Genomic DNA, 57105 nt, shown 5'->3' with positions numbered 1-57105 from the left:
CTAGCTCAGGGTTTGTAAATATACCAATCAGTACTCTGTATCTAGCTAACCTAGTGGGGACTTGGAGAACTTTTCTGTCTAGCACTCTGTGTCTAACTCAGGGATTGTAAACACACCAATAAGCACTCCGTAAAATGGCCCAATCAGCTCTCTGTAAAATGGACCAATCAGCAGGATGTGGGTGGGGTCAAATAAATAAAAGCAAGTGGCGGGAGCCATCCCACGGCAACATGCTCAGGTCACCTTCAACACTGTGGAAGTTTTGTTCTTTTACTCTCTGCAATAAATCTTGCTGCTGCTCACTCTTTGGGTACACACTGCCTTTATGAGCTGTAACACTCACCGTGAAGGTCTGCAGTTCCACTCCTGAGGCCAGCCAGACCACGAACCCACTGGGAAGAATGAACAACTCCAGACGTGCCGCCTTAAGAGCTCTAACACTCACCATGAAGGTCTGAGGCTTCACTCCTGAAGCCAGCGAGACCGTGAACCCACCAGAAGGAAGAAACTCTGAACACAACTGAACATCTGAAGGAACAGACCCTGGACACACCATCTTTAAGAACTGTAACACTCACCGCGAGGGTTCGCGGCGTCATTCTTGAAGTCAGTGAAACCAAGAACCCACCAATTCCAGACACAGTGGGAAAGGGACCAGCCTATAGAGGAAGCAACTCAGATAAAAGACAGGTAAGTTTCCAGCTTTAAGAGCAGAAGGGACAATTTCTATATTTAAGCAAATAAAACCATCTAGGGATCTGTTGCATCAGTTTCAGAATCATTGGTCACATGACTGAACTGAATCCCCAGCCCTACCCACCCCCACCACCCACTACCCCACCAAGAGCTACAGCTTATAGCACATGTAATAACATGGTTGGTCATTCTGGTGTGGTCAGCTGCCAGCCTGAGTCATCTCATTTGCATAAACTCAAGTGTGATCCCAAGGGCCCATCAAGGATAAAAGACAATTCTATCATTACAAAAAATCCCAAGGATTTAGAGGTCATCTCCCAGGAACCAGGGACAGAGGTCAAATTCTTTACAACAATGTGATCTTTGTATTTATCCAACTTCTTGGGGTTTGCTGAGCTTCTTGTTATTCTATTTTTTTTAAGACAGGGTTTACTCTGTTGCCAGGTGGGACTGCAGTGGCATAATCAGAGCTCCCTGTAGCTTTGAACTCCTGGGCTCAAGCAATCCTCCTGCCATAGACTTCCAAGTAGCTGGGCATACAGGCGTGCACCACTACACCTAATGATTTTTAATTTTTTGTAGAAATAGGGTCTTGCTTTGTTGCTCAGGCTTGTCGCGAACCGCCATTGTATCTTGGAAGTAACTAACTTGTTTTGTCTTTTACTTAGGTGGAAGAGACTTGCCTTGTCTCAGATAAGACTTTGGACTTGGACTTTTGAGTTAATGAGAGAATGAGTTAAGACTTTGGGGGACTGTTGGGAAGGCATGATTGTGTTGCAAATGTGAGAAGGACATGAGATTCGGAAGGGGCCAGGTACAGAATGAGATTTGGAAGGGGCTGGGGCGGAATAATATGGTTTGGTTCTGTGTCCCCAAGTAAATCTCATGTTGAATTATAGTCCTCAGTGTTGAAGGAGGGGCCTCCTGGGAGATAACTGGATCATGGGGCAGACTTCTCCCTTACTGTTCTTGTAATAGTGAGTGAATTCTCATGAGATCTGGTTGTTTAAGGTGTGTAGCACTTCCTCCTTTGCTGGCTCTCTCTTCTGCTCCACCATGTGAAGATTTGTCTGTTTCCCTTCACCTTCCACTGTGATTATAAGTTTCCTGAGACCTCCACAGCCATGCTTTCTATACAGCCTATGGAACTATAAGTCAATTAAATCTTTTTATTCCTAACTTACCCAATTTCAGGTAGTTCTTTACAGCAATGTGAAAATGGACTAATACAGGAAGGAAATTCTGGGGAGCACAGTTGCAGCTGAATTGGAACGGTACAAAATTGCCACAGGCCTGATCTTTACCAAACATACCATGATAAAAAAGAGAGTGAGTAACCCTGACGCCACCATGGACCTATTTAAAAAGATACGAAGTGAGGTTTCAGGAATTTAAGACCTACAGAATGTAATAGGACAAAATAATTCAATAAACTCAATTTTCTGGTTCTGACCACTTAACAACTCCACCTGAAATTCTCAGACATTATGACTAGTACTAGCACGGCAGGTGTCTTTTTTTTTTTTTTTTTTTTGGTGGGGCGGGGTGACTACTGTTTTTAATAAAATGCTAGGCTGGATGGCTTTGACTCTGGTAATTCCTATGTGACTTTGTAAATAAAATGGGCAAGATTGCTCAATTTTATGTCTTAATTCTGCTGTAGCCTTTTATATTTAGCCTCATAGTAATATTCTTTGTTTGCTTTCTGTTGCAACACTTTAATATCTTAAAAGGAAGGGATATGAAATTGATGTAATTATTGGTTTTTCTGCTGTGTGAACTGTAAGTTAATTTCCGTACGTTGTTTTGATGTCGCTTTCTTTTAACAAAAGAGTTGAGCTTCAAGTCAGTGACAAGTAAATTTAGAACATAAAATTTTAAAAAATAACAAAAAGAGTGTTCATCAGCTAATAAGACACCTTTTTTCTTTGTTAAAAGATAAAACTGTATTTCATCTATGAAAGAATTTTCTATCAGAAATCTTACATGGCAAGATTGACAACAATAATATTTTTTCTAAGATGAAAAACATTTTCAAATGAGAGATGAACTCCTTAATAAAGACGCAATCAGTCTTGTCAGGGAGAAGATTTACACAGTAAGTAAAGAGAAGTTCAAATTTGAAATTAATGGCACACAAGAGAGCAGTTCTCATAGTCCAAGATCAGTCCTCAGACATTTACATGAAGAATTATTATTTCCTTTACATTTTGGAAGAAAAAAGTATAGAAGAGGTAGGAATAAATATCAGTTATTATAATAGAAAGGTTATAAAGAGAAAAAAATTCATACTAACATCTTCTCCAGCTCACCTATACTAAATTGTTAACTAAAAAGAGAAATGACGAGTTTCAGATCATGCAGAGAAGCAAGAAAGAACAGAAAATAATGTATCACATTCAATTTCAGCCTCTAATTTCGTTTTTCCCCTAAAAGGAAATATCTCAGGATACTGAATTACAAGTTCTAGCTAACACATCAAGATGAAGCAGATGCTTTATACCAAGTAAGGTGCCAGACCTAAACTCAAATTTTTGAAGGAAATAATCACAGAATTCTTAGACCTCTTACGTTTTCCACTCCCAATGAAAATGGAATGGAGGGTGCCTGATCTCTTTCTTCATGCTCATTTGGATGGGCTGGGACCTCCACCAAGTCTACTGATACTGCTTATTATGTTATTCCTGCAGTGGTAAGGCATAATAATTGCATTCTGATTCATATCCAGGGAAATCAAGAGATGGAGAAATTGGTCCACCAACCACTTTGGTGGTAAAGAAGGAGAGTTTCCTTTGTGATTGGCCCGCACTCCTAAATTTGCCCAAGTAAAATCTACATGAGTGTTTCCCATGACTTGGAGGTGGATTGCATATGAGGGTGAGTTCACCTTGGATTCAGTCCAATAGCGCTACTGAAAGAGATCAAGTGGGCCCCATTCACAAGGATGAAATCTAGGTGTATGCCGGATTGCTGGAGGTAGTAAGAGTGGAGAGATTCTAAAGCCACCACTCAAATAGAGACCTGTCCACTAGGGAACCAGAGGTGAGAGACTTCAATGATGGAACTTAAGTACCTGCAAAAGCAGTATGAGAGAGTTAGCCCTAAATATCTGCCAGTTCCAGGAACTCAAATCTGGCCCACCAAAGACAAGTTAAAGTAAGCATTTCCATATTACCTTTCTCTTCTTCCCTCCAATGCTCCAAATCTAGAGTGCCCTGAAGCTATGGTAAGCTGGCATCTAAAATCAGCACTAGCTGAAGAAACGACATAACTTTAAATTGAGAATTTCAATTATTATACAGAAACCAACACTCTGATTTCTGAATCTAGACAGTGTTTTGGGCCTTAAAAGGTCCTTAGGACTGCTCATTATCTAAATGTGAGCAGAAAATCTTGGAACTCAAATTTAATGATGGGTAAAACCTTCCACCACTGAAAAGATTTAAGACGCAATGATAGACCAAAAAAAAAAAAAAAGTTTTATTAGGATTTATGCTTAGGGCTTCTTCAATGTAAAAGTAATATAAAAATCACCTTCACATAAACCTTCTACCAACTCCATCCTATCAGGCTCCCTAGAGAAAACAACTTGTTCTTTACTCTCTCTAAATAAGGACTTATCCTCTCCTTTGTTCATCAGAAACCTTATGGACATTTTGTTAGACCTCGGTGGTGATTGGGAGGTGATGCTTAGGTATAGGCATTCGTATAGAAATACATGCTTGGTGGCCTTTTTCCTCTCAACATTTGTTACATACTGAGGTTTTGGTCTATTTTTTTTCTTACCAAGAATTAGACTTAAAATTTATATAAACTCAAAAGTTACAGGGATTATACTATCTTTTGATATCTTCATTTTTTCTCCTTTGTTAGCATTTAGGGCATACCCTATCACTCCAATTGCCTCACAAATAGACATTTCCCAGTCAAATAAGATATGGCCTGAGAAAACGGCACAGTAAGTATAATTTTAGTGAAATAAGAACAGAAACAAAGTTCTAGTGGGTTGAAGAATAAATGGGAAATATGGAAATGGATATAAGAAATGAATACCAAAATTTCTGGAAGCTCCACAGTAACCAAATGAGGAATTCAGTGCTGTTGCAAGAATTAGATTGAATGAAAAAAATAAAGTTAAAGTCCAAATATAATTATTACAGACCTAATTTTTAAAAATTATGACTCTTTTTAGCACTTATGATGCTTAAAAAATATTTTTAAAATCTGTATTTTTATGTTCTATGTAACCCACGTAAAATGAGTTCTCATTGAACTTCATTTTTACTTATACAACCATGTCTTCCAATAAATATATGTTTTATACCTTCTCAGAGTATACTCTCTGTTATGTGTTGTATGTAGAATATACAATGGGAATAATTGTGCTTAATTACTATTCTGTCCAAAGCTGTAGTTTTCTGTCCAACGCTGTAGTTTACCATGTATAGAGTGATAGTCTATAATATATGCATAGGACAATGACTAACATATTCTTACAATATCTCCTTTGAAGGGAAATATTTTGATTAATTTATGATGTGGTAGTAATAAATACTTAAAATAACACATGAACACACTAATATCAGCACTGATTTCATTATTTTATTTTATTTATTTATTTATTGAAAGACAGAGTCTCACTCTGTCACCCAGACTGGAGTGCATTGGCATCATCATGGCTTGCTGCAACCTCAACCTCCTGGGCTCAGGTGATCTTCCCATCGCAGCCTCACAGGTAGCTTAGACTACAAGTGTGTGCCACCATGCCCAGCTAATTTGTTGTGATTTTTGTAGAGACAAGAGTTTTGCCATGTTGCCCAGGCTGGTCTCAAACTCCTGGACTCAAGAGATCCACCTGCCTTGGCCTCCCAACGTGCTGGGATTACAGCTGTGAGCCACTATGCCTGGCTTTTGTTTCTTATTCATAATATCTAAGAATTCTAATTTACTGTCAATGGTTATTGCTTTATGAAATCTCAGTAACAAGAGCAAAGAAAATGAGTTTGGTAAATGAGAATCCTGAATACATTACCAGCTTTTCTGCTCATAAGTCCTCTTGTTTGAACAAACTGGAAGCATTATCATAAAAGTCTCTTCTGATGATAATTCCACTGTCATTCTAACATCTATCAATGATTGAAATAAAGTATAAAAAATGAGAGTAACCGATGACTAATAAGATAGTAGAAGACCCTTAAAATATTTTTATTCCTCTAGCACAGGTGGTTGACAACGGTGGTCTTAAAAATGATTCTACTAATTCTCAAGATTTCTAGAAATGCTTCTTAAGAAGTAACCTTTACGTTATATCCTTCAAATTAAAAGCAAAGTGCCTTAAGAATGAAGCAAAATCGTGTTCCATAGGAATAAGTTTCTTCCACTCACCTGTATGAATACAGGTATCAGAAAGATTAAAATTTGCTTCTTTCTGTCGTTGACACAACTACTCTGCTTATTCTTGCTTAGTTATTTCAGTACCCATGACAGTGTTCCAGCACATAGCTGAGTATGTGGGACAAATCAAGAACACAGAAATTACTTTATTAATGAATGAATAAATGAATGAAAAGTTGAGGTGCAAGTTCCTAGGAAGAAAGGCAATAAGATAAATCCACTTCTTTTTCCCTCACATAGGCCTTGTTTGAAGACAATAATTACATGGCCTGAGGCCCTCTCTTTGACAATACTTCATTGTTACTTAAAGAGGTCTTACCTAGTATGTAAACCTCATTTGTCTGATCCATTTAACCTCATAATTTGGGAGATACAATGGTTCTCAGAATTGTAATATTTTGATGGCATGAAACTAAAAGAATATTTGATACATCTGAAGGATTATAAGGCTAACGAGTAAGAATAACTCTATGCTCCACTTCAGGTGATTTGTATGATATAGGAGTTAGCAATCTAGTTCTTGTCTTTTGTTTGAGTAAGTTAACAAATATTCCTACAGTATCTACTGAGTACAAGGCCTGAGCCAGATGGACCCTGTTAAGGACTCTTGAACAAGCAGAACCAAAAGCATGATAGAAGAAAGGTAGAAATCTAAGAGCAATTGAGATGGTGACACAAGATCAATTGAAATATTCTTGGCCAGCCTCGGTGGCTCAAGCCTGTGTCCAGCACTTTGGCAGGCCGAGACTGGCAGATCATGAGATCAGGAGATAGAGACCATCCTAGCTAACACAGTGAAACCCCATCTCTAGTAAAAAATACAAAAAAACTAGCCAGGCGAGGTGGCAGGCGCCTGTAGTCCCAGCTACTCTGGAGGCTGAGGCAAGAGAATGGTGTAAACCCGGGAGGCGGAGCTTGCAGTGAGCCGAGATCCGCCCACTGCATTCCAGCCTGGGCGACAGAGCGAGACTCCGTCTCAAAAAGAAATATTCTGCAAAGCCGAGAATGAAGTTAGACACTTTTCATTTTAGTCTGCTGACAAAATTAAGCAATATAACATCACAAAATATTAGATTTGTTAATTATATATTTGTCTATTTTATGCTTAAGTGTATCTACACTAAATGTTAGATTAAATGCAACGTGGTGTTAGTATTAGACCGTGGAGTACAGTCATAGCTGAAAAACCAGTGAAAGCAAATAGAGTCTATAGTTTAGTTAATAATATTCTAGCAATATTAATTTTTTTTTGTTTTGAAAAATGGTTATAAAAGACGCTAACATTCGGGCAAACTGGATAAAGGTTACATGGGATCCCTTTTGGCTATTTTTGTAACTTTTCTGTAAATTAAAAATTTCTTCAAAATAAAATTATTTAAAACTAATTAGAACAACTCTATATTAAACTTTTTTTCATAACCCTCATTACTTTGTATTAAAATATTTTTAAAACCAAATTGTGAGTCATGTCAGTGGCTTATTTGGGACTTTATTCAAGACTCTTTAATGCCACTGACTTTAATGGCTTGCCCATATATCAAACTGAGCAACCCTGAGAAGACATCCTTTCCTCGTCATGGCAAAAGTACTAGCATTTTCCCACAATGACTTCTGCCTTAGGTCTGAATAGTGTCCTAAACATTTTGCCTCATGTTCATTTTAGCTGCACATTTTAAAGGGGACAGTTTCCAGTTATACAATGTTTCTTTTACTATCTGGTAATGAGATTTATAATAAATACTTCAGGCTCTGACCACATTTTGTCAGAGGTAAATATTATGCTTTCTTCTTTGTTTACAGTACACAATGATCCTCATCATTTTGAGATATTTCTATATCAATCTCTCTTTTTTTTTAGTTGCTGTGATCATTTCCCCATACATGTGTTACATGAAAGAAAAGTATTTGAGATTGTGTTCACTAACAAGAAATAGGCATTGGAAAATAAGTACATAGGGCTCAACACTATTCTGACATAATAGGAAGACGTAGTAAGATAGTAATCTTAATGGCAGCAAATGTTATTAACATTAAATTAAAAACATCTACACAGCAACAACCTAATGTTCTGATTAATGAGAGGTATGAACACTGATGGAAATCAACATCTGTTGCTGGTGTTACTATTCAACATTAATCCACAGAGGGAAAATACAACTATTACAGGTTAAATGACAACTACCGCTATTCTGATTGGTGATTGTAAGCAGGAGGTCCAGTAGCGGCAAAGTAATCAAGACAGGGGTTTTCACATCATGTCTTTCCAAATGATCACTGTCCTAAGTGAGGGGTGGAAGACACTGTCACATTGAGGTATTGTAGCAGGACGAGCTGCAAGCAAAACTTCTCAGACACCAAGTTGTAGAAGGAACTGCTTTATTCAGCTGGGAGCATCGGCAAGCTACTGCCTTAAAATCCGAGCTCCTCAAGTGCACAATTTCTGTCCTTTGTAAGGGCTCACAACACTAAATATTTCATATGAAAGGGTTGTGATTGATTAAGCAATTTAGGGGATACTGACAGGGGTTTCATGCACTGGTAGTCAGAGAGAAACAGAACAGGGCAGGGAGTTTCACAGTGTTCTTCTATACAATGTCAGGAACATCAGTTTCTAAGTCCTAAGTTGATTTTTAACTACTGGGTTTAGGCCAGGCAGACCCAGGCCTGGGGCCGCGCTGCCTGTCTTTGGTTTTACTTCATTGTTTGTTTTTTAAAACAGGTACTGAGTATAAAACAATACGAGAGGGTCTCTTTCTTTCCTCAGTATTAGTCAGTTTTCAGGGTGCTATGAAGAACTGCGCAGAGTGGGTAACGTATAAAGGAAAGAGGTTTAATTGACTCACAGTTCCACATGGCTAGGGAGGCCTTAGAAAACTTACAATCATGGGGGAAGGGGAAGCGGAAACAAGCACCTTTTTCATATGGCAGCAGAAGAGAGAAGAACGAAGGAGTGACTTCCAAACACTTATAAAACCATCAGCTCTTGTGTGAACTCCATTATCAGGAGAGCAGCATGGAAGAAACCGCCCCCATGATCCAATCACTTCCCTACCTCCACCGTGGGCATTACAAATTAAGATGAGATTTGGGTGGGGACATAGAGCCATATCATATCAGGATGTGTAAAGGATTCTAGGAATTATTCGTTTGGGTTGTTAAGAGTTATACAGCTGGCAGCGTTGTGCAGGGCCGTTTACTTCAGCTGCAAACGTTTTTTCGCTGCATGAGAGGCTGGGGAGAGCTACTCTCTTCTGGTCCTGAAAAATCATCAAGACAGAGAGGGGTTTTCACATCGTGTCTTAGTTCTCACAAAGGCACGCTTCAAATGACGGATAAGAACACGTCTTCCCGACTCCAAGAAGCTTCTTTCTCTTACTGCACAGGAGAGTCCTCTTAACAGAACTCAAGATCCTGACATTATTTTCAATAAAATTTTGTGCCGCCGCAAGTTTTAAATTTATTGTCTCCTGGAAGCTTTGGCTGAAGACTACTCAGCTCGTCACTGAACTAACGGCTTTTGGGGGTTCTTTTTCCCCAGTTGAGTTTCTGTTCTTTTACGCGTTTGGTTTTATGGTCCGTTGGAGGTTTTTTCACGCTGAGGGTGAAGCTTCTTAGTTTCTTCAATTAGCATAAAAGCTGCTCCAACGCCGCTGGGTCTTTAGTTCCATTCTACTCAAAATGTTAATTCCTGAGGCACGCAACCTGCGCCCTACTGTCCTTTGTCCCACCGCTTCTCGAGATTATCTTCGTGTTTTAAGAGAAAACGACTTCCCGCCACACCCGTGGGCTGCACTGCACAGCGCATGCCGCTGTTCGCTCTCCAGAGCACCACAAAACGCATGCGCCAGTCCGCCGGTGTGGGCGGAGGAGAAATCGCGACGGCGCCCGGTGGTGACGTCAAAAGGCCGCGCTGTACTTGGGCTTGTGCGGCTTCGGCAAGAAGGTTTCCAGGTCTCTTGCAGCCATGGTCCATTGCAGTTGCGTGTTGTTCAGAAAGGTCCGTGCGGGTCCCCTCAACCTGGTCCCCTTAGCGCTGACGGCTGTGGTTCTCCCTTGCTCACCTGTCTCTCCACTACTTTCTTTGTGGCGGCCTCTTGCTTGCTTGGTTTTCCCATAGACTTCTCCGCCCCTCCTGTAGTCGCGCTTTGCCAGTAAGTGGTGATAATGGTGTGTGTACCTGGCGTGGTTAGGACGGTTGTTTGGGGGCAGGGTTTGAAGTTGTTTAGAGACATCGTGTGTACGTGGCATGAGGAACTGGGATACCTGCCTGCTGTGGCCCAAATGTTGTGGTTTTTTCTTCCTTTAAGTAATATCCACAGCCTGTCTTTATGTATTTCTCCTTGAGTGCACTAAGGTTTTTCTAATGGATTTTTATGAAGACACGAAAGCGTTTAATTGATGTGCCTTTTTGCAGAACATTTAGGTCGATTTTTGTGTACTGTGGGTATTAAGAATCGTTTCCGAAAAAATTTACAACTACTTTGAATTAAAAAAAAAAACTTACCTACTAATAATGTTTTGTGAAACGTTGCCTGCGTTATGTTTTGGCCATTACTTTATTTCTAACGACCGGAGTAGAATGCTCCTTTTAAATAAGGCTCCTAAGCCCCTGAATCTGATTTATCTAGAGCAGGAAAAAAGTGTTATATATTTAATGGAACTGTAGAAACTCTCCTCGAGTATATCAGAATGGTCAATATTTCAACTTTTTTGAAAAAAAAAATCCCAGATGTTTTTGGTAATTGCTGTCCTAAATGACTAGAGATGTGGATTATGAATTTAAGAAATTGCTCCGTAAGTTATTTTAACAACCTAAGAAGTTAATACATAAGTCCTTTACCTACAAGAAATTCTTGAGTCAGTGAAGGCAACAGGTAAACACTAAATGCAGCGTAAGATTTATAAAGGTGTAAGATAGAGATTTAATCAAATTGCTGGGAGAGCCAGCAAAGTCAGAGAGTTGATTAGAGGAATTTAGAAGGACATTAGTAAATATAACATTTAGGTGGATTTATGATAGGAAAAACAAATGACATTCTAAGTAGAGGAAAAGCATGAGCAGAATGGCATGTAGAAATGGCAGTATTTCATGTAGTACAGAGCAAAGAGGAAGAGAGGAAGTGTTGAGCAAAAGAAAAGGATACAGGAAGGAGCTAGGCATGGTACGTGAACCTGCTGTTCTAGCTATTTGGGGGGCTGAGGTGGGAGGATCCCTTAAGGCCAGGAGTTCAAGAACAGTCTGGGCAACATAGCAAGACCCCATCTTTAAAACAGTTGGGGTGGTGGTGTGGTGCCTGTAGTCCCAGCCATTCCGGAGACTGAAGTGGGAGAATTGCTTGAGCCCAGGAGTTTGAGACTGCAGTGAGCTATGACAGTGCCACAGCACTCCAGCCCAAGCAACAGAACCAGATCCTGTTTCAAAAAAAAAAAAAAGATAACCAGAAGGGTATTTAGTAGCTTTGGATATACAGTTGACCCTTCAAGAACATGGGGGTTAGAGGTGCCCCCCCCCAGTTGAAAATCTTCATATAACTTTCAACTCCCTCCAAAAACAACGACTACTAATCTTTTGGCTGGAAGCCTTACTGATAACATAAGCAGTCAGTTGACACATACAGGTTATATATATAGTATGTACTGTATTCTTACAATAAATTAAGCTAGAGAAAAGAAACTGTTACTAAGAAAGTCATAAGGAAGGGAAAATATATTTACTGTTCATTAAGTGGAAGTGAATTGTAAAGGTCTTCATCCTTATTGTCTTCATGTTCAGTAGACTGAGGAGGAAGAGGGGGAGTTGGTCTTGCTATATTGGGTGGCAGTGGCAGAAGACGTGGAGGTGGAGGAGGTGGAAGGGGAGGCAAGAGAGGCAGACACACCATGTATAACTTTATGGAAGCACGTCGCAATTTCTGTCATGCTTTTGCTTTTCTCTTTCCCCCCCAAAAATGTTTCTATAGGGTACCAGTACCTCTTCCACCATTTGCTTTAGTTTCAGTGCCTGTTTCACAGAAGGATCCACGTCATGAAAGAAGTCAAAAGCAGTCCTGAATAATAGGAGCCCTCCTGCCAGCTTGTCTAATGTTAGTTTTTCTGGTAGTTTATTCTGTGTTTTCTTCCTTGTTATCTGGTACTGGATCTGAAGCACTCATCAAGCTGTCTTCTGTTAATTCCTCTGGTTTGATGTCTGTTAGCTCTTGAGTTTCTTCAAGATCCATGTCGTGAAGTCCTTTACCCACTCACCCGCCGCTTTTGGCATATCCACAGTCTCTTTCATGATTTCCTTAACTGACTCTGTTGTAAATCCTGTGACGTTACAACACAACACCTAGACGAAGTTTTCCCCAGCACGAACTTATTGTTTTGGGCTTATGGCTTTCATGGCTTTTTCAATAACAATGACATTCTCAATGATGTAATACTTCCAGACTTTCCTGAAGTTTTCTCTATCGGTGTTCTTTTCCATAGCTGACAATCCTTTCCGTAGAATATCATGTTTAATGAGCCTTAAAGGTCCTTGCGACCCCCTGATCTAGAGGCTGATTTAGAGACGTTGTGTTTGGGGGCAAGGACACCACTTCGGTGCCTTTGGTGTTGAACTCATGGGGTTCTGGGTAGCAGGGAGGGGAGGCACTGTCCAATATCAGAAGAACTTTGTAAGTCAGTCTCGTATTGGGAAGGTACTTCCTGACGTCAGGGAGAAAGCATCCATGGAACCAATCCAGAGAAAATGTTTTTAGTTCTCTAGGCCTTCTTGTCCAGCAAAGACTGGCAGCTGATGTTTATCTTTCCCTTTTGAGATTGAGGGGTTAGCAGCTTCATAGAGAAGGACAGTCCTGATTATAAACACAACTGCATTTGCACAATACAATAGGGTTAGCCTGTCCCTTCCTGGCTTAAATCCTGGTGCTCACTGCTCTTCCTTACTAATGTCTTTTGTAGCATGTTTTCTAGAATAGGGTACTTTTGTCAGCATTAACAACCTGATTTGGGAGATATTCTTTCTCCTCAGTGATTTTCTCAATGGCGTCTGGGAACTCATCTGCTTCCTGTTGGTTGGCAGAACCTGCTTCTCCTGTTATCTTGATATTTCTAAAGCCAAAGCCAAACCGATTTCTTCTTCTTTTTTTTTTTTAAATTATACTTCAAGTTCTAGGGTACATGTACACAATGTGCAGGTTTGTTATATAGGTATACATGTGCCATGTTGGTTTGCTGCTCCCATTAACTTGTCATTTACATTGGGTATTTCTCCTAATGCTATCTCTCCCACAGCCCTCCACCCCATGACAGGCCCTGGTGTGTGATGTTCCCCTCCCTGTGTGCAAGCGTTCTCATTGTTCAGTTCCCACCTATGAGTGAGAATCATGTGGTGTTTGGTTTCTGTCCTTGTGATAGTTTGCTCGGAATGATGGTTTCCAGCTGCCTCCATGTCGCTGCAAAGGACATGAACTCATCCTTCAGTATGGCCGCATAGTATTCCATGGTGTATATGTGCCACATTTTCTTAATCCAGTCTATCGTTGATGGATTCACGATTGGTGGCTATCGTGAATAGTGCCACAATAAACATACGTGTGCTTGTGTCTTTATAATGGCATGATTTATAATCCTTTGGGTATGTACTCAGTAATGGGATCGCTGGGTCAAATGGTATTTCTAGTTCTAGATCCTTGAATAATCCCCACACTGTCTTCCACAGTCAAATGTCTTTCTAAAATTATCACATCATCCTTTGCTGGCAATTATTTAGCTTTAGATCCTTCACATTTCTTTTGCTTTTAAATTGTCATATAGTAACTTTACTTTTTCTTGAATTGTATGAGTCTTTGTTTTTAAAATAGCAATCCTGCATCTACATAAAAGTTGCATTTTCAATACAAGATAAAAAGTTAATTTACAAAAAGTGCAGTTTTCACACCTCTTGGCACAGCTGCAGCAGTGGGTTATGAAGTTTTTTCTTTTTTTACATTGATTTTTATTCTGGATTCATTTATCTTGAAATAGCAGGCCATCGCAGCTACAGATTTTAATCTGTGGTACATATCAAGCAATTCGTCTTGTTATTGTAATGTCATGACTTGACTTCTTGGAAGCACTGCCAACATCACTAGTGGCACTTTGTATGCGTTCCATGGTGTTGTTCAAGGTTTACAGTGTAACACTGAACATGATGAAAAATGCAAGAGAACTGTGAGAGATCACTTTTTACTGACTTACAAAATTTACTGGCAAGATGAACTGCCCATGGAGAGATGATTAGTATCACATGGCCTTTTTGGTGGCAATTTGGGACACTTGAGCTCACTGAGATAGCTACAGGAGGTAACTACGAAATTATTACAGTATTCCAGGATGTACTACAGTTAATTTTATGCAGTTATGATTTAATACTGCATTTTTACATTTGCTGACATTTCTCTTGACTGCAAATGCTGCCATGTAAGGTCTGCAAGTGTGTGTGTAAGTTTTGATAAATTTTAACATTTTATAATAGATATGTGGCCAGGTGCAGTAGCTCATGCCTGTAATTCCAACACTTTGGGAGGCCAAGGCAAGAGGATTATTTGTGGCTAGGAGTTTGAGACCAGCCTGGGCAACACAGCAAGACCCCATCTCTCGTTTTTTAAAAATTAAAATAGATATGTGTATATTTTATGGAAGTAAATGACAAAGTAGATTCGTATCTATGTGTATTTTTTGCACTCATTACACAACTTTTCTTAATTTTTTTCAGGATTTCCCATCTATGTGGTTTGTAAGTTTTTTCAAATTGTTGCAAAGCTCAAAATTTTCTAATGTATTTATTGAAAAAAATCTGTGTATAAGCGGACACACACAGTTCCAACCAGTGTTGTTCAAGGGTCAACTGTAGTACTAAGAATTTTTTACTTTATTTCATAAGCATTTTTTTAAATGCATGGTTTTTGAGTAAAGGAGAAACGTTATTAGAGATCAGATCAATTTCAGAAAAATACTTCAGACAACAAATTGGAGAATGCAATAAGGAAAAAATGATTAAACACTGAAAGGAGCTCATGTGGTGCAGGTACTAGGGCATTGGTACTGGAGAGAAGAGCGTAGGGCTTTGGGACAAGAAACAGATGTAGTCTGAAAGATTTCCATTTGTGTAGTCTCAATGAATAGATAAACCATGGTTCCATTATTTGAGAGAACATTGGAGGAACAGATTTTACCTGGGGAAGAGTTTGGTTTTGTTATGTTAACATTTATTTTTGAGGTGGCTCTTATTTATTCAACTGATATGTAAGAACAAGTTACATATTAGGGGATTTCACATATAAATTAAATACACATTCTGCTCACATTGCTTTATCCTATTAAAAGATTTCATCCTGATGGAAATGTCCGACAGATTGGACATAGAAAATATCTCATCTAGGTGATGGTTATTGGTACAAGCAGAAATTACCCAGGGGAAAAAGCGTAGAATGAAAACAGGGCCAAGTCAGAAACCCTCAGGATGAGTGGGACAATAATTGATAACTGAAAAAACTAAAAGGGACTTAAGAGAAATAATCAAATGGGAAAGGGTGTCAGATCAGAGATGTGGAGGTGAGCTAAGAAGATGTTACAGAATTGGCATATAAAAAGCTATTAACGATTTTTTAAAAAGAAGTTTTAGTGGAAGAACTAGAAAGGGGTTCCAGGTTGATACACTTGGTATACAAATGTTTTTTCTCTTTTTTTTTAAGTATGGAAATTTCATCGATAACCTAAGACTCTTCACCAAGGGAGGACCCGGTGGAATGGGTTATCCTCGTTTAGGTGGAGAAGGTGGAAAAGGTGGTGACGTCTGGGTTGTAGCCCGGAACAGAATGACTTTAAAACAACTTAAAGACAAGTATCCTCAGAAACGGTTTGTGGCTGGAGTAGGAGCAAACAGCAAGTAAGTAATTACTGAGTGACTTAAATTTTAAAAAATCAAACCCTTCTGGAAATTTTTTTTTAAGTTATAAAATAAAAACTTAATTGCTCATTTGAAGTAAATTATTTCCTGTATTTATAATTGAGCAAAAGCCTAAAATGTCTCAACTCATAAAAGACTGATACTAAAGAATATTTCAGAGTTTTAAAACTTTTTGTCCGTTTCTTTTCCCAATGTCTGTCTGTATTCTTTTTGCACTTTCCCTGTTGAAAAATTATCTGAGTTCCCACTATTTTCTTCTAAAATTATCTTTGACAACCTTTAAGAAAACTTTCTCAGTCTTAACCATGCTACTCCACCCCACTACCATTAGAAGGCAAGATAGCCACTATTAACCTTTTCTTGACTTTTCTAAAACTTTCTGTGTGTTTACACAAATGCAATTATGTGCATAAAATTTTAGAATACAAAAAGGAGAGTACAATATTTTACAATCTGCTATTTTTACTTTTTTTCCCATGTCAAAATTATTCAGAATACCTGCGTAATAAATAACAATTTATTTTGTCGTTTGTCTATTTAGGTTATTGTTGATTTTTTTTTTCCGATTATACCTATAGTACAACATCCTGTGTAGATACTATTTTACATGTTTGTTCAATTATTATTTTGATAAATTCCCAGAAGTAGAATTACTAAAACATTTGTACTAATTTTTTCTTTTATGAGCAGTTTAAGAGTAGCCAGATTTGCCTTCTTTAATGCAAGTACTCTCCTTCGAGGTTAGTTTTTTAGAAGCTTTGCTATTTGGTGGATTTTTTGTTTTTTTATAGATTCATTTGTTCTTTTTTTTTGAGACACAGTCTCATTCTGTTGCCTAGGCTGAGTGTAGTAGGCACTGTCACAGCTCACTGCAGCCTCTACCTTTCAGGCTCAAGTGATCCTCCCACCTCTGCCTCCTAAGTAGCTGAGACTACAGGTGTGTGCCACCATGCCCAACTAATTTTTAAATTTTCTTTTTTTTTTTTTTTTTTTTTAGTAGAAATGGGGTTGTGCTTGGTGTTCAGGCTGGTCTTGACCTCCTGGACTCAAGAGATCCTCCTGCCTCAGCCTCCCAAAGTGCTGAGATTATAGGCATGAGCCACCATGCCTGGCTTTTTCTACCTTATTTGTATTGTAGCAATAATCTCTTCATTTCATGGTTGCAATATTTTAGTTTCAGGTTAAAATGACCTTTGGTGGTTAGCTTAGTGACTTAAATCATTACCCAGTGCCATTTTAGTGGGATATAATGTCTAAAATGCAAAGAAATAATTAGAGATAATTTTAGTTTTTTTAAACCTTGTGTTTGACCATTTAACATCTGCATTAACCAGAGAAATGATTGCTACTGTTCTTTGTAACCATTTTGTGTGTATGTGTGTGTGTACACACACAAGCATACATATATATATGTATACTTTTTTTTGGTAGAGTTAGTGCACTGAAAGGCTCCAAAGGAGAAGACTGTGAAATCCCTGTGCCTGTGGGTATTTCAGTAACTGATGAAAACGGTAAAATTATAGGTGAGTGTACTATAACTTCGAAGGTTGTAAAAATGTGCACATTTTCTAAAATTAAACAATGGAATAGCTTCTCTTGAGTTTCAGAAGTTTTTTAACTAACAATTTTAGTTACTACTCTATAAGAGAGCATTTTTAAAACTTACAAAAGTTAAAATGACTACTAGATTTAAGATTGTTTTAAAGATGTCAGAGTTCTTGCTTGGTCTTAAAATATATAACTAGCCTCTTTTCAGTTGCTTACTGAAGTGTTTTTCTGGGGTCGAACTTTCAATAGATTTGTAAATTGGAATTTCCTGGACTGTTTTTCTGAAAGAACAACATTGCGTTAATGATTCTACTTATTATAGATTTGTAATTGAGAATTTCCTGGCATGTATTTTTGGAAGTAAACTATTACATTAGTGATTCCACTTACTAATCTATAGATTTGTAATTTTGAATTTCCTTGCCTGTATTTCTGAAATAAATAGATTGCATTAGTGATTTCACTTTTTGATCTTTAATGTAAATATTTTTCTCTCTCTTTTTAAGGAGAACTCAATAAGGAGAATGACAGAATTTTGGTAGCTGAAGGAGGTCTTGGTGGTAAATTACTTACAAATTTCTTACCATTGAAAGGCCAGAGACGAATAATTCACCTTGATCTAAAAGTTATAGCTGATGTAGGCCTAGTAGGGTAAGTATCGTTCATTTTTTATTATTATACTTTCAGAGAGATAGTTCTTGAATAGGAAATAAATGTAAATGGTAATTTGGGGCCATAATTTTTTCAAATTTATGGAATTTGGTTGTTGTGTATGTACTAGAAAAATATGCTGCTAAATATTGTTTTCAAATTACCAACATAGAGTTTCATAGTTATTGCTTATTTGTAAAGTTAAGACCAGAGCAATTGAATAGATCAGTGGAAATGTTAGAGAATGCATAAAGAAAAATCAATCAAATGCAATATTATAAGAAGGTTAAATAGTGTTACCAGATATTAAAGAATAATAAATCCAAACAAACCATATTATTATTAAAAGTATATAGAAGGAAATAAAAAGGGAAGAATGATTGACATAACTCTTTTGGGTCTTTTTTCTTTTTTTTTTTTTTGATACAGAGTCTCACTGTGTCACCCAGGCTAGAGTGCAGTGGCGTGATATTGGCTCACTGCAAGCTCGGCCTCCTGGGTTCACGCCATTCTCCTGCCTCAGCCTTCGGAGTAGCTGGGACTACAGGCACCCGCCACCATGCCCAGCTATTTTTTTTTTTTTTTTTTAGTGGAGACGGGGTTTCACCATGTTAGCCAGGATGGTCTTGATCTCCTGACCTCGTGATCCGCCTGCCTCGGCCTCCCAAAGTGCTGGGATTACAGGCGTGAGCCACCGCGCCCGGCCTCTTTTGGGTCTTAACAGAGACATTGAAGTATCATTAGTCAAATGGCTAAAGACCAATACAGACAATCTCAATCCTCAGACTTATGCACTGTTGCTCCCAAATTGAATCCTGCTATGACTGTTTGTATATCCTTCTTGCCTCTGCCTAGGATCTATCTAGTCCCAGTACTGTAGACCTCAGAAGAGTGTCCTCTTCCACCAGCCTCCATTCTTTCATTAAATAATGCTGTTTAGCTCTGGAGTTGCAGTGCGGCTACTACACTGGAAGGGGATAGATAGCAAGATACAGAATACATAAAGGGGCCAGGTGCGGTGGCTCACTCCTGTAATCCCAGTACTTTGGGAGGATGAGGAGGGCAGATCACGAGGTCAGGAGATCAAGACCATCCTGGCTAACCCGGTGAAATCCCGTCTCTAGCTGGGCGTGGTGGCGGGCACCTGTAGTCCCAGCTACTCAGGAGGCTGAGGCAGAAGAGTGGCGTGAACCTGGGAGGCAGAACTTGCAGTGAGCCGAGATCATGCCACTGCACTCCAGCCTGGGCGACAGAGCGAGACTCTGTCTCAGAAAAAAAAACAAAAAAACAACAAATAAAAAACAAAGGAAGAGAAAACTTAAATTTGCATTTGCTGTCTCTCCCCCATCCCCCCTCCCTCCTGCCCTCTCCCTCCGGCCCTATCACAGTATTACACAGTTATTCAGATGGAAAGTTTAAGAACAAGATACGGAAAACTGCCTTGTTACCATCCTACTTCAAATTCCTAGTTCTATTTTTGCTTCCCCATAGCTCCTTTCTAAGTTCTTTTCATCTTCCTCTTCAGGCATCTTACTGCTTCTTTACCAGACTCTTAAGTCTGAATCCTTCGCCTTTTGCCCTGCCTGACCAGCCACTAGAGCTTACCACCATTGGTTTAGGGTTCACAGAGGCCCCTGCTAAATTTATAACAAGAAAAGATGTGATCCTGGCTTTCCATTCACATTTTTTTTTTCAATAAAGCACAGTTATGAGAGTTATTAGATATAAATTCTATAATCCTCTATATTTTCAGGAACGTTATGGGCATAATAGGGTTTTGTGGGCAAGCCTGGCAGTCCAGCGAATCACAATTGCATTTGGCATAAAAATGTGTTTCAAGTTCTGAAGAGAAAACTTTATAGTCTAAGAGGAGCCTAGCACGGCTTAGTCATAAAAGTGGAGTGGCATGGAGGACTCAGCTTAGACTATTTAGGTTAGGATCTCAAATCCTCTGGAGGCTGGCCAGCTGGTCTTGGGTAAATTATACAGCCTCTCTAAGCCTTTGTTTTCTCTTCTTTTTTTCCTTTTCTTTTCTCTTATTCTTCCTTCACTGTAGTTTTGTTTGTTTTTTTTTCCACTACGTCATTTGTTTTCTCATTTTTAATAGTGTATGGAGATAGGTCTTTCCTTAAAACATTGGTGGGTAAGATAATGCATTTACAGCAGAAGACATGGTTTGCATTTTTGTACGTTCCATGAATTGTAGCTGCTGTCTTCATCATAATTATATTGCCAGCTTACTGGAAAACTGCATATAGTGATATACTAAGCTTCTCAGAAGTAGGTTTGAAATTTGTCAGTAATTAAAGCATCAGGATTCTTAAGCATATGAAAAGAGAATGGGGGAAAAAGATTTTTAAATAGAATGTTTAATATGTTTTCTAGTGTTTTTAAATTAGGCAACTATTCTTGAAGAGTTACTACTATGAATACTGGCATAAGTAGATATCCTTTTAGCTGCTTTTGGAAATGGACTGAATGAATCATAGAAGAAAGTTATTGTACAACTAACAGATTTGTGCTGCTGTTGTCAAATCTGATCTTTGCATAGGCTGGATTTTAGCCTCTAAAATTTTCACTGGGTATTTTTCAAGAAAAATTTCAAATATCTGTTCTTCAATCATTAGCATCATCTTTCTGTCTTTGATCTTCTTGGAAATAGTTGCTTGCATTATGTGCTCAATCATTATGAAAATATGAGGATGTTGGAAACCAGCAAGTCCAGCTAGTAATAATTATGGATAAAAATGGCTACAATTTGCTTTTCAAAACTCTAAGAACCTGGATGAAACAGGGTATGAAAAAAACATATGTTCCAGGAGAAACAAGTCATTAAGAAACCTCACATAATTTTATTTTAAATTCATTACAGAAAGATTTTTTTTTAATGAGGGAAATTGTTGAAATACCTCCAGCTTATAAGTTTTTATAGAATTCTAAATTAATATTTGCAGAATATTCCACCATTATTCCAAGTGAAAGTTTGGCAGAGTTTTTGAAATACCTTCTTAAAATTTGAATAAGAACTCTGTGAAGGCGAGAATCATTTTGTCTCATTGCTTAGTACGTTGCCTGATACAAAGTCAGTGCTCAATAAATACTTGTTGGATAAATTTAATGAAAATATATGAATGAGATTTAGGAATGAATGTTTTAAGTAACCCCCATTCCTAGTACTGTCTTTCATACATGGTGGGCCTTTCTTGAGGGAAATTTAGCAGTATAATCAAAAGCCTTTAAAATGAGCTTATATTTTATCCAGTATTTCTTCATGTAGACATTTATTCCAAGAAAGAAATCAAAGATGTGTGCAAAGAGAAGTCCTAGCCAGAAAAATCAGGCAAGAGAAAAAAAGGGCATTCAAATAGGAAAGAAGGAAGTCAAACTATCTGTTTGCCAACCATATGATCTTATACCTTGAAAACCCTACAGACTCCTTCAAAAGACTCCTAGATTTGATAAATGAATTCAGTAAACTCTCAGGTTACCAAATCAGTATACACAAATCAATAGCACTGCTATACACCAACAACAACCAAGCTGAGAATTAAATCAAGAACTCAATCCCTTTTACAACAGCTACAAAAAATAAAATACCTAAGAATATACCTAACCAAGGTCGTGAAAGATCTCTACAAGGAGAACTGCAGACACTGCTGAAAGAAATTGTTGATGACACAGACAAATGGAAATACATCCCATGTTCATGGATTGGAAGAATCAGTACTGTGAAAATGACCATACTGCCCAGAGAATCTACACATTCAATGCAATTTCTGTTAAAATACCACTATTATTTTTCACAGTATTAGAAAAAACCCTAAAATTCATATGGAATCAAAAAAGCGCGAATAGCCAAAGCAATCTTAAGCAAAATGAACAAATCCAGAGGAATCATATTACGTGACTTCAAATTATATTACAATGTTATAGTAACCAAAACAGCATGGTATTAGTATAGAATTAGGTACATAAACCAATGGAAGAGAATAGAGAACCCAGAAATAAAGCCAAATACTTAAGACCAACTGATCGTTAACAAAGCACACAAAAACATAAACTGGGGAAGGACACCCTATTCAAAAAATGATGCTGGGAAAATTGGATATCCAAATGTAGAATAATGAAACTGGATTCATATCTCTCATTAGATACAAAAATTAACTCAAGATAGATTAGGTTTTAGCCTAAGACCTGAAACTATAAAAATTCTAGAAACGTAGGAAAAACCCTTCTGGACATTGGCCTAGACAAAGAATTTGTGACTAAGATCTCAAACCAAATGCAACATAAATAAATAAATGGGACCTAATTGAAGTAAAAATCCTCTGCACAGCAAAAGGAAGAATCAACAGAGTAAACAGCCTACAGAATGAGAGAAAGTATTTGTAAACTCTGCATCTAACAGAGGACTAATATACAGAGTCTACAAGGAACTCAAATCAGCAAGGAAAAAACAATTCCATTAAAAAGTGGATGAATGACATGGGCATTTCTCAAAAGAAGATATGCATACAAATGGCCAAGAAGCGTATAAGAAAATGTTCAGCATCACTAATACTCAGGGAAATGCATATTAAAACCACAGTGATTTACCAACTTAGCCAGAATGGTCATTATGGAAAAGTCAAAAAACAATAGGTGTTGACATAGATGTGGTGAAAAGAGAACTCTTACACTTTTTTTTTTTAATTTTTTTTTTTTAATTACACTTTAAGTTCTAGGGTATGCACAACATGCAGGTTTGTTACATAGGTATACATGTGCCATGTTGGTTTGCTGTACCCATCAACTTGTCATTTACATTACATATTTCTCCTAATGCTATCCCTGCCCCAGACCCCCTATACCCTCACAGGCCCCGTGTGTGATGTTCCCCACCCTGTGTCCATATGTTCATTGTTCAGCTCCCACTTATGAGTGAGAACATGCAATGTTTGATTTTCTGTCCTTGTGGTAGTTTACTGAGAATGATGGTTTCCAGCTGCATCCATGTCCCTGCAAAGGACATGAACTCATCCTTTTTTATGGCTGCATAGCATTCCATGGTATATATGTGCCACATTTTCTTAATTCAGTCTATCATTGGTGGACATTTGGGTTAGTTCCAAGTCTTTGCTATTGTGAATAGTGCCGCAATAAACATACGTGGGCATGTGTCTTTATAATGGCATGATTTATAATCCTTTGGGTGTATACCCAGTAATGGGATTGCTGGGTCAAATGATGTTTCTAGTTCTAGATCCTTGAGGAATTGCCACACTGACTTCCACAATGGTTGAACTAATTTATACTCCCACCAACAGTGTAAAAGCGGTCCCATTCTCCACATCCTCTCCAGCATCTGTTGTTTCCTGATTTTTTAATGATTGCCATTCTAACTGGCATGAAATGGTATCTCATTGTGGTTTTGATTTGCATTTCTCTGATGACCAGTGATGATGAGCATTTTTTCGTATGTCTGTTGGCTGCATGAATGTCTTCTTTTGAGAACTATCTGTTCATATCCTTTGCCCGCTTTTTGATGGGGTTGTTTTTTTCTTGTAAATTTGTTTAAGTTCTTTGTAGATTCTGGATATTAGCCCTTTGTCGGATGGGTAGATTGCAAAAATTTTCTCCCATTCTGTAGATTGTCTCTTCACTCTGATGATAGTTTCTTATACTGTGCAGAAGCTCTTTCATTTGATTAGATTTCATTTGTTAATTTTGGCTTTTGTTGCCCTTGCTTTTGGTGTTTTAGTCATGAAGTCATTGCCCATGCCTATGTCCTTTGCCTAGGTTTTCTTCTAGGGTTTTTATGGTTTTAGGTCTTACATTTAAGTCTTTAATCAATCTTGAGTTAATTTTTGTATAAGGTGTAAGGAAGGGATCCAGTTTCAGCTTTTTACATATGGCTAGCCAGTTTTCCCAGCACCACTTATTAAATAGGGAACCCTTTCCCCATTGCTTGTTTTTGTCAGGTTTGTCAAAGATCAGATGGTTGTATATGTGTGGGGGTATTTCTGAGGCCTCTGTTCTGTTCCATTGGTGTATATATCTGTTTTGGTATCAGTACCATGCTGTTTTTGTTACTGTAGCCTTGTAGTATAGTTTGAAGCCAGGTAGCATCATGCCTCTAGCTTTGTTCTTTTTGCTTAGGATTGTCTTGGCAATGCAGGCTCTTTTTTGGTTCCATATGAACTTTAAAGTAGTTTTTTCCAATTCTGTGAAGAAAGCCAGTGGTAGCTTGATGGGGATGGCATTGAATCTATAAATTACCTTGGGTAGTATGGCCATTTTCACGATATTGATTCTTCCTATTCATGAGCATGGAATATTCTTCCATTTGTTTGTGTCCTCTTTTATTTCATTGAGCAGTGGTTTGTAGTTCTCTTTGAAGAGGTCCTTCACATTCCTTGTAAGTTGGATTCCTAGGTATTATATTATCTTTGTAGTAATTGCAAATGGGAGTTCACTCATGATTTGGCTCTCTGTGTGTCTGTTATTGGTGTATAAGAATGTTTGTGATTTTTGCACATTGATTTTGTATCCTGAGACTTTGCTGAAGTTGCTTATCAGCCTAAGGTGATTTTGGGCTGAGACGATGGAGTTTTCTAACTATACAGTCATGTCATCTGCAAACAGGACAATTTGACTTCCTCTTTTCCTAATTGAATACCCTTTATTTCTTTCCCTTGCCTGACTGCCCTGGCCAGAACTTCCAACACTATGTTGAATAGGAGTGGTGAGAGAGGGCATCCTTGTCTTATGCTGGTTTTCAAAGGGAATGCTTCCGGTTTTTGCCTGTTTGGTATGAGATTGGCTGTGGGTTTGTCATAAATAGCTCTTATTATTTTGAGATACATTCTGTTGATACCTAGTTTCTTGAGAGTTTTTAGCATGAAAGGGTGTTGAATTTTGTCAAAGGCCTTTTCTGTATCTATTCAGATAATCATGTGGTTTTTGTCATTGCTTCTGTTTATGTGATGGATTAGGTTTATTGATTTGTGTATGTTGAACCAGCCTTGCATCCCAGGGATGAAGCCAGCTTAATTGTGGTGGATACGCTTTTTGAAGTGCTGCTGGATTCGGTTTTGCCAGTATTTTGTTGAGGATTTTCACATCGATGTTCATCAGGATCATTGGCCTAAAATTCTTTTTTTTTTTTTTTTTTTCTTTTTCTTTTTGTATCTCTTCCAGGCTTTGGTATCAGGATGATGCTAGCCTCATAGAATGAGTTAGGGAGGATTCCCTCTTTTTCTATTGATTGGAATCATTTCAGAAGGAATGGTACCAGCTCCTCTTTGTACCTCTGATAGATTCGACTCTGAATCCGCCTGGTCCTGGATTTTTTTTGGTTGGTAGGCTATTAATTATTGCCTCAATTTCAGAGCCTGTTACTGGTCTATTCAGAAATTCAACCTCTTCCTGGTTTAATCTTGGGAGGGTGTATGTGTCCAGGAATTTATCCATTTCTTGTAGATTTTCTAGTTTATTTGTGTAGAATTATTTATAGTATTCTCTGATGGTAGTTTGTATTTCTGTGGAATCAGTAGTGATATCCCCTTTATCATTTTTTATTGCATCTATTTGATTCTTTTCTCATTTCTTCTTTATTAGTCTTGCTAGTGGTCTATCTGTGTTGCTGATTTAAAAAAAAAAAACAGCTCCTTGATGCATTGATTTTTTTTTTTTAAAGGCTATTTTGTCTCTGTCGCTATCAGTTCTGCTCTGATCTTAGTTATTTCTTGCGTTCTGCTAGCTTTTGAGTTTGTTTGTTCTTGCTTCTCTAGTTCTTTTAATTGTGATGTTAGGGTGTCAATTTTAGATCCTTCCTGCTTTCTCTTGTGGGCATTTAGTGCTATAATTTCCCTCTACACACTGTTTTAAATGTGTCCCAGAGATTCTGGTATGTTGTATCTGTGTTCTCATTGGTTTCAAAGAACATCCGTATTTCTGCCTTCATTTCATTATTTACCCAGGAGTCATTCAGGAGCAGGTTGTTCAGTTTCCATTTGGTTATGTGATTTTGAGTGAATTTCTTAATCCTGAGTTCTAATTTGATTGCACTGGTCTGAGAGACAGTTTCTTGTGTTTTCTGTTGCTTTGCATTTGCTGAGGAGTGTTTTACTTCTCATTATGTGGTCAATTTTAGAATAAGTGCAGTGTGCTGAGAAGAATATATATTCTTTTTTTTTTTTTTTTTGAGACAGAGTCTCGCTCTGTTGCCCAGGCTGGAGTGCAGTGGCGCCATCTCGGCTCACTGCAAGCTCTGCAATGAGAATGGTTCCCACCATTCTCCTGCCTCAGCCTCCCAAGCAGCTGGGACTACAGGCGCCTGCCACCATGCCTGGCAAATTTTTTGTATTTTTAGTAGAGAGGGGTTTCACCGTGTTAACCAGGATGGTCTTGATCTCCTGACCTCGTGATCCGCCCACCTTGGCCTCCTAAAGTGCTGCGATTACAGGCGTGAGCCACCGTGCCTGGCCGAAGAATGTATATTCTGTTGATTTGTGGTAGAGAGTTCTGTAGATGTCTGTTAGGTCCAGTTTGTCCAGAGCTGAGTTCAAGTCCTTGATATTCTTGTTACCCTTCTGTCTCATTGATATAATATTGACAATGGGGTGTTAACGTCTCCCATTATTATTGTGTGGGCATCTAAGTCTGTTTGTAGCTCTCTAAGGACTTGCTTTATGAATCTGGGTGCTCTTGTATTGGGTGCATACATATTTAGGATAGTTAGCTCTTCTTGTTGAATTGATCCCTTTACCATTATGTAATGGCCTTCTTTGTCTCTTTTGATCTTTATTGGTTTAAAGTCTGTTTTATCAGAGACTGGGATTGCAACCCCTGCTTCTTTTTTTTTTTTTTTGCTTTCCATTTGCTTGGTAGATCTTCCTCCATCCCTTTATTTTGAGCCTATGTATGTCTCTGCATGTGAGATGGGTCTCCTGAATACAGCACACCAATGGGTCTTGACTCTTTATCCAATTTGCCAGTCTGTGTCTTTTAATGTGGGCATTTAGCCCATTTACATTTAAGGTTAATATTGTTATGTGTGAATTTGATCTTGCCATTATTATATTAACTGGTTATTTTGCCCGTTAATTGATGCAATTTCTTTGTAGCGTCAATAGTGTTTACAATTTGGTATGTTTTTGCAGTGTCTGGTACCGGTTGTTCCTTTCCATGTTTAGGGCTTCCTTCAGGGTCTCTTGTAAGGCAGGCCTGGTGGTGACAAAATCTCTCAGCATTTGCTTGTCTGTAAAGGATTTTGTTTCTCCTTCACTTATGAAGCTTAGTTTGGCTGGATAGGAAATTCTGGGTTGAAAATTCTTTAAGAATATTGAATATCAGCCCCCACTCTCTTCTGGCATGTAGGGTTTCTGCCGAGAGATCCACTGTTAGTCTGATGGGCTTCCCTTTGTTGGTAACCCAACCTTTCTCTCTGGCTGCCCTTAACATTTTTTCCTTCATTTCAAACTTGGTGAATCTGACAATTGTGTGTCTTGGAGTTGCTCTTCTCAAGGAGTAGCTTTGTGGTGTTCTCTGTATTTCCTGAATGTGAATGTTGGCCTGCCTTGCTAGGTTGGGGAATTACTCCTCGATAATATCCTGCAGAGTGTTTTCTCACTTGACTCCATTCTCGCACTTTGAGGTACCGAACACCAATCAGACGTAGATTTGGTCTTTTCACATAGTCCCATATTTCTTGGAGGCTTTGTTTGTTGCTTTTACTTTTTTTTATCTAATCTTGTCTTCTCACTTTATTTCATGAATTTGATCTTCGATCACTGATATCCTTTCTTCCACTTGATCGAATCGGCTATTGAAGCTTGTGCATGAGTCATGAAATTCTCATCTTGTGGTTTTCAACTCCATCAGGTCATTTAAGGTCTTCTCTATACTGTTTATTCTAGTTTGCCATTCATCTAACCTTTTTTTTTTAAGGTTTTTAGCTTCTTTGCGATGGGTTAGAACATTCTCCCTTAGCTCAGTGAAGTTTGTTATTACTGCCCTTCCGAAGCCTACTTCTGTCAATTCATCAAACTCATTCTCCATCCTGTTTTGTGCCCTTGCTGCCGAGCAGCTGCAGTCCTTTGGAGGAGTAGAGGCTCTCTGGTGTTTGGAATTTTCAGCTTTTCTGCTCTGGTTTCCCCCCATCTTTGTGTTTTTATCTACCTTTGGTCTCTGATGTTGGTGACCTACAGATGGGGTTTTGGTGTGGATGTGCTTTTTGTTGATGTTGATGCTAATCCTTTCTGTTTGTTAGTTTTCTTTCTAACAGTTGGGCTTCTTAGCTGCAGGTCTGTTGGAGTTTGCTAGAGGTCCACTCCAGACCCCATTTGCCTGGGAATCACCAGTGGAGGCTGCAGAACAACGAATATTGCTGCCTGATTCTTCCTCTGGAAGCTTCATCCTAGAGGGGCACCCACCTGTATGAGGTGTCTGTCGGCCCCTACTGGGAGGTATCTCCCAGTCAGGCTTCACGGTGGTCAGGGACCCACTTAAGGAGGCAGTCTGTCCTTTCTCAGAGCTCGAACGCCATGCTGGGAGAACCACTGCTGTCTTCAGAGTTGTCAGACTAGGACGTTTAGGTCTGCCAAAGCTGTCTGCTGCCTTTTGTTCTGATATGCCCTGCCCTGAGAGGTTATACCTAGAGAGGCAGTAGGCCTTGCTGAGCTGTGGTGGGCTCCACCCCGTTTGAGCTTCCAGGCCTCTTTGTTTACACTGTGAGCACAAAACCTCCTACTCAATCCTCAGCAATTGCGGATACCCCTCCACCTGCCAAGCTGCAGCTTATGGCAGGTCAGTCTTAGACTGCTGCGCTAGCAGTGAGCAAGGCTCCACTGGCTTGGGACCCGCTGAGCCAGGCACAGGAGGGTATTTCCTGGTCTGCCGGTTGCGAAGACTGGGGGAAAAGTGCAGTATTTAGGCAGGAGTGTATGATTCCTCCAGTACAGACTGTCACAACTTCTCTTGGCTAGGAAAGGGAAATCCCCCAACCCCTTGCCCATCCCGGGTGAGGTGACACCACACCCTGCTTCGGTTCGGCCTCCGTGCACTGCACCCACTGTCCCACCAGTCTTAATGAGATGAACCAGGTACCTCAGCTGGAAATGCAGAAATCACCTATCTTCTGCGTCAGTCTCGCTGGGAGCTGCAGACCGGAGCTGTTCCTATTCGGCCATCTTGGAACTTAACTTTTACGCTCATAAAGTCATACAGAGTGGTATAATGGACATTGGAGACTTAGAGGGAGGAAGGACAGGAGACTCAATGGGAGGGATGATAGAAGGGCAGTGAGGGATGCAAAATTACCTATTGCGTACAGTATACACTGCTTGGGTGATGGGTACCCTAAAATTCACTAGTGAGTGAGAATGTAAATTAGAACAACCTATATGGAAAACAGTATGGAGATTTCTCAAAGAACTGAAAGTAGAAATATCATTTCATCCAGCAATCCCACTACAGGATATCTACCCAAAGGAAAAGAAGTCATTATATCAAAAAGATACCTGCACACATGTTTATCACAGTATCATTCAGAATTGCAGACATGGAATCAACCTGGGTGCCCATCAACCAGTGAATGAAGAAAATTGAGTGTGTGTGTGTGTGTATCTATATATACACACACCATAGAATACTACTCAGCCATAAGAAAGAATGAGGATATCTTCCTAAGGAAGTAACTCAGGAACGGAAAACCAAGTGCCACATATTGTCACTTATAAGTGGGAGCTAAGCTGTGGGTACACAGAGGCATGCAGAGTGGTGTAATGAACATTGGAGACTTAGAGGCAGGGAGGATAGGAGGACTGTGAGGGATGAAAAACTACCTATTAGGTACAATGTACATTACTTGGGTGATGGGTACACTAAAATCCCAGACTTCGCCAGTACACAATCTGTCCATGTAACAACAAAAAAATCACTTTTACCCGTAAAACTATTGAAATAACAACATTAAAAGAAATAGGCTGAGTTCAGTGGCTCATGCCTGTAATCCCAGCACTTTGGGAGGCCAAGGTGGGCAGATCACGAGGTCAGGAGATTGAGGCCATCCTGGCTAACATGGTGAAACCCCGTCTCTACTAAAAATACAAACAAAATTAGCCAGGCATGGTGGCGGGCGCCTGTAGTCCCAGCTACTCGGGAGGCTGAGGCAGAAGAATGGCGGGAACCCGGGAGGCAGAGCTTGCAGTAAGCTGAGATGGCACCACTGCACTCCAGCCTGGGCAACAGAGCAAGATTCCGTCTCAAAAGAAAAAAGAAAAAAAAAAGATACGAGCCATTAAGCCATGAAAAGATGAAAAAAAGTTGCAAAGGTTTAAACATAGTCATTGCATTGTTTAAAGTTATTTAGAAAAAAAACAAATAATACGCACTTGTTTGCATAAAGAAAAAGGTGTCTATGAGTTCCACCACCCAGAAATAGCTATTAACAGTGTCTACCTGTATACGTATTTTTTACACTGTTATTTAGAGTGAAAAACTGTAGACAATGTAAATGTCTGTCAATAGGAAATTCGTTAAGTAAATTACACTTCACCACCGAAAAGTGTTCACCTTGTATTATTCAGTTTAGAGAGTAGGCCAACCAACTATAAAGTAATTTTCCCTTGCTTCCTTCAAAAAAATATTAAAACTTGAACATGGTTAAGACTCTGTAACAACTGCAAATTTTTTACAGAAAATACAGGGAAAAAGAGCATGTTAAGTGTCCATGTAGGTGCCAGTAGAAAAATGAAGACTTCGGAAAAGAAACTCTGGGACAAATGACCCAGTTTCTTTAAAAATAAAATTGCAGATGGGAAACAAGATGGAAGGGGGAGCTTGAAAAGAGATTTGAGACACATCAGGTATTTGTAACATACAGACCTTATTTGGTTAAGACGTGTATTGCCAGTGTATTAATATTTATTGAAGCTGGGTGATAGCTAAATGGAATTCATTACACCTCTCTACTTTTGTATATATACGTTTGAAAATTTCTGTAAAAATTTTTTTTAAAGCAGTTTACAAAACAATGTAATATTTTGTCAGTGTTTAGCTGGAGATAGTAAGTTGCAGGTGTTTTTCTTTTTTGTTTAATTTCTTTCTGTTTTTCTATGACTTCCAACAGGTTTTTATTTTTAAATCATAATTAGAATAATTATTATACACTTTCAGTACTGAAACATCTTCAGTGTCCAGCATGAATTTATCTTTACCTTTTTTGTAAGTGTATGTTCTCAAGTTTTTCAAGATTATTTATAATACATTTATATTCTACTTTTAATCCCAAATATATTGAAGAAGACTACTTGAATTGTTAGGAATTCAGAGATAATAATATTGACATTTGTGTATAATTTTATATTCTTGTTTCAGATTTCCAAATGCTGGAAAATCCTCTTTGCTAAGTTGTGTTTCTCATGCAAAACCTGCAATCGCAGATTACGCATGTAAGTATAATTTGATTGTATATTTTAATGAGTGGAGGTAAACTTTTAAAGACTAATACTTCTCTGAGAATGAATAAAATGACAACTCTGAGGGTATCCTTAGTTGGAAAACTTTTGGCAGATAGACTGCTGTTGCACAGGCCAAAGTGCAGTTGCATGATCATGGCTCATTGCAGCCCAGGCTAAAGCCATCACCCTGCCCCAGCCTCCCATGTAGCTGGGACTACAGGTGTGTGCCACCATGCTTAGCTAATTTTTTTTTTTTGTGCGTGGGGTGGGGTGGCAGGGCAGGGACAGGAGTTTCCTTATGTTGCGCAGGCTGGTCTTGAGCTCCTGGGCTGAAGTGATCTCCCACCTTGGCCTTCTAAATTGCTGGGATTATAGACGTGAGCCACCCTCCCCAGCCATATTTTCCATTAATCTTTGAAACCTCTGTACCCCTCAGCAAAGTTCCTTAAACAGGTTAGACACTTTATTGCATTTATTTTCCTGTTGCATAGTAGTTTATTTGGTTTAGTTAGGATTTTATGAACCACTTACCCTTTATCAGGCACTGTGATAAGTACCAGGAAGACTGAGTTGAATACTTCCATTCTTTTAGCAGATACTTATTTTTAGGAGCCATATTAGGTTCTGGGATTACAAAGACTGATAAACAGAAACAGCTCCTATTTTGACTTTTATTGAGTTTGTAGACTAGTGGAGTAAGGCATATATATCACTGATAAATATAAGGGAATATAAAAGGATACTATGAAAGAATGTAGATGACTGCTTTAGGCTTCCTTAAGGATGTGTGATTTTGGACTGATATATGAGGGAATCATTACGAGTTAATTAGTAAAATAGAGTGGAGGGTGAAGGGTCTTTAATCAGAGGAAATAGATTTGTGTGTCTGGAGAATATGAAGTAAGGGAAAGAATCGAGATGAGCCTGGAGGTGTAAGAGAGCATGTCACATAGACCGTTTAGGCTGTATTTGATTTTTGTATCTTAAGAGCAATTGGAAGCATTTAAGCAAGGAATAAAATGCTTAAGTTTGCTCCTCACAGAGATCTCCACCTATAATATAGAAAATGGATTGGCGTGGGACATGAAGGGGGTCTGAGAAAACCAGTTAGTAGGCTCTTGTGGTAGCTAGATGAAATATAAAAGAAGCTTTGGTTAAAAGTAATGAGTATGATAAGATCTCTGCCATCATTAAAAGGACAGAGAATGCCATTAACTTGGAAAATAAAATCAAGCCATTCTAAAATTAGACTGTGACGAAGTAGAGTGAAGTTTGGGCTAATTGCTATAAATCACAAGGCCAATATTTGTTACAATATGTAGGACTTGAGAAGGAAAAGCTTTTAGTCATAGGAAAGAGGCTAGTGTGGGATTGATGAGGCTTAAGGATAACAATGAGAAGGAACTAGAGGATAACTGAATGAGAAGGAACTAGAAAAATTTCACCCACAGATCCAGTGATAGAAACCTAATATCTGACCCTCCTGAACATCTATCACACACCTTAAAGTGCAATAGAAGAATGTTGAGGTTCAGTAATTACATTAGGCCTATGCAGATTATAAAAATCTGTATTTGTCTTTTTCCAAATACTATTTATTTGTTTATTTATTTATCTATTTTAGAGACAGGGTCTAGCTCTGTCACCCAGGCAGGAGTACAGTGGCATGATCATCATACCTCACTGCAACTTTGAACTCCTGGGCTCAAGCAGTCCTTCCACCTCAGCCTCTGGAGTAGCTAGGACTACAGGTGCACTGCCATGTCTGCCTAATTTTAAATTTTTTGTAGAAATGGGGTCTCACTATGCTGCCCAGGCTCATCTTGAACTCCTAGCTTCAAATGATCCTCCTGCCTTGACTTCCCAAAGCATTGAGATTACAGACATGAGCCACAACACTTGGCCCTCCAAGTACATGTTAAATAGCAAAGATAATAATAGTTTCCATTTTAGCAAATTAGAACAAAATCTGAATTGTAATATTGTTTATTCCATACATAATGCCAAGACAGTTTTGAGAGTACCAGCCCTAAAATAAATTCTACTCTTAATTTATTGCTGTGTTTTCTTTTAGTTACAACATTAAAGCCTGAACTTGGAAAGATTATGTACCGTGATTTCAAACAGGTAGGTGTTTTTAAAGTAAAACACTATATTAGAAGTCAGAGTACTTGGTTTTGGTACTTACTTGGATTTTATAGTATTTGCCTGTTTCTGTGGTGTTAGGGGAGAAAAGGTAACAAGATTTTGTTTATAAGTGAAACTGGTCAGATTAATTCTAAGCACTATCATAATAAAATATTTAATTTCTTACAAAGGTTAGGTCTAGTTTATCCCTACAACATTATGTCTTCTTCTTGGTCTTGGTTTCTTCTTATTGCAAGTCTTCCTTTTACTACTATATTGGATTATTTGTCTTCATTTTTTAAAAATACTTTCTAAAGTTCGTAATAATTTTATTCCAATTTTCTTTTTTTGAAAAAAAAGTGTTTTAATGGAGTTTTAGTCTCAACCAGCTATTAAAATTCATTTTTCCTTCATAAAGTAACAACTGTGGATCTTCTGCATAATTAGAATAAAAACTAAAAAAAAGAAAGTAACAATATTTAAAATATAATGTACAATCTGGTAGGTGTGCTCCTTACGTATGCGTAAAGTATGATAATATATAATATTACAGTAACAGAATGTTGCTGTAATGGTAGACACAGTATACATTTGTTAAAATCCATAGAATGTACAGCACCAAGAATTAAACAATTTTGTAAAGTATAGACTTTGGGTGCTAACGATGCATCAATATAGATTCATATAGTTTTATGACGTAATTTAAAGAAACATTAAAAAATTGTATGCGGTTATAATAGTGATATAACATTAAAATATAAAACTTCAGTTATAATATAGAATGTTAAATGTAAGTAAAATTGTATTAAATATAGGATAATATGAATATAGAGAACAATATTTAGAGGAAAAGAGAACATCATTTATACCTAATTTTTAAGGGAAATCAGTAGAGGAAATTTCAGGACATGAGACTTCTGTTATACATGCTGCTTTATCAGCTTCCTTTAAGACCCTGAATTCTTTATCTACACTGGGCAGGGGATGTTGAGTACTGCCTCTCATTCTTTATTGCACTTCAGAATTATCTGGGTGGTCTAAGAACAGCAATGATAAGTGATGCTTAGGCCCCAGAGATTTGAAACTAAATCTCTTGGGGGTAGGACCTGGGCATTTGTAGCTTTTAAGAGTTCCCTACATGATTACGATGCACAGTGAGATTTGAAAAGCACAAGTGTGGCCGGGCGTGGTGGCTCACACCTGTAATCCCAGCACTTTGGGAGGCTGAGGTGGGCGGATCACGAGGTCAGGAGATCGAGAGCATCCTGGCTAACACGGTGAAACCCCATCTCTACTAAAAATACAAAAATACAAAAAAAAAAAAATCAGCTGGGTATGGTGGCAAGTGCCTGTAGTCCCAGCTACTCCAGAGGCTAAGGCAGGAGAATGGCGTGAACCCGGGAGGTGGAACTTGCAGTGAACTGAGATTGAACCACTGCACTCCAGCCTGGGCGACAGAGCGAGACTCTCTCAAAAAAAAAAAAACACAAATGTAGAATGATGGTTAATAATTATTATTCCCTCTAAAAGGAGTCTAGGAAACTGTATTCTATTAAGTTGGTGCAAAAGTAACTGTGGTTTTGGCCATTAAAAGTAACGGCCAAAAGTAGAAGAAAGTAGGAGAGCCACAACTACAACTCGGGTTTGTCAAATACTGTTTCACCTGACTGATCTTACTTGAATACTGGAACAAGATGAGATGATGACTAGGTGACAAGGAAGCATGCTCAGGTGAATGAACTTCTAGATGATAGAACTCTGCTCCTCATATAATGCCATGAGATTTGCTTAAGTAAAAACAATAATGACCTACAAAAATGTGAAGCATTAACAAACATGGCACTACAAAGAACAGGTGAAAAGAATCACACCTCTATTAATATAGTAAAGTCTATTAAAAGTAATGCTAAAACCACAGTTACTTTTACACCAACCTAATACTTTGTGAGAATGGTTGATCATCCTGCTAGTATAATATGAACAGAAAAGGAACAATGGTGCCAGATCATTACAAATTGAATTTAAAATGCAGAGCTGTACCTGGCAAATGTCTGCTGAATTAATATCTTTGTAAACTTGTATGAATTCAGAGTGTAAAGGTTGAAATTCTATGAAAAGTTCATATTGGACAATACCATTTAGGAAATTATAAATACATTTTAAACTAGGGATTAGTGTGGTGGCTCACGCCTGTAATCCCAGCACTTTGGGAGGCTAAGGTGAGAGGATCACTTGAGGATCAGAGTTTGAGAGCAGCCTGTGTGAGATAGCGAGACCCTGTTTCTACAAAAATTTTTTTTGTTAACTGGGCATGGTGGTGCGCACCTGGCATCTTAGCTGCTTGGGAGACTGAGGTGGGAACATGGCTGAGCCCAGGAGCTCGAGGCTACAGTGAGTTATGGTCACACCACTGCACTCAAGCCTGGGTGACAGCAAGATCCTGTCTCTAAAATAATAATAAATAAATGTTAAACTAATCTGTAAAATTCCTCAATTATTAGATTAATAGTAGATATGGGACTCTAATATCTGATAACAAGATTTTAATTCTTAATACTGTACATTAATTTTGCTTTTATAGTATCTTGACTTTTCAGAGATTTAGTAGTAATCATAAGTTAGGAACTATTTATATTTGAAATATCTTGAGAATTTTTGGATATGATTGAACTTGTGGTTTTCATACATTTTCCTTTTTCATTAACCATTTAACTTTGTATTAGATATCAGTAGCTGATCTTCCAGGTTTAATAGAAGGAGCACATATGAACAAAGGAATGGGCCACAAATTCCTCAAGCATATAGAAAGAACTAGACAACTACTTTTTGTTGTAAGTCATATGCATACTAATGTGGTGATGTTCAAGTAAATTGAAAACCAATGAATTTAGTTTTTCTAAGAATTTTTTTATAAATAAGAAAGTGGTAGCATATGTTACTCCACTAAGTCTTTTATAATACGGGGATGGAAGTGACATTGTTTACTATATCATATGTAAGTTTGGCCATACTTGCCAACATGTATTTCCTTAAGATTTCCAACATACTTCCGTATTATATAGTATCACAGTATCTCTTTCATTTTTCATTGATGGTGCTAGAGTTATATATGAGATTGTCTTTACTCATACAAGTTGTCTTATCCTAGTTTTTTATTAATGACTATAATTTTATCAGAATAATTAAAGTTATCTTAACATCTCTATTTCTGTTATTTATTTTGAATTACTAAATAACAAGTAGAATACAGAGAAATTGTTTTTAGCTTGAGAGAATAAAACATTTTAAAACATAGAAATGTATAGCTATTCTTATGTTAAAGGCTGTCTCTTTCCTTCTCTTTTTTTAGGTTGATATTTCTGGATTTCAGCTTTCTTCTCACACTCAATACAGAACTGCTTTTGAAACCATAATACTGCTCACAAAAGTAGGTTTTCTGTTTTACTGTGTTCTGTATTTGGTCTAATATGTAGGAATATAAGACTCTATGAAATAACATAATTACAGCCTATACATACTCTGCCTTTAAAGCTTTGATGTCAGTTAAAGAATTACTTAAACTTGTTGTCTCCAGTTCCTCTACATTCATTTACTCCTCGAACTACTGCAATGGATAAAACACTCCTGGGCTTCCAAATCCCTATTACATACTTCCCAGACTTTTATCTTGCTTCGGCTTTGGCACGTTGTCTAATTCTTCTTGTTTCTCATTCTTAGTTTTGTGACCTGTAATCTTCTGGTTCTATTTCTACTCTTAACAGTATTTCTCAGTCTACTTTTTAGGCTCTTTTTTTTCCTCGTCCTTTAAGTAACATTATTCAAAGTTCTGTCCTAACCTTATTTTGCAAATCCACTCTCATTGCTTTAGTTATGATTAATAATATTGATAACTGCCAGATCTGTAGCTGATACCTAGATCTTTTCATTGTTCTTTTTTTTATTTGAGACAGTCTTGCTTTGTCTGCCAGGCTAGAGTGCAGTGGTATGATCTCAGCTCTCTCTGTCTCCCGAGCTCAAGCGATTCTCCTGCCTTAGCCTCCCAAGTAGCTGGGATTACAAGCGTGTGCCGCCACGCCTGGCTAATTTTTGTATTTTTAGTAGAGACGGGGTTTCACCATTTTGGCTAGGCTAGTCTTGAACTCCTGACCTCAGGTAATCCACTCGCCTTGGCCTCCCGAAGTGCTGGGATAACAGGTGTGGGCTGTCGCACCTGGCTTTTGTTGTTCTTTATACCAGATGCCCATTGGACGTCTTTGACTGGATGTCCCATTAGTCACTTAAACTTAATATGGATAAAAGTAAACTTTTAAAAAACTTTTCAGCCATCCCCGTAACTTAGTGAATGTATAAGCTATGATACACTGATTCTTCTCACCACCTACACAAGTGCTGTCAGTTTTTTATCCTAAATCTCTCTGAAATCCATCCTCTTGTGTTCATCTACACTGTTACAATCATCAGTTCTTCTTACTGGAATATTGAATCTGGTCGTGTCCAGTCTCCCTGTGTCCTGCCTTGCTTCTTTCCAGTCCATTTTTTATATGGCAGCTAGAGTGATCTTTGTAAAAGCACCAAGCTGATGCTGATGTTTTCTGCCTAAAACACTTTAATGGACCCCAATAGCTGTTAGGTTAAAGTCTAACCTGAGCATGATTTATGAAATCTGTAAATTTGGGCCCCTGCCTGGCAGTCCTCCGTAACCCTGTCCCCTAGATGCTATATTTCAGCCATGTGATTTCTCTCTTAAGACAACATGATGTTGCTTACCTCCAGGACTTTATAGATCCTATTTCATTTGCCACTTCTTGTCTATAATGATTAATACTGCTGTGAACATTTGTGTACAGGTTTTTGTATAGACATGTTTTCATTTCTCTTGGATATATACTTAGGAGTGGAATTGCTGGATCAGATGGTAATTCTTTGTTTAACATTTTGAGGAACTGCCAAACTATTCCGAATTGGTAGCACCATTGTGCCATTTTACAGTCCCACCATCAATGTATGAGAGTTCCAATTTTTCCACATAAATGTCAACACTGGTTGTTGTCTGTCGTTTTTACTTTAGTCATCCTAGTGGGAGTGCAGTAGTATTTTATTATAGTTCTTATTTGCATTTCTCTTAAGATTACTGATGCTAAGAATCTTTTTATGTGCTTATTAGCCATTTTTGTGTCTTTGGAGAAAAGTCTGTTCAGATTCTGTGTGCATGACTAATTGTATTATTTGTCTTTTAATTGTTCAGTTTTAAGCATGTTTTATATTTTTGGAGATAAGTCCCTTCTTTTTTTTTTTTTTTTTGAGATGTTGCCTGGGCTGGAGTGCGGTGGCACGATCTTGGCTCAGTGCAACCTCCACCTCCTGAGTTCAAGTGATTGTGCAGCCTCAGCCTCCTAAGTAGCTGGGATCACAAGCACGTGCCACCACACCTAATTTTTTATTTTTAGTAGAAACAGGGTTTCACCATGTTGGCCAGGGTGGTCTTGAACTCCAGACCTCAGGTGATCCGCCACCTCGGCTTCCCAAAGTGCTGGGATTACAGATGTGAGCCACCATGCCTGGCCAGAAATAAGTCCCTTCTAAGATACATAATTTGAAAATATTTTCTCCCCTTCTGTGACTTGTCTTTTCACTTTTTCAGTGTATTTTTTGTGTCTTCTTTGTGGCAAAAAACATTTATTTATTTAATTTTCCAGTTTTGTTACAGTGTAATTGACATAAATTGTGTGTACTTAAAGTGTACAATTGATATTTGGATATATGTATATATGTATACATCGTGAAATGATTAAATCAAGCTAATTAACACGATCCGTCATGTTACATTTTTTTGTGTGTGCTGAGAACATTTAAAATCTGTTTTAGCAATTTTCAAATGTATAATACATTAACTATAGTCATCATACTGTACAATAGATACCCAGAGCTTATTCATCCTATTTAACTGAATCTTTGTTCCATTTGACCAACACCCCTCCATCCTTCCTCCCCCAAGCACCTTGGCAACCACCATTTTCTCTGCTACTATGAATTCAACCTTTTAAGATTCCATGTATAAGTGGGATTATACAGTTTGTTTTTCTGTGCTTGGCTTATTTCACTTAGCATAGTTTTCTCCAGGTTCATCCATGTTGTTGTAAATGACAGGATTTTCTTTTTTTAAGGCTGAAGAGTATTCAGTTGTGTGTGTGTATATCACATTTTCATTATTCATTCATTGATGGACACTGAGGTTGATTCCATGTCTTAGCTATTATGAATAATGCTTCAGTAAAAATGGGAGTGCAGAGATCTCTTTGACATACTGATTTTATTTCCTTTTGATATATATCCAGAAGTGGGATTGCTGGATCATTTGGTAGTTCTATTTTTAATTTTTTGAGAAACCTTTATACTGCTTTTTATAATGGCTGTACTAATTTACATTCCCACCCAACAGTGTTCAAGCGTTCTTCTTTCTCCATATCCTTGATAACACTTGTTATCTTTTGTCTTTTTGATGATAGCCATCCTTCCAAATGTGAGGAGCTATCTCATTGTGGTTTTCCTTCTCGTTCCCTAATGATCCGTGATGTTGAACATTTTTTCATACACATATTCACATATTGGTCATTTGTATGTTGTTGAGAAATGTCAATTCAGGTTCTTTATCCATTTTTAAATCAGGTTTATATTACCCAAAGTGATCTACGGATTCAGCACAATCTGTATCAAAATTCTAATGGCATTTTTCACAGAAATAGAAAACAAATCTTAAAATTTGTATGGAACCACAAAAGACCCTGAATAGCCAAAGCAATCTTGAGCAAAAAGGACAAAGTTGGAAGCTTCACATTACCTAATTTCAAAACCTACTACAAAGCTGTAGTAATCAAAACAGCATGGTACTGGCATAACAATAGACACATAAACCTATGGAACAGAATCCAGAGCTCAGAATTAAATCCATGCATTTACAGTTAATTTTCAACAAAGGAACCTAGAACACACAGTACGAAAAGGACAGTTTTCTTCTTCAATAAGTGATATTGAGAAAACTGAATATCCACATGCAGAAAAATGAAATTAGACCCTTACTTCACACCATGTAAAAAATCAGTTCAAAGTTGATTAAAGACATGAACTCAAAGCCTGAAACCATAAAACCACTAGAAGAAAACAGAGAAGTTCCATGACATTTGTCTGAGCAATTATTTTTTTTAATATGACCTCAAAGCACAGGCAACAAGAAGAAAAATAGACAAGTAGGATTGCATCAAACTAAAAAGCTTCTGCACAGCAGAAGGAATAATCAGCAGAGTGAAGAGGCAACCAAGGGAATGGGAGAAAATACCCGTAAATCATATATCTGATAAGTGGTTGATATCCAAAACATAAGGAAGCAAAACAACTCTTAATAGCAAGAAAACAACCCAAAATTTTTAATTTTGATGAAATTCCATTTGTTTCATTCTTTTCTTTCCTTTTTTTAAATTAAAGTTTTTTGTAGAGATGGGGTCTTGCTATGTTGTCAAGGCTTGTCTTGAACTCCTGAGCCCAAGTGATGCTCCTACCTCAGCCTCCTAAAGTGCTGAGATTACAGGCATGAGCCACCATGCCCAACCTTATATATTTATTTATTTTTATTACAAACAGGGCCTCATTCTGTCGTGTAGGCTAGAGTGCAGGCATGATCCTAGCTCATTGCAGCCTCAAACTCCTGGTTGGTAGCCTTAAGCAGTCTTCCGCCTTTTATCCACTCTTTTAGTTGTGCTTTTCATGTTATATCTGAGAAACAGTTGTTTAATCCAAGGTGACCAAGATTTATTCCTAAGTGCATTTACTTTTTCCAAGAATCCTACAGGTATAACATTCAGTGATCATTACTGACTTCTGAATTTTATCTGTGTGAAGTCCAGATACCCATATTTGACTCCAGACGCAAAATTACAACTGTCTCTAGGATATCGTTTAAGCTAAAACATACTAACACGTGACCTAACCAGAATCATTTTTTGAAATTCTTCCTTTTGTTTTCTGTTGTTGGGATTTATTGCATTTCAGTGACATGAATGGGCTTTAGATCACCCAGGTCATTAATTACCAAATAAGTAGTTTATACAGAAACCAATACTAAAATTATTGAGTTTTCTTTTTTGATTTAAAGGAGTTGGAATTGTACAAAGAGGAACTTCAGACAAAACCTGCACTCTTGGCAGTTAATAAAATGGACTTGCCAGGTGCCCAAGATAAGTTCCATGAATTGATGAACCAGCTCCAGAATCCTAAAGGTAAGCCTATTTATTCATTTAATTCTAATTTGAAGAATTATTACAATGTACAGAGAATGCTGTTATAATCAGTGGAAAAGAAAACTGACAGTTTCTGCTCTTAAAAGTCACGTTTGAAGAAAGAATGTACAAAACATGTAAATAACATTGTAACATAATAATTATCAAATTCTAGAATGTTTGATATGGATAGTAAATTAAAGGAGACAAAGATTAATTTGAACTAAAAAGGTCAGGCTTCATGAAGAACAAAACTTAAATTGGGCCCATAAAACATATGTGGGATTTGAATAAAAGGAGGAAAAAGTCAGCATCTACCCTGTGAAGTCTTTCATTTTCATTAACATACTTCACAAACTCTTCATTCCCCTAGTACTGTACATCATAAAATTAAAAACAAAACTAAGAAGTTCTAAAGAAGTATGTTTCTTGGCAAAACTAACTCTATAGATAGTTTCTGAAGAGGATGAGTCTTCTGAAAAGAACTGCATTTTTCCTGTGTATGTGTGACACAGAAAAATAGAAGCTGTGACTCCAAAATGATTTATTTGTCTGGAATTTACTTCTTGGACTATATGTAAAGTAACTTGAAGGGATTCTCCACAGTTTTGAATATTGACATTTTCAGAACACCTTGTGTCCTATGGCAGTGATGATTTCATTCCGAGTCTAGTAGAGAACCTCATGCACAAATGAGGAAAAGTAGGGTGTGTGGTATGTGGCTAACATGTTTTTCAGTAATATGTCTCTCTTTATTTTTGGTAACAATTGTGGGAAAATAGATTATAGTGTGCTAAGACTGCCAAACAGCACCAGAAGGTCCTTTCCTCTCAAAAATCTTTCTCCTGTGTAATTTACATGTTGGAGCTGTCCTTGAGTTAATAAATTACTCATGGGATATAAATATTCCCTAATACTAAATAGTCTTCATTCCTAATGACATTTGCTTTATAAGGTCATTAGTTCTGTTTGCTAGTTGATCTTGCGGAGAAATTTTCAGAGGAAGTACCAAAAGTGGGGGTGACTCAGGAGTCCGTAGCTGTTCTGACCTATTGTGAAATAAAATATAGGCCCTTTAGTGATAATCCTGAGTTAGCCTCTCTGGACTTTCTTGGGGACCTTTGAATCTCAGAAAGCAAGCTCCATGTTGTCTTTTCCACCAGTCAGTTTCAGTTCAGCCTTTCTAGTTCATATCAGTTAATCCATCCAATCAGTATGCCATCTCCCCAGCCAATCAGTATGCCATGGTGACAGGGAAAAGGTAAAAGTAATATAACAGTTGTTAGCCCATGTAGGGTGATAGATTGGACTTATCTGAAATTATCTTCCCTTGAATTCTCTATAATCCCTCTTCAGTTTTTGTATGGATCCTAGCATCATTGATGATAAACCTATACTTTTGGGAAGTTAAAGGTCTCCAGTGTCCTGAGGCCGAGTAGAATGTCTCAAATTATAAATGATGTTACTATTTTTACAGAAAGTGTCTTTCAGAGAATCAATGCTGCCTTGCCTTATTTAACCCCCTACACAAAATTTATTACTTCCTTAAGTAAGTCATTTTTGTGATTCATCTTCTATTCATATTTAGTTTGGTTTAAAATATATTCATCGAACAAGTATATTTTGTGCCAAGAACCTTACCATAATCAATAGTAAAATCCAAAGCTCTGAGAACTTTAATTAGAGAGAAAAGGGGAAAAAAGGCATGAAAAATGCTAAGTTTTTGGTTCCCTGCTTCACAAATCAAACCAAAGTTTTAACTAACTTTCAAAAACAATGAAAATCTGCTTAGTTTGTTTTCTTTCTTTTAGATTTTCTGCATTTATTTGGAAAAAACATGACTCCAGAGAGGACTGTAGAGTTCCAACATATCATCCCCGTATCTGCAGTTACTGGAGAAGGAATCGAAGAATTAAAGAACTGTATAAGAAAATCACTGGATGAACAGGCCAACCAGGAAAATGATGCACATCATAAGAAACAATTGCTTAATTTGTGGATTTCTGATACAGTGTCTTCTAGTGAGCCACCATCAAAGCATGCTGTTACTACTTCCAAAATGGATATAATTTAAATATATTAAAAATGGTATTAATGGAATAGTATTTAATGCTTAAAAACAAGGAAATCCTTTCGTCTTTGACAACCTGGAGGACATGTTAAGTAAAATAAGCCAGGCTTAGAAAGACAAATACTGCATAATCTCACTTACATGTGGAATCTTAAAAAGTTGAACTCATAGAAGGAGAGAACAGAATTTGGTTATCAAGGGCTGGTGGGGCAGTGGAGGATTGAGGAGATGGTCAAAATATGCAAAATTTTGGTTAGACAAGGAAACTGAGTTCAAGAGATCTGTTGTACAGCTTGGTGACTATAATTAACAACAATGCATTTTGAAAGTTACTGAGTAAATTTTAAGTGGTTTTTCCAAAAAGCACATAAGGTAATGCACATTAATTGGCTATATTGAGCCATTCCACAATGTATGGATATTTCAAACATGTTACACATGATAAATCCATAGTTTTTCTATGTCATTTTAAAAAATTATATTTAAATTTTTTATTTTGAAAGCTTTTTCACAGATCCTTTTTTTTAGTATTATTACCTTCTGATATATGTGTCATTGTTCAAGAACCATACCTTTTAAAGTTATCATTTTGTAATTAAGTACGTCAACAGTAAAAAGTAACTAGTGGCCAGGCATGGTGGCTCACGCCTGTAAACCCAGCACTTTCGGAGGCGGAGGAGGGCAGATCACTTGAGGTCAGGAGTTCAAGACCAGCCTGGCCAACATGGCTAAACCCTGTCTCTACTAAAAATATGAAAAATTAGCCAGGCATAGGGGCACATGCCTGTTGTAGTCCCAGCTACTCTAGAGGCTGAGGCGGGAGAGTCGCTTGAACGCAGGAGGTGGAGGATACAGTGAGCCCGAAATCGTGTCACTACTCCAGCCTGGGTGACAGAGCTAGACTCCATCTCATAAAAAAAAAGAGCTAAAAAATTATATTTTACAAGTTTATGGCCAGCCCACCTATAGTAATTCTCTGATATTCCTTTACTTAGGATGTCCCTATTGAGATCATTTTTTAAATTTATGTAGAAGGATTCTGTAGATTATTATTAGAATGAACAATTCAGTTTTGTTTGTTTTTGAGCCTGTCTTGTACCTGGTTGCACTAAATATATAATAGTTATCTTTTGTGGAGACCTTAAAACCCTAAATTTGAACACGTGTTCAATGATAATAAAGATATAACAGAAACTAACAGATGGGTGTTTGTGATTTGAGCTTTTGGAAAATTTTCTTTTCTTGAGTATAATATTTTTTCCTGAATTGGAGGAGGCCAATCTATATGTTTTGTTTTTCTTTTCTCCTAGTCTGTTTCACTTTCTTTTGTCCTAATTTAATTTCCCACTTTGTTATTGTAGTAAAGAGAGAATAAATAGAAAGTGCAGGCCAGCCATGGTAGTGCGGGCCAGACATAGTGATACATGCCTGCAATCCTAGCACTTTGGGAGGCCAAAGTGGAAGTATTGCTTGAGCCCAGGAGTTCGTGCCTGAGCAACGTAGCGACCCTGGCTTGCTATAAAACAGAATGCAAACTTTAATATTATCAACAATCAATATAAGAGATTGCAATTTCTGAATTTCTACCTGTTTCACAAATACAGATTGGACATTTTCCTTTTAAATGAGTTTTATTATAAAATGTACAAATTTATTGTAAAAACAAAAAATTCAAACAGTACAAAAACATATAAGTAAAAAATAAAAGCTCCCTTCTTTGTGCATTAGGCCCCTCAGTTCTTCCCAGGGAAAATGATTGTTAATAGTTTACTTTCTTGCAGAAATTTTTTATGCATAAATTTGTACCCAAATAAGTTAATTATATAAATTTTTTCCAACTTAATTTTTTTTTACAAAATAGTAACAAGTTAATGAGCTTTCAAAAAATTGTACTTCAGGCCAGGCATGGTGGGCTCATACCTGTAATCCCAGCACTTTGGGAGGCTGAGGCAGGAAGACCACTTGAGGTCAGGAGTTCAAGACCAGCCTGGCCAACATGGTGAAAACCCATCTCTACTAAAATACAAAAATCAGCTGGGCATGGTGGTGCATGTCTGTAATCCCAGCTCCTCGGGAGGCTGAGGCAGGAGAATCGCTTGAACCCAGGAGGCGGAGGTTGCAGTGAGCTGAGATCGCACCATTGCACTCCAGCCTGGAGGACAAGAAGGAGACTTCTCAAAACAAACAAACAAGAAAGTATTTCAAAAATTATTCTTCAATGTTGTTTTTAAATTAGAAATTATTTTGGAATTTAATGTTGCATACAGCCTGAGATAGGGCTATTCATCCTCTTGTAAAGTATTAAAGAAAAATAATGCATTGTTCTCAGCTTAAATTTATTTCTGATTTTACAACATGAGTGACATTTTCCCAGTATTATTTCACTTATATTTGTTTTATTTTCTGTACCTGACTCCTACCTCCCATTCCAGTCCCCAAACTGGCTTTTGTATTTCTTTTTTCTTCATTGCTCACGTATTTATTGAGTGTCTCTCCTGTACCAGGTACTGTCCAAGGTGCTGTATGTAACATGTTGACGAGAACAGACAGGACCTACTGCCCTTGTATATCTTGCATTTGATAACAGAAACTGCAGGGGATTGCAATAGCCTCTTTCCTTAACAACAAAAGAATAAGAGTGAGGAAAAACGTTTGGAATTTGTAGTGATCACAGTGACCAGGTTTTGTATTGGGTATGTTTTACATTTGTAACTTCAGTGCTATTTTTCTTTAAGCTCCATTATTTTCTAAATGTAAACAAGTAGCAATGTAAGGATAGTTTCATCAGGTGAATGTGTGGCAAAGGGTAGTAGATGTGCGTTCAGGATTATTTGCCCTGTCAGTAGTGCCCAGGATGCCACTCCATGACTAACTGAAACATTTTATTATGTGACTCACTAAGATGTTCAATTCATTAGTATTTTCTGGTTACTGAAAGTGTACTCTATGTACCTTTTTTTGACCTTTGATTTTTATTCTGATGGAGAAAATCAGATTCCTTTTTTATATTGTAAAAAATAATTTTGAAACATAAGAACTTATTTTGAAGTAAGTCTTTTAACATTATCTCAGATGCATTTTATTTTGTCCTTAAGTAAGACTTTTCATTTTTACGTTTCAAAATGCAATTTTCAAAATACGTACTTTTTTGAAACACTTATTATATTACTGAATAACCAGAGTATTAAATTCAATGTGTAGCAAATTTTTACAAAGTCGCAGTAGTTCTTGCAGAGCTTTCTATAATATCAGATTTATTTACCATCATGAAATAGAAGTTTATACAGTATTAAGTATATTGTACTATGAAGTTGGACCTGTGCACTGAAAAATTCCAAAATACCTATTATATTGTGCTTTTTGTGATATATATTCATATTATTTATTATAGCAAGATGAACTTTTTTTAAAATGGTAAACGTATTAGTTACATAATCAGGAAAAAAATCGTCTTTTATAATGAGAAAAATTAGGTCAAGGATATTTCGTTTCAGATTTTGTCCAATTTTCTTGTAAAGTTATGTGTTTCTTTTATCTCAGTGCTTATTTGCTCTGCAAGGATAGAGGTTAGAGATTCCTTTCAGTAGTGAAAGCTACAGACTTTTCTTGCCGAAAAATGTACATAAACACATAAAATATTTTCCAAGCAGTTTCACAGTGTTTGCAAAGTTCAGATTGAAAACCCAGTTTTACAAATCCCATCTAGAAATTTGCAGTGTCATTAAGGTGTATTAAAAATAATTTTTCAAAGCAGTAGCATACATGCACTTTAAAACTGTAGCTTAATAAAAATTAGCAATAATATAACTTGTGTAAACCTACACAAAAGATATCTTATTGCAAAAATATGGCAACATTTTGTTTAAAGACCAAATAGTGAATCGAATTTAATGCATATCTTTAAATCCTTAACAGTATCCCAAATTTGGTTTAAATCTGTCTCTCCGTACAGAAGAGAAAGTGAAACAAATCCAGAAATCTTGTTTGAGTACATGCTCTGTGCTAGTAATCATATCTAAAGTGGTGATGTTACCATATGCTGAGTACTGTGCTGAGCAAATCACATATTTTAACTGATTTAAACACTGCCCTGTATTGCCTGCTAGCCATGTAATTTTTTTTTAAGTTTGGTGGTGAATACATGAGTTGTTTTTTAAACTCTTTTGGGAGCCTAAAAAATTTGAATTTTATTTTATTTTATTTATTTTTTTTTTTTATTTTGGAGGTGGAGTCTCGCTCTGTTGCCAGGCTGGAGTTCAGTGACATTATCTTGGCTCACTGCAGCCTCCCACTCCCTGGTTCAAGCAATTCTCCTGCCTCAGCCTCCCAAGTAGCTGGGATTACAGGCATGCACCACCACGCCCAGCTCATTTTTGTATTTTTAGTAGAGACGGGGTTTCACCATGTTGGCCAGGATGGGAAAAATTTTTTAAAGACATTTATTTTTAAAAAGTCTATGCCTTATCAAAGTTTATAACTCAAGAATTAATGAAATAAACAGTGGACAAAAAGTGTTGGCAGACAACATGTATAATTTTAATTGCAAAGTTAAGCAGTGAAAAATAAACGTATTTTTTTCTTAAGGAGATTTCGTATCTGTTTTATTTGTTTAGTTTTATTTTTTATTCTTTTTAAAGACAGGTTCTCTCTCTGGAGTGTGGTGGCATGATTGTAGCTCTCTGCAGCCTCAATCTCCTGGGCTCAAGTTATCCTCCTGCTTCATCCTCCCAAGTAGCTGGGACTACAGGTGTGTGCCACCATTCCTGGCTAATTCTTAAAAATTATTTTGTAGAGACAGGGTCTTATGGTATTGCCCAGAGTGGTCTTGAACTCCCAGCCTCATGGAATCATCCCGCTTCAGCCTCTGAAAGTCCTAGGATTATAGGCATGAGCCATTTATGCCCAGCCAGTTTTCTTTTTTCTAATTGGAGCTTGGCAAGTAGAGGGAAAGGTACTAGGGAAATAGCTTTAGTTTTGAGTAGGTGTCAGTAGCTAACTGAAGAAAAAGCAAAATGAAATAGGTAGTAAAAATGAGAAAGGGAGAAAGGGAAGAAGAAAAAAATATGGATGTTGGAAAGTTGTTGTATGTCTCTCTGGATAGCTCAGAAGTATCAGGTGTGGTTATTGCCTCAGTTGGCTTTTGTAAGCGTGAAAAAGCCAGGGGCGATTTCAACTACCATTTCTGACCATCATCAACCACAAATTTTAGGCAATTTGTTAGAATTGTTTAAAAATGTTGTTAATAGTTGTTAGGTACCTGGAAGACTTCAGAGAAAGTAATCACTTTTGTATATATTATTAATTGTGTATAATAGAAATTAAATTCTTTGGGATGTACAGATAAGATACCAAGCTATGTGAAGCATAGCTGTTATCCAAGTCATGTCCCTTTGAAATACTTGGAATTTGAAGAACAGGACATGTAGCTTATGTTATAACTAATTTGCGAGCAATATATGGCAAGATAGTCTTTTCCTATTTTCTAAATTCTGAGTGCATTGAAAGTTGAAAGCAAAGGACAAAAACTTCCTTTGTTCATGGCCGATATTCCAGTATATTTTTCTGAAACTGCCAATATCTTCTAATTAGTACTTTCATTTTTGTATTTGGTTACCAAACACTATTATTGGTATTATTTCTATATAAAAGGTTTTAAGAAAACTGTAGTATAATTTTCTTAAGAAAAAAGACATGATTATAAGCTAAAATATGCCTTCAGTTTTGTGTGCTACAAATTGAGGGAGATTGAGAATATTTTAAATCAAGGGCATACATTGAGTAAAAGCTTATGACTTTGGATGGATTTGAAACATGATTAAATGACACAGTACATAAAAGTCCTGAGTCAAGTGAATTCTAATGGGAGAAATAAAGACTATATAAAAATTGAACCTCTGTTTTGAAAACAAATCTTTCCAGGAAGTGGTAGTGGGGTCAAGAAAAATTGTTAGAACAATAAAATGAGCACACATGACCTTCCTTTCCTATAAAAATATGAACCAGAAAACTCTCTCATGATTTCTTCATGTTACTTAGAATAGTGTGTATTTCAGAACTTTTCCATTTAATATTTTTGGATCACAGTTGTCTTTAAGTAACTGAAGCTGAAGATAGGGGGAAGGGATGCTTAAAACCTTGGATAGTACCAAACCCTATATATATTATGTTTTTTTCTCTATATACACAGCTATGATAAAGTTCATAAATTAGGCACAGTAAGAGATTAATAATATTAAATTGGACCAATTATAACAATATATTGTAATAAAAGCTATGTTAAATATGCTCTCCCTCTCAAAATATCTTCACTGTACTGATCATGTGAGATGATAAAATGCCTACATGATAAGATGATGTGAGGTGAATGACATAGGTGTTGTAACGTACCTGGTATTAGGCTACTGCTGACTTTCTGCCAATACCTCAGGAGAATATTTTGCTTTGGGTAATACTGGATCATCAAGCCATGATGTCAGGATCAGATGATATCTATCCATGGTGAATGGGAGAGTAGCATATACAGCGTGGATACACTGGACAAAGAGATGATTCACCTCCTGGCAAGATGGAATGAGATTTCCTCATGTTATTTAGAATAGTGTGTATTTCTGAACTTTTCCATTTAATATTTTTGGGCCACAGTTGACTGTAAGTAACAAACTGAGGATGCGGGGTGGGGAAGGAAGGACTACAGTAAATACAAGTTTATAATACCTCATCAAAAACTCAACAAAAAATTTCTATTTAAAACTGTGAAAAAAATTAGTGGTGATTGTAGGAGCAGGTGGTAGGCATGGTAAGAGACATTAAAGCACCTTAATGCAGTTATAGGCAAAAGCCTTTATTCTATTAATTGGCCAATTCTTCTGTAAATCCTCTTCACTCTCTTCTTCCTTCTCCCTCTTCACTAAGTAGCTTTATTCAAGAATCTTAGAAGCAGATGTGCTATCAAATTTGATGGTGCACTACAAATTTCTAACAGTTTGTAAAGTGACATCTCACTGTTTAATTTACTCAGAACCTTTTTTGCCTTCCTTTATTACTTTGCTAGGGCTGCTGTAACAAAGTACAGCACACTAGGTGGCTTAAACAACGAAATTTATTATCTCACATTTCTTGAGCCTGGAAGTCTAGGATCAAGGTGTTGGCAGAGCTGGTTGCATCTGAGGGCCATGAGAGAGAATCTGGTTCATGCCTCTAGCCTAGCTTCTGGTGATTTGGGGCCAGTTTTTGGCCTTTCTTGTCTTGTAGAAGCATCATCCCAATCTCTGCCTTCATCTATACATGGCGTTCTCTTTGTGTGTGTGGTTGTCACCAGATTTACCCTTTTTATAAGGACATCAGTCAGATTACGGCCCACCCTAATGACATCATTTTAACTTGATTACCTCTATAAAGACATTATCTCCAAATAAGGTTGGATTCTGAGGTAATGTTGATTAGGACTTCAACATACAATTTTTGAGGGATACATAAAACTTAACACTTCCCTATTTGATGTGGTTTGAATGCTCCCTCCAAATCTCATGTTGAAATGTGATTCCCAATGTTGGAGGTAGGCCCTGGTGGGAGGTGATTGGATCATGGGGGCAAATCCTTCATGAATGGCTTAGCACTATCCCCTTGGTGATGAGTGAGTTCTTGCTCAGTTTACATGAGATCTGGTTGTTTAAAAGAATCCGGGACCTCCCCCTTCTCTCTCTTGTTCCCACTCTCACCATGCGACATACTTGCTCCCCGTCACCTTCCAGCATGATTGTAAGTTTCCTGAGGCCTCACCAGAAGCAGATGCCAGCACTGTGCTTCATATAAAGCCTACAGAAGCCCAGTCTCAGATTTTTTATAGCAATTCAAAAACAAACTGTTTTCCCCTTTTCACTTCTCAACTAGCAGTGATAATATACTTTGCAATTACATTTTGCAATTAATAGATAGTTTTTTTTTATTTGACAGGCTTTTTAAAAAAAGTATATGGGGAGTAATTTTTATTAATCTGTATTTGTTGAATTTCAGTCATAGACTTGGAAATGCTCTGGTGAGATATGACTAACAGAAAGGGAACAGTATCTGCAAGTTAGTTTACATTTTGGAGTTTATGAATTGTGTAAAGCTTAGAGAAGACACAAATACTCAGAGAAGGGTGAATGTACGTAAGATCTGGGTTAAAAAAATAGTGTAAGGCCATTCCAAGTTCAGGAATACCTGACATGAGCATTTAGAGTAAATCTTAGAGACAGAAATCTAAAATAAGGAGATGGGCCTGAGTTTATAGAGTTCTGAGCAATGACAGCAACCTTTTAGGAAGTCCACCACTTAATACTTCTTGATTTGGGACATATTAATTACTCTGTATCTCAGTTTCTCTGCTGGTAATGTGGGGTTGTTGGAATTAAATAATCTGTGAAAAAGAGCCCACTGCTTAGTATGTAATAAGGTTTTCTGTTTTAAATTTAAAATAATAGGCTGGACGCAATGGCTCACACCTACAACTGCAGCACTTTGGGAGGCCAAAGCGGGCAGATCACTTGAGGTCAGGAGTTTGAGACCAGCCTGGCCAACATGGTAAAATCTTATCTCTACTAAAAATACAAAAATTAGCCAGGCATGGTGGCACACACCTGTAATCCCAGCTACTCAGGAGACTGAGGCAGGAGAATCGTTTGAACCCAGGAGGCGAAGGTTGCTGTGAGCCAAGTTTGCGCCACTAAACTCTAGCCTGGGTGACAGAGCAAGAGTATCTCAAAAAAACAAAACAAAACAAAAATGTTGAATAATAATAAATTACTGGCTTTTCTATTATTTTAAATTCACCATTACCTATGGAAATTGTTGCACCTATCTTGATCTAAGGAGGTGAGGCCTTGAATAAAATTGTGGTAATTATTTGTAGTGAATAAAGGGCAAGTGGATATTTCAAAGGAAGAATCAAAAGAATGTTTCCTCAGTAACTGACCTTAATGAGTTGGAGATATGTGAGCTCTCTGACCAAGAATTTAAAGTATTAAAGAGATTCAAGGAACTCCAAGATAACACAGAAAAGCAATTCAGAAACTTATTAGATAAATATAACAAAGATTAAAATGTTAAATCTTGGAACTGAGAAATACATTTGCTAAGCTGAAAAATTCAGCAGAGTGGATCAGCAGAAGAATCAGTGAACTTGTGCCATTTGAAAATACACAGAGGAGAAAAAAGAAAGTGAAAGGCAATGAAGGTCACTTTTTGGTAGTAAAGATATCTGAGGGGAAAAAATCACCTAGAAGATATAGAAAATTGCCTCCAAAGACCAAATCTAAGAATTATTGGTGTTCCAGAGGGAGCTGAGCAACAGCAGGGGTAGAAAACTTATTCAAAGAAATAATAACAAAACTTGAGAAAGAGATAAATATCCAGGTCCCGGAAGGTTAGGGAACACCAAACAGATTCAGTGCAAAAAAGATTACCACAAGGCATGTAATAATCAAACTCTCAAAGGTCAGGGACAAAGAGAATCCTAAAAGCAGCAAAATAAAATAAGCAAATAACATAAAGGAGTTCCAGTTCATCTGGCAACAGACTTCTCAACAGAAACCATATAGGCCAGGAGGGAGTGCAATGACATTTTCAAAGTGCTGAATGAAAAAAAAACCTGTCATCCAAGTATACTGGAACCAGAAGTAATCCTTCAAATATGAAGGAGAGATATATCCTTTCCCAGAATAACACCAAATCCATCTTACAAGAAATGCTAAAGGAAGTTCTGCAATCTGCAGGAAAAAAACACTAACCATGCAGAAAAAAACCCTAACACATTTGAAGATATAAAATTCACTGGTAAAATTAAGTACACAGACAAATCCAGAATATGCTAGTATTGTAATTTTGGTGTGCAGTTTATTTATAACTCTAGTATAAAGCCCAAAAGTCAACTCTATCAAAAACAATAATAGCTACAGCAACCTGTTAAGAGGTGGGCAATATAAAAATAGGTAAATTGAGATAACTAAAAGTCAAAATATGTGGGACATGGAGTTAAAGTATACAAGTTTTTTTTTCTTCACTTTTTTTGTGATCTAAGTTGTCATCTTAAAATAACATTTTTTGTAAACCTCATGGTAATCTTACACAACAACCTGTAATAGATTTATTAAAAATGAAAAGCAACTAATTAAAACATACAATGAGAGAAAATCATTTACCCATAAAGGAAGATAGGAAGAAAGAGAGGACTTACAAAACAACCATAAAACAAGCAAAAAAATGGCAGTACTTATCAAATAATAACTCTGAATGTAAACAGATTCAATTTTCCGATGAAAAGGCATAGAATGGCTGAATGGATATGAAACAAAGTATATTCTGCCACTTCACCTATGAGGATGCACATGGTGAAAGTGATGGGGTGGAAAAAGATATTCCATGTAGCTGGAAACCAAGAAAGAACAGGAGTAGCTATACTTAAATCAGATAAAATTGATTACAAATCAAAGACTGAAAAGAAACAAAGAAGGTCACTATATAATGATAAAGAGATCAATTCAGAAAGAGGATATAACATTACAAATATCTCTGCATCCAACACTGGAGGTCCCAAATATGTAAAGCAAACATTAATAGATCTAAAGGGAGAAATGGACAGCAATACGGTAATAGTAGGGTACTGGAACTCCCTGCGTTCAGTAATGAACAGATCAACCAGACAGAGAATCAACGAAGAAGCATTGGAGTGAAACTGAAAATTAGGCCGAAAAATGTATCTGATGAAGCAATATTGGTTGCCCTGGAGCCTCCGGAACTGAAAAAGAGCTGCAAGTGTGTGCTGCTATGAACATCTTTCCAGAGCCTTTTCTGCACAGCTGGTATTGGCATCATACCAAAAGCAGTGTTTATCAAACTAGAGATTAAAAATCAAAATTCATTTTTGCGATAATGACAAGTGCCCTGGACCTAACACACATGCACTCGTGTGAGACAAGGCCCATAGGTATCCCCACCTTCCCTCTCCCAGCTCTAGTTAATTTTGAATAATTGTGTATTGTCAGAAGAGTGATCAGTATTAGTTTTTGTTTTGTTGTTCCAAAAAATTTTTTTATTTTTTAATTTAATTTTTTGTTTAAAAGCAAGGCATGCTGTGTTGACTCTATACCAGACTAATTTGAATTGTTAAAACAGCTCCCTGGTTCTATTCTGGAGAGTAATCTGGGACATTTTAGTGAGTTTTTCCCCCTCTTTTTTGGGAGGGGGAGTATGGGAGGGGGAGTATGGGAGGGGTTTGATTTTTAGTCTTGTGTATTTAAATTAACCAATGGATAGCCCTTAAGGGGAGGAGGACAGATTGATTCCACATTTCTACTTCTTAGATCTCATTTAGAAAACATGTTCTCAGTCTGGTGCTCTTAGGAAGAAGTATAGTAAATGCTTCATTTAATAAAGTGCTACTTTTTGAAAGCTGCCTTTTCTCTCTACCCTTGAATAGATCCAGTATTTGATGATACTCATGAAAGTGTGTGGAACCTGTCTTGTCCCTCCTCTTTTCTAGTATGCACTATATATGTGACTGTGACTTTCAAAGACATTTGTTTGCCATTTCCTGATTTGGGGGGAAATTAATTCCTAACTTCTTTCACTAATAAATGAAGAAAAATATTGCACCTTTGAAATACACTAACTGGATTGAATATGTAATTTTTTTTTTTTTGAGTTGGAGTCTCACTCTGTCACCAGTTTGGAGTGCAGTGGCACCATCTTGGCTCACTGCAACCTCCACCTCCCGGGTTCAAGCACTTCTCCTGCCTCAGCCTCCCCAGTAGCTGGGACTACAGGTGCATGCCACCACACCTGGCTAATTTTTGTATTTTTAGTAGAGATGGGGTTGCACCATGTTGGCCATGATGGTCTCAATCTCTTGACCTCATGATCGGCCTGCCTTGGCCTCCCAGAATATGTAATTTAAAATAAATTTTTCCATCAGTCATTGTCTTATATCCTTAGCATAGATTTGCAACTCAGTAGTGTATTTTATTCCTAGAATGAAGCTGGAGACCTGGTATGTATAGGAAATATGAGAGGTGGTGCTAGAAGACATCTATGGAATGATCCACATCCTTTCAAGTTATGAGACTGAAGGCCTACTCCATTAAGAAGCTGGGGGTGAGGTGAGGGTGAGGAGAACACTTAACAGCATTGGGAACAGTCAGGGAATCCCCTTATTTCTGTTTCACATATGAGGAACCCTAGAGCAGCCAGATGAGGCTCTCTAGTTTAATAAAATCATGGAAAGAGTCTTAAGAAGGCTCTTCATGAGTGTTAATAGGGATTTATCAGCTTGTTTTTGTTTGAGTTCCCAATTTCTAAAAATGTTTAAGTAATCTTTTCCTTTCCCCAATCCTAATTCTTATAGATTCGTTAGTGTTGAATCAATGATTTCTCATGTCTCAACTCTTTATATATACATTCTTTTCAGATGTATTACATTAAAAAAGCCCTATGCATACACACATACACACACACCAGACTGAACCATGAAGAAATAGAAAGCCTCAATAAACCAATAATGAGTTAAAAAAAAAAAAAAGTCTCCCATCAATAAATAAAAAATAAGCCCAGGACATGATGGCTTCACTGCTGAATTCTACTCAGCATTTCAAGAACTAACGCCAGTTCTACTCAAACTGTTCAAAAAGATTGAAGAGGAGAGAAAACATCCAAACCCATTTATGAAGCCAGAATTCCCCTGATACCAAAACCAGACAAGGACAGAATGAAACAAGAAAACTATAGGCCAATATCACTAATGAATATACATGTAAAAATTCTCAACAAATTTTGAGATACTGGCAAACCAAATTCAACAATATGTTAAAGGCTGGGTGCAGTGACTCATGCCTGTAATCCCAGCACTTTGGGAGGCTGAAGCAGGAAGACCACTTGAGGTGAGGAGTTCAAGACCAGCCTGGCCAACTTGGCGAAAACCCATCTCTACTAAAATACAAAAAT

General features: G+C 37.4%; 1 protein-coding gene across 3 annotated transcripts; it reads left to right on the top strand.

Annotated features, from left to right (window-relative positions):
• The first annotated feature begins 9977 nt into the window (after positions 1-9977).
• Positions 9978-44493, top strand: GTPBP10 (GTP-binding protein 10 (putative)). 3 transcript variants are annotated; one of them, XM_011956204.1, is made up of 10 exons: positions 9996-10087; positions 15807-16000; positions 17453-17544; positions 18076-18220; positions 31580-31653; positions 33737-33789; positions 36513-36620; positions 37139-37216; positions 41936-42059; positions 43871-44493. In XM_011956204.1, exons 1-10 carry the CDS (start codon positions 10055-10057, stop codon positions 44131-44133), a joined length of 1164 nt encoding a protein of 387 aa, XP_011811594.1. In that variant the 5' UTR covers positions 9996-10054; the 3' UTR covers positions 44134-44493. The 3 variants fall into 3 exon arrangements, with proteins under 3 accessions (XP_011811597.1, XP_011811594.1, XP_011811595.1); XM_011956205.1 differs by having other exon boundaries at positions 41936-42063; XM_011956207.1 differs by lacking the exons at positions 17453-17544; positions 18076-18220 and having other exon boundaries at positions 9978-10087.
• The last annotated feature ends 12612 nt before the right edge of the window (positions 44494-57105 follow it).

The sequence above is a fragment of the Colobus angolensis genome, unplaced genomic scaffold (genome assembly GCF_000951035.1).
Source record: "Colobus angolensis palliatus isolate OR3802 unplaced genomic scaffold, Cang.pa_1.0 Scaffold410, whole genome shotgun sequence".
NCBI lineage: Eukaryota > Metazoa > Chordata > Mammalia > Primates > Cercopithecidae > Colobus > Colobus angolensis.
The sequence above is the reverse complement of the archived record's forward strand: the minus strand, read 5'-3'. Positions and strand labels throughout refer to the sequence as shown.

What these genes read in the sequence shown, in the direction of transcription:
- GTPBP10 (XM_011956204.1), top strand. Translation starts at nt 10,055, where the DNA reads ATGGTCCATTGCAGTTGCGTGTTGTTCAGAAAG. An exon ending in TGAAAACGGTAAAATTATAG is followed by an intron (nt 17,545 to 18,075) that starts GTGAGTGTACTA and finishes TCTCTTTTTAAG; the next exon opens with GAGAACTCAATAAGGAGAAT. An exon ending in TGCAATCGCAGATTACGCAT is followed by an intron (nt 31,654 to 33,736) that starts GTAAGTATAATT and finishes GTTTTCTTTTAG; the next exon opens with TTACAACATTAAAGCCTGAA.